We start from the raw sequence: 67,841 nt of genomic DNA, 5'->3' as shown, positions 1-67,841 counted from the left end.
GGTACCAAATCCCACCTGTCCCCCCGTCCTGTGCTGTTCCCGACCCTTTTCCTGCTGTTCCCGACCCTTTTCCTGCTGCTCAGCCCCATGATCCCCTTAGGAATTCAGCAGCTCCTCTGTGCCCATCCCTGATGTGCCCCCAGCTCCCTGCTGTGTGCGTTTCTTCCCAATTTTTTTGACTAAATGACGCCATGGCAGCGTGTTGCCACCCAAAATTCTCAATCTTTGGGGTCTGTGCTGCTCCAGGCTGCGCCAAAGGTGGATGGAAACAGCCAGGAGGAATCCCTGAGCTCCCGGAGCTGGTTTTTCCCTCTGAGCTCTGTTGGGCTAATGCAATAATTCCCTCTGTTCCTGCCTCTGGATTACAGTTTGGAGCTCCCCCCCTGCTCTGCTGGTCCCTGATGAGATGTTCTGGGATCTGGCAATCTGGGAATTGCATTATGGATCCCCGACTGCAGCGGCTCTGGAGGCTCCTGATTTGATTTGCTCATTCCTCACTCAAACATCCTCTCTTCCCCTAGTGCTCCCTCATGGATAAACCCATTAGAGGGGTGGGAGAGGAGGAAATCCCTGCTTTTTATGGGTGGCCTGGCCATGCCTTGGCACCCAGCGAGGTGGCATCGAGGTCCCTTCCCCTTGGGCTGGCAGATGCAGCTCCCTCACCCCTCCAGAGCCTTTTCCAGATCCTTTTAGGGACGAGGAGCTGCCTCATTCCCGGAATTCCCAGTGCCAAACCCCACCCATCCCTCTCCCCAGGTGCCTGACGCCATCCTGAAGTGCCAGCGCGCGGGCATCACCGTCCGCATGGTGACAGGGGACAACATCAACACTGCCCGTGCCATCGCCACCAAGTGTGGCATCCTGCTGCCCGGGGAGGATTTCCTGTGCCTGGAGGGGAAGGAATTCAACCGGCTCATCCGCAACGAGAAGGGAGAGGTGGGACAGACCTGCACCTGCACCTGCACCTGCACCTGCACGGGGCGGGGAGGCGTCTGCAGCAGCAAAAACACCAAATCCCAATGGGGTCCCAAATCCCGATGGGCATCCCAAATCCCGATGGGTGTCCCAAATCCTGATTGGTGTCCCAAATCCCGATGGGGTCCCGAATCCCAATGGGGTCCCAAATCCCGATGGGGTACCGAATCCCAATGGGGTCCCAAATCCCGATGGGGTCCTGAATCCCAATGGGGTCCCGAATCCCGATGGGGTCCCGAATCCTGATTGGTGTCCCAAATCGTGATTGGTGTCCCAAATCCCAATGGTGTCCCAAATCCCGATGGGGTCCCAAATCCCGATGGGGTCCCGAATCCCGATGGGGTCCTGAATCCCAGTGGGGTCCCGAATCCTGATTGGTGTCCCAAATCGTGATTGGTGTCCCAAATCCCGATGGGGTCCCAAATCCCAATGGGGTCCCGAATCCCAATGAGGTCCCGAATCCCAATGGTGTCCCAAATCCCGATGGGGTCCCAAATCCTGAGGGGTGTCCTAAATCCCAATTGGGTGTCCCAGATCCCGATGGGTTTCCCAGATCCCAATGGATGGCCCAAATCCCGATGGGTTTTCAGAATTCTGATGGGTTTTCCAAATCCTGCTGTGTTTCCCAAATCCTGCTGGGTTTTGCAAATTCTGCTGGGTTTCCCAAATCCTGCTGATTTTCCCAAATCCTGCTGAGTTTTCTGGATCCTGCTGGGTTTCCCAAAATCCTGCTGATTTTCCCAAATCCTGCTGGGTTTTCCCCTTTTCCCAGCACAAGGAAGCTGCTGGGATGCTCAGCAGTGCTTGGGGTGAAGCCGCTGTCCTGCCCTGGTTGAGATTTGCTCTCTGGTGGGACAGAAGATTCCTGGGAGGAATTCACATCCCTTGTTCCTGGTCCTGCAGGTGGAACAGGAGCAGCTGGACAAGATCTGGCCCAAGCTGCGGGTGCTGGCACGATCCTCACCCACAGACAAGCACACCCTGGTGAAAGGTGGGCACTGCCCCTCCCGAGGGCTCATCCCTGCTGCTTTTCCAGCCTAATCCCCACTGGGAGCTTTTCCCCTTTCCTTTTTTTTTTTATTTTTTTTTTTTCCCTTTTTGAATTTTTGTTGAATTTCTCGTTTCCGTGGCAGGAATCATCGACAGCACCGTGGGTGACCAGAGGCAGGTGGTGGCTGTGACAGGGGACGGGACCAACGATGGCCCAGCCCTGAAGAAAGCAGATGTTGGGTTTGCCATGGTAGGGCCAGCTTTGGAGTTTTCCTTTGCTCCATGGGGTCACTGGGTTGTGCTGAGTTTTTTTTTGGGTGGTTTTGGGAAGGTTGGAAGGGGTGGTGGAAAAGGGAATGCGCCGCTCTTGGAGATGGGGTGCCAGGAAAGTGCTGAGTGGGTTTTTTTTTTGGGGTGAATTTCGGAAATCTGGAGGGTGCTGTGGAAGGGGGGGGGGGGTGACCTTTCTGTAGATGGGGTGCCAGGAATATGCCGAGTGGGGTTTTTTTTTTTTTTTTTTTGGATTGGTTTGGGAAAGCTGGAAGTGGCTGTGGAGAGAGGAATGCCCCCATTTTTGTACGTGGGGTGCCAGGAATGTGCCAAGTGTTTTTTTGGGTGCTTCCACTGGAATTGTTTCCACGCCATGGGAACTTTTCCAAATCTATGGGATGGCCTAAAAACCCAAAAAGGGAATTTTCTTTAGGATGTTTGATCTGAGTCTGAGCTGCATAGGATTGTGAGCAAGGGCTTGGGAATTCCTTGGAGATCCCAGAGCAGGGACCTGCCCTGTTCTGGTGTCTTTCCTGGATCCAGGAGAGCCATGGGAGCCCCATAATTTGGTTTTCCCTGCAGCTCTTCACCCCAATCCCAGGCACTGTGCTGGATCGGGCTTTGGGAATTTATTCGTGGTGGAAAACTCTGGTTTGATGCTTTTTTATCCTGTCTGAAAGGAGAAGGGAAGTAAACCTGTTGTTTTTAACAGGTTCCCTGTGGATTAATTTTAGGGACGTGAGCAGGAGCTGGGTGGGGAGGAAGCTGCACAGGGAATTTTGAGCAAACGGGAGATTTTTGGGAAGCGTCTTTAGGAACGTGTTGAACACCCAAACGCAATTCCAGGACCTTTAGGATGAGCAGGGGAAGGTTCCCCTAAACCCCAATCCCTGCAGGGGCAGGGATTTCCTATTTGGGGTGGGATCCGGGAAAACGAAGGAGAATGGGAATGGGCCGGCTTTGGGCTCGGCTTGGAATTCCGGCGTGGAATTCCCACGTGGAATTCCTGCGGGGCGAGCGCCTCGCTGTGCCGGCTGTGGGAAATGCAGAGCTGGGCATTTTTGGGAAGTTGCGGGGCCGCTCCCAGCCCCGGGGCAGGGCAGAAACCTCTGGGCTCGGTTCTCCCTCCTTTGGGCCACCAGCGGAGATGTCCAGCCCGGGATGGAGCCATTCCCTGCCATGAGGAGGGAGCTGTTTTCCAGCTGTTTTCCAGCTGTTTTCTGGCCATTTTCCAGTTTTTTTTTTCCAGCTGTTTTCCCACTTTTTTCTCCAGCTGTGTCCCAGCTGTTTTCTGGCTGTTTCCTGTGTGCTTCCCAGCCATTTCCCAGCTTTTTCCTGGCTGTTTTCTCACCATTTCCCAGCTGTTTTCCAGCCATTTTCCAGCTCTTTCCTCTCTTTTTTTCTGGCTGTTTCCTGTCTTTTTTTTCTGGCTGTTTCTTGTCTTTTTTTTCCTGGCTGTTTCCTGTCTTTTTTTCTGGCCATTTCCCAGCCATTTCCTGCTGTTCCCTGTTTTTTCTTCCTGGCTGTTTCCTGTCTTTTTTTCCTGGCTGTTCCCTGTCTTTTTTTTCCTGGCTGTTCCCTGTCTTTTTTTTTTCCTGGCTGTTTCCTGTCTTTTTTTTCTGGCCATTTCCCAGCCATTTCCTGGCTGTTCCCTGTTTTTTCTTCCTGGCTGTTCCCTGTCTTTTTTTTCCTGGCTGTTTCCTGTCTTTTTTTCCTGGCTGTTTCCCAGCCATTTCCTGTCTTTTTTTTCTGGCCGTTTCCCAGCCATTTCCTGGCTGTTCCCTGTTTTTTCTTCCTGGCTGTTCCCTGTCTTTTTTTTCCTGGCCGTTTCCTGTCTTTTTTTCCTGGCTGTTCCCTGTCTTTTTTTCCTGGCTGTTTCCTGTCTTTTTTTTCCTGGCCGTTCCCTGTCTTTTTTTTCCTGGCCGTTTCCTGTCTTTTTTTTTCCTGGCCGTTCCCTGTCTTTTTTTTCCTGGCCGTTCCCTGTCTTTTTTTCCTGACTGTTTCCCAGCCATTTCCCAGCTTTCCTGCCCCATGTCTCTCTCTGGGAAATCTGGGCTGTCTCAGAGCCTGTCCTCGAAGGCTCTGCAGCTCTGCTGCCGCTGCCGAGCACGGATTGTCACCAGCTCCGTGGCTTTTCCTGCTGGGAACAGTTCTGGGAAGCAGCAGAGCCGGGTGGGAACCGTGACTCGAGCCTGGCTTTGTCCCCAAGGGCATCGCTGGCACGGACGTGGCCAAGGAAGCCTCGGACATCATCCTGACAGATGACAACTTCACCAGCATCGTCAAGGCCGTCATGTGGGGCCGCAACGTCTACGACAGCATCTCCAAGTTCCTGCAGTTCCAGCTCACCGTCAACGTGGTGGCCGTCATCGTGGCCTTCACCGGGGCCTGCATTACCCAGGTGAGCTCACCTGGGCAGGTGGGATGTTGTGGGGGGGGGGTCTCACCTGGACAGGTGGGACATGGGGAGGGTCTCACCTGTGTGTGTGGGACATGGGGGAGGTGTCATCGTGGCCTTCAGTGGTGCCTGAGTCACCCAGGTGAGCTCACCTGTACAGGTGGGACATGGGGAGGGTCTCACCTGGGCAGGTGGGACATAGGGAGGTCTCACCTGGACAGGTGGGACATGGGGAGGGTCTCACCTGTGTGTGTGGGACATGGGGGAGGTGTCATCGTGGCCTTCATCGGTACCTGAGTCACCCAGGTGAGCTCACCTGGGCAGGTGGGATGTTGTGGGGGGGGTCTCACCTGGACAGGTGGGACATTGGGGGAGGTCTCACCTGGGTGTGTAGGACATGGGGGAGGTGTCATTGTGGCTTTCAGTGGTGTCTGCATCACCCAGGTGAGCTCACCTGGGCAGGTGGGACATAGGGAGGGTCTCACCTGGGCAGGTGGGACATAGGGGGAGGTCTCACCTGTACAGGTGGGACATAGGGAGGGTCTCACCTGGGCAGGTGGGACATAGGGGGAGGTCTCACCTGTACAGGTGGGACATAGGGAGGGTCTCACCTGGGCAGGTGGGACATAGGGGGAGGTCTCACCTGTACAGGTGGGACATAGGGAGGGTCTCACCTGGGCAGGTGGGACATGAGGAGGGTCTCACCCGGATGTGTGGGACACGGGGGAGGTGTCATCGTGGCCTTCATCGGTACCTGAGTCACCCAGGTAGAGAGCAGGGGAATAAAAGGAACCTGTTGGATTTCCCAGGTTTCCTGTGGGTTGTTTTTCAGTGGAGCAGGAAAAAAAATGTGAAGGCTTTGGATTTAAATTTCCTATGGATTGTTGAAGTTCAGGGGTGTGACCAAGAGACAGGGGCTGGGAGGTGCCTTGTGAGGCTGTGCACGGAGCTTGGAGAAAAGGAATAAATATTTGGGAATGTTTTAGGAAAGTGTTAAATACCCAAGAATAATTCTGGAGAGGTTTTCAGGAGGAGAGTGAAACAAAGAGGGAAAATAGGTTGGTTTTGGTGGTGTGACATTCTCCCACTCTTTCCCTGCCCCCTGAAGGCTGTGCAGGGAGCTTGTAGAAATCTTTGAGGAGTTTTTTAGGAAGGTGTTAAATACCCCCGAGCAATTCTGGAGTTCTCTTCAGGAGGAGAGCGAAACAAAAGAGTGAGTAAAGGTGGATTTTTTTGTAGGACTCTCCTCTAAAGGCCATGCAAGGAACTTGGAGCAAAGGGGAAATCTTTGAGGAGTTTTTTAGGAAGGTGTTAAATACCCCCTGATCAATTCTGGAGTTCTCTTTGAGAAGAGAGCAGAACAAAGAGTGACCAAAGGTAGATTTTTTTTTGCAGGACTCTCCTCTAAAGGCCATGCAGGGGACTTGGAGCAAAGGGGAAATCTTTGAGGAGTTTTTTAGGAAGGTGTTAAATACTCCTGAGCAATTCTGGAGTTCGAGAAAAGAGCAGAACAAAGAGTGACCAAAGGTAGATTTTTTTTTGCAGGACTCTCCCCTGAAGGCCACGCAGGGGAATTGGAGCAAAGGGGAAATCTTTGAGGAGTTTTTTAGGAAGGTGTTAAATACCCCCTGATCAATTCTGGAGTTCTCTTCGAGAAGAGAGCAGAACAAAGAGTGACCAAAGGTGGATTTATTTTTTATTTTTTTTTTTTTTGCAGGACTCTCCCCTGAAGGCCGTGCAGATGCTCTGGGTGAACCTGATCATGGACACGTTCGCCTCGCTGGCGCTGGCCACGGAGCCGCCGTCGGAGTCGCTGCTGCTGCGCAAACCCTACGGCCGCAACAAACCGCTCATCTCCCGCACCATGATGAAAAACATCCTGGGCCACGCTGTCTACCAGCTCACCATCATCTTCACACTGCTCTTCGCCGGTGAGCAGGGGGCACAGAGCCTCTGGGGCAGAAGGGGAAAAGGAGAAAAGGGGAAAGAAGGAAAAGGAGCAAAGGGAAAGGGGAAAGGGAAAGGGGAAAGATAAGGGAAAAGAGGAGAGGAGAGGAGAGGAGAGGAGAGGAGAGGAGAGGAGAGGAGAGGAGAGGAGAGGAGAGGAGAGGAGAGGAGAGGAGAGGAGAGGAGAGGAGAGGAGAGGAGAGGAGAGGAGAGGAGAGGAGAGGAGAGGAGAGGAGAGGAGAGGAGAGGAGAGGGAAAAGGAGAAAAGGAAAAGAAAAGGGAAAGGGAGAAAAGGAAAAGAAAAGGGAAAGGGAGAAAAGGAAAAGAAAAGGGAAAGGGAGAAAAGGAAAAGAAAGGAGGAAAGAAAGGGAAGAGGAAAAGAAAGGGGGAAAAAAAGGGAAAAGGAGAAAAGGAAAAGAAAAGGGAAAGGGAGAAAAGGAAAAGAAAGGGGAAAGGGAGAAAAGGAAAAGAAAGGAGGAAAGAAAGGGAAGAGGAAAAGAAAGGGGGAAAAAAAGGGAAAAGGAGAAAAGGAAAAGAAAAGGGAAAGGGAGAAAAGGAAAAGAAAGGGGAAAAGAAAGGGGAAAGGGCAGAGTCCCCTCCCTGCCCACAACCCACCCGGGGCACCCTTGTTGTCACTGTCACGGTGCCCTCCTGCAGGACAGAGCTTTGTGAGGGATGGGTGGGGAGCAAAGGGGTGACCCAGAGAGGGAATTCTGTTCCTGGATGCACAGTTGGAGCTCCTCAAGGTTTTTATATATATGATATTTAGGTTCAGTGGGGCTGGCACAGGGTCAAGGTGTCCCAGTCCCACTCCCTGCAGTGTGGAGCAGAAGGAATTCACAGAATCACTGGGTTGGAAGAGACCTTCAAGATCATCCAGTCCAACCCACGGCCCAACACCTCAACACCCAGTGCCACATCCAGTCTGTTTTTAACACACCCAGGGATGTGACTCCACCACATCCCTGAGCAGACAATTCCAGTATTTTATCCTTCTTTCCATGAAAAACTTTTCCCTAACATCCAACCTAAATTCGCCTTGGTACAGATTAGAACTGTGTCCTCTGGTTCTGTCAGTGCTGCCTGGAGAAGGAGACCAACCCCACCTGAGCACAGCACCTGTCAGGGAGCTGCACAGAGTGACAAGGTCACCCTTAAATCTCCTTTTCTCCAGGATAAACGACCCCAGCTCCCTCAGTCATTCCTCACAGGGTGTGCGTTCCAAACCCATCACCGGCCTCGTTGCCTCCTCTGGATGCATCCAAGTGTCTCAACATCCTTCCTAAACTGAAGGAAGGAGCAGCATCTCACCCCTCTGCTCTCTTCCCTTCCTAAAATCCCCTTTTTTCCTGCTCAGGGGAGAAGTTTTTCGACATCGACAGCGGCCGGAACGCCCCCCTGCACTCTCCCCCCACGGAGCACTACACCATCGTCTTCAACACCTTCGTGATGATGCAGCTCTTCAACGAGATCAACGCGCGCAAGATCCACGGCGAGAGGAACGTCTTCGAGGCCATCTACCGCAACCCCATCTTCTGCACCGTGGTGCTGGGCACCTTCGCCGCCCAGGTGACACCACGGGGATGGCAGGGGCTGTGCCGCGCCGAGGCCAGGCTGGGTTCTGTCCCCTTGGCCTCTTTTCACAGGAGCCACCCTGGAAGTGTTCAAGGCGGGCTTGGGTGGAGCTCAGAGCGACCTGAGCTGGTGGAAAAGGTGTCGCTGTGTGTGGATCTGGGTTGGGTTTAAATCCCTTCCAGCTCTAAACTTCATGGGGTTTTGTGATTTTGGGGTTGGGAGGTGAATCTGGTGTTTCGTAGAGTTCCCAGTCTGGGCGTGAGGTCCCTGCTCCTCTCTGGTGTCCCATAAATTTTATAGTCTGGATGTGAGGTCTTTGCACCTCTCTGGTGTTCCACAAAATTCCCAGTCTGGATGTGAGGTCCCTGCTCTTTTCTGGTGTTCCACAAAATTCCCAGCCTGGATGTGAGGTCCTTGCTCCTAAAATTCCCAGTCTGGATGTGAGGTCCCTGCTCTTTTCTGGTGTTCCACAAAACTCCCAGTATGGATGTGAGGTTCCTGCTCTTTTCTGGTGTTCCACAAAATTCCCAGCCTGGATGTGAGGTCCTTGCTCCTAAAATTCCCAGTCTGGATGTGAGGTCCCTGCTCTTTTCTGGTGTTCCACAAAATTCCCAGCCTGGATGTGAGGTCCCTGCTCTTTTCTGGTGTTCCACAAAATTCCCAGTCTGGATGTGAGGTCCTTGCTCCTAAAATTCCCAGTCTGGATGTGAGGTCCCTGCTCTTTTCTGGTGTTCCACAAAATTCCCAGCCTGGATGTGAGGTCCCTGCTCTTTTCTGGTGTTCCACAAAATTCCCAGTCTGGATGTGAGGTCCCTGCTCTTTTCTGGTGTTCCACAAAACTCCCAGTATGGATGTGAGGTTCCTGCTCTTTTCTGGTGTTCCACAAAATTCCCAGTCTGGATGTGAGGTCCCTGCTCTTTTCTGGTGTTCCACAAAATTCCCAGCCTGGATGTGAGGTCCCTGCTCTTTTCTGGTGTTCCACAAAATTCCCAGCGTGGGTGTGAGGTCCTTGCTCCTCCTGTAATCCCAGGAAAGATGGAATAGCTTTCCATGCCCTCTCAGCTGGCCAGGGTGTGACTCTTATCTCCTGTGCTGCAGATCATCATCGTGGAGTTTGGTGGGAAGCCCTTCAGCTGCTCTGGGCTCACCCTGAGCCAGTGGTTCTGGTGCATTTTCATCGGAGTGGGAGAGCTCCTGTGGGGCCAGGTAAGGACCAATCCCAAAGTCCTGCCCCGTGTGTTCTCCCTGGTTTTCCTCCTGGGCAGCTCTTTAGGAAGGTGTTCAGAAAAGGGCTGATGTCCTACCCAAGGGGGAAGGGAAAGGGAAGGGAAAGGGAAGGAAAGGGAAGGAAAGGGAAGGGAAGGGAAAGGAAAGGAAAGGAAAGGAAAGGAAAGGAAAGGAAAGGAAAGGAAAGGAAAGGAAAGGAAAGGAAAGGAAAGGAAAGGAAAGGAAAGGAAAGGAAAGGAAAGGAAAGGAAAGGAAAGGAAAGGAAAGGAAAGGAAAGGAAAGGAAAGGAAAGGAAAGGAAAGGAAAGGAAAGGAAAGGAAAGGAAAGGAAAGGAAAGGAAAGGAAAGGAAAGGAAAAAGGGTCACTCATCCCCTCCTCACTCCCACCCTGCTGCAGAGGGACACACGCAGCAGTGACAGTGACATTCCTGCTGTATCCCACTGGGTCCTGGCAGCTGCCCCAGGCTGGTGGCACTGCCAGGACCTCAGGCTAAGTCGCTGCCGTGTCCCTGAATGTCCCCAGCTGATCTGCACCGTCCCAACGAGCCACCTGAAGTTCCTGAAGGAAGCAGGGCACGGCATCACCAAGGAGGAGATCCCTGAGGAGGAGCTGCCCGAGGACGTGGACGAGATCGACCACGCGGAGATGGAGCTGAGGCGGGGGCAGATCCTCTGGTTCCGGGGGCTCAACAGGATCCAAACCCAGGTACTGGGGGGGCAGTGGGGCTCGGGGGGCTCTGCCTTCGCTGTCTCCTCCCATCTCTCCCTGTCCAGGGGCTCTGTCTGCAGAGAGGTGATGGCTGCTGCTCAGAGGATGCCATCACCTCCCGGGCCGGGCTTCCACCACCCGGGCTTTTCCAGGGAACTGGGATAACCTGGATTTGGGGATAGCTTGGGGAGGCTGTTCTGCTGGTCACTGTCCTGCTGGTCAGCAGGAGGATGGATGTGCTGCTGGTGGTCACCTCTGCAGCACAGGAGGCTGTGAGGTGTCCACAGAGCCCCCCAAGGCTCTACCGTGCTTTGGTGGCTGCTGGATGCTGTTCCCAGTGGGAATGTGCCCAGCAGGGATCTGCCAGCACGGGACCTCACTGATCCCTCTCCTTGTGCCACCCCTCTGTGCCAGCTCCACACCCACAGCACGCAAGGGGAGGAAAACCTCCCATCTTCTTTTTACATCAGCTGGTTTTCCCTGAGCTTTTTTCCCCTGATGTCTTCCTTTTTCACCACCCCAAAAAGGTGATTTTTTTGCTCCCACTGAACAGGGAGAGCTCCATGCCCCTCACTTTCCCTGGAGGGCAGAGCTGTGCCATGGAGGGAACTTCTGCTGTCCCCAGGTGCACAGAGCTGCTGGGTCACCTTTGTTCCTCCTCCTTTCTGTCCCTGTGACAAACACCTGGCCCAGGCACAGGGGCTGAGGCAGGGTTAACTTTCCTTCTCCTCTGTCAGCTGTCACCTCCACGGTGACATCACCTCGATGGCCTCAAGGTGAAGCTCAGCCTCGATCCCCAACTGGTTGTGAGCACCAAGGGGCAGCCAGGCTTTTTGTGGGGGTAACCAGTGCTTCACTCACATGAAAAACATGCTGGGAGCTTCCAGGATCCATCCAGCTTCCATCTGGAAGTGGTCCAGATGTGCTGGAAATCTGGGAGCTCTGAGGTGCTGCAGTGCCAGAGGTGGCCCTGGGGCCGAGCCTGGAGCTTCCCAGGTGTTTCCATGTGGTGGAGCTCAGACGAGCTCTTGCCACATGAGAAATGCTCCTGGGTGCTGGCACGTCCCGGAGCCTCTTGAGGGTCCAATCTGAGCATCTGGGGGGCCTCCTGTCCCCACTCAGGGTGTCTGAGAAGGGCACAGGGTCCTCCCCCCAGACCAGGGGGAAAAGAGGGATATCAGAGCGGGGCAGGAGTGAAGCCGTGTGTGAAACACCTCCACAGCCAGAGCTGGGGCTGGAGGAGGTGTCCAAAAAGTGCCACAGGACTGGCATGACCCAGCCACAAAGTGCCCAGGAAGCCACGGTGGCCCCCGGATGCTGCTCAGTTCTTCAAACCTTGGGACACATCCACAGGACAGCCATGGCCCCAGCACCAGGGTTCTGCATCCCCAGCAGCCCTGAGGCCTGGCAGAGGGGCTGGAACATCTCCTGGAGCTGTGGGGAGCCCATGGAGTTGTCCCCAAAGTGCTGAGGCACCAGGAACCCTTTCCCAGCAGCTGCCCACTCACACCTCTGCCCAGCCTCTCTGTCTCTCTCTGCTCCTCCTGCAGATTTTCAGGATAACCCCGGGTGTTTCCTCTGCCACTGCCTCCCACCACAGCTTTTTCCTGGTGTGGGAGGGGATCAGCCCTGCTGCTCTAGGAAGGGCAGAGCCGGACTGGAGCTCTCTGTGCTCCACCAGCAAAACCCCACGTGGGTTTGGGGGAGCGTGGGGTGGGGGGAATGGGCTCTCTCTTCCTTCCTCCTCCTCTTCCTCGCCTCTCCATCCTCCTCTTTCCTTGCTGTCCGTTTGTCTGCCCGGCCTCCCTGCTCCCGCCCGTCCCTGTCCCTTTCTCCCTTTCTCCCTTTCTCCCTTTCTCCCTTTCTCCCTTTCTCCCTTTCTCCCTTTCTCCCTTTCTCCCTGTCCCTGGCCGGGTGTCGCTATCTCACTCTCTGGTTCTTTGCAGATGGACGTAGTTTACACATTCCAGACCGGCGCCTCCTCTTTGCAGGGAGCCCTCAGGAGACAGCCTTCCATCGTGAGCCAGCACCACGATGTAAAAAATGTTTCTAGCCCAACCCATGTAGCTCTTTCCTCCGTCAATTCCACTCCCACCACTTCTGCTGTTGCTGCTGCTGCTGCATCTCCTCCTGCGGGCAGTGAGTGATGGTCTATTACAATGCATGACTTCTAATAACCACAGAGAGCACCTGCACCCACCTAACCCTGCCTGTTCTCTCTCCCTCTCAGCCTTGACTCGCACACTCAGTCCCAAACCTCAAGGATGGGGTGGGAATCCATTCAAAACCCCAGTTTTTTATGCTGTTTAACAAAGTTATGAACCTTTCTGGTCCTTTTCCCCTCCCCGTTCCTTGTTGCTTCTTCCAGTTTTACCTCTTCTCCTCCTTTGCAGGGCTGGTGTTTGAGTCCACCCTCACGAGGAGGGGGGGCAAAAATTGGCAGTTCTTGCTCAAAAAACCTCAGCGTTCACGAGCATTGCTGGGAGAAAGGCAAGGCTGAGCCCAAATCCTTCTGGATTCCCACTGCTCAGCCCTGGGACACCCCAGGGAAGGGCAGAGGTGTTGCTTGAAATCTCTTTTGGAGGCAGAGTGGCTGCAGGGACTGTCCCCAGGGCTGGCTGAGCCACGGGCTGGAGGGACAGGCAGGATTTACTCCTGCCATGAGTGCTGCCTGTGGACAGCCCTGCCCATGGCTCAGCTGGTGACACCTCGGGGCTGCTGTCCCCCCTTCTCTGTCCCCACCTGGGGACTTGCATGGCCTGGGGACAGAGCTGAACCATCCCTGTGCTGGCCTGGGGACATCCCTGGAGCTCCGTGGGGACATCCCCGGGGCTCTGCTGGTGCCCAGGACAGCCAGAGGATCCTCAGTACCCACCTTGCTCTGCACACTCTGGATCTCGGGGTGTGCAGGCACTGCTCTGCATGGAAAACAATTCCTGCTGGGTCCCAGGGGGAATGCTGGGTCCTGGATCTGGCACTGGGTTTTCAGACCCTAAAAAAAGCCCTTTCTGTGTTTGTGGGCTGCTCTGCACATGCTGGATCCCAGGGTGTGCAGACACACAGCTGTGCATGGAAATGGGCACGGAAACCACATTCCTGCTGGATATCAATGGGAATGCTGGGTCCTGGGTTTGCAGATTCCCCCCAAAAAAGGCCCTGTCTGGTGTAAAACCCCTCTGTGTGTTGGTTGTTGGGGCTGGTGAGCACGTGGCCGTGCATTCTGTCTGCAGGCTGGGAGCAGGGAATGTGTCTTTGCTGGATAATTGGCTTTTTTATTGCACAGTCACTTATCCCGTTCTCCTCTGATTAGAGAAATACCCTCAGTGGCTTTCTGGAGAGCTTTCAGGCTCCGCTGTTTATGCACTGTGGGGGAGGAGAGAGAATTTGGGATAATTTTGTTTTCTCTCTGTTTAGCTGACTCTGAGGCTGGCAGCTGATTGAGTTTAACCCCAGCGATTCTGGAGCAGCACAGCTGCTGCTCCTGCTCCCTCCTGCATCTGGGAAAACCTCCAGGATTTTCTAATGGAATCAAATCTGCTTAGAGGGGCTCAGAGCAGAGGGGTTTGGAGGGGGGGGTGGGATGAGACCAAAATGCAGCTTTTTTTGCAGTCTGTGGATCCATGTTTTCTGCATTTTGCAGCGAGGGAATAGAAAACTTCACCAGGAGCTAACGCAGGTCTCCAAATCTTCCCGCTGTTTTCTTGCCTGGAATTCTCTCATTTCCCTCTGCTGCTTCCCTCTCTCCCAAAGCTCCTCTTCCCTCCACGCAGATCTGTGGTGTCCCTCTCCCGTGGATGAGTTTTTCCAGGCCTGGACTTGCTGTGTCCCTCCTGGAACTGCTGGAGAGGTCTCAGGAATGATGTTCAGGTTTTGCAGCTCCCGCTGGGAATTCTGCCCTGGATTGAGGGAGCTGGGCAGATCCAGGGGCAGGGGATGTCATTCCCACAGCACATGGAGGTTTCACGTTTCAGGGGAATGAGTTCCAAGCCTGGATGTTGCATTTGAAGGTTCCAGGTGGAGAGGAGGCGGGAGCTGGGCCGTGGGTGGGAGGGAGGGGCAGCTCCAGCCTGGAATTCAGCTTTGCTGGCACTGCCTGGCTCATTCAGAACACATTTCCTCTCTGTTCCCTTCCTTTGAAGAGGGAACAGCTGAATTCATCTCGCAGCAGGTGATGGAGGAAGGAGGAAAATCTGAGGGAAGCTGCAGCAGGAGCTCCTTGAGGGGAGCTGAGCGGGAGACTGAGCACAAATTCCCTGGAATTGCTCCAGGGAGCCTTCCCTGCTGCTCCCAAATCTCCAGGGGTCTGGAGGTGATTCCTTGGGAGGAGATCTCCTGGTCCCACATGAGCTCTGCTCCACGGAGCTGAGGCTTCTGTGGAGCTGCTCCTAAATCTGAGCTTGTAGATGCCACCACCTCATGGTTCTGGCAGTCCCTGGGCTCTCCTTGGCCACCACCTCATGGTTCTGGCATTCCCTGGGCTCTCCTTGGCCACCACCTCATGGTTCTGGCATTCCCTGGGCTCTCCTTGGCCACCACCTCATGGTTCTGGCATTCCCTGGGCTCTCCTTGGCCACCACCTCATGGTTCTGGCAGTCCCTGGGCTCTCCTTGGCTTGGTTGGATTTATTATCCTTGATTCTCTTGGTGTTTTAGGGGTCAGGATTTGCTGTTCTCAAGTCATTGCTGATGTGACAGATCATCAGTCCGAGGTGGCCTCGGTGGTGTCCCTTGTCCTTTGCATTCACCTGAATTTATCCAGGGTTATCAGTGCACAAATCCAGCTCTGAATTGGTTCCCAGCTCCCTCAAATTCCCATTTTTCCAGGTCAGTGGTGCTCCAGCACTGGGGATACCCAGTCCAGGCTCATCCCCTCGATGTGCTCCAGCTCAGGTGTGTGCCCTGCTCCCTGTGCAGGTGTTCCTGGGGCTGCTTCCAGCTGGCATGAGCTGAGCCTGTGCCAGGAAATTCCTCCTGATCCTGAGCCAGGTGCAAAACAAACTTGGAAGGGCATCCCTGGTGAGAGGGAGCAGGGAGAACTTCCAGGGTTCCAGGCACAAGGAAGGAATTCCCTGCTCTGGTTTTGTGGGATCAGAGATCCTCAGGAAGTTTTTTGGCTGTGCTGGGGGGTGAATTCCCACCTGGAGGAGTGCCACACCAAGGACAGTTTAAATAAAAGGACAATTTAAATGAAGGGACAGTTTAGGCCAGCCCGTATCACCAGGATTTGGGGTGAGGTCTCTGCTCCCCCAGCACACCCCCAGCTCCTCACTGCCCTCACCACCAAGGGGATTTCTGGATCCAGCTCTCTCCACTCCCTCAGCTGGGAGGATTCCCACAAGGATGCTGCTCCCCTGCCCCTTTTGTGGGATCTGTGGATCTCCTCCCTTTTGTGCCACAGTTTCAGCCACGGGGACACCACAGGAGCAGGCAGGGGATGTTCCTCAGAGGTGGGGAGCAGGTGGAGGCAGCTGAGGTGCAGCAAAGCTCCTTCTGTGGGGTAGGAGACTGAGCACTACGACTAAAACTGCTCCAGGGAGCCTTCCCTGCTGCTTCCAGGAGTTCTGGACAAATCTCCAGGGATCTGGAGGTGATTCTGTGGGAGAGGAGATCTCCTGGTGCCACATGAGCTCTGTTCCACAGAGCTGAGGCTTCTGTTGCTTCCCTAAAACCCTGGCAGAGCTGGCATATGACACTTGTCACCCACCTGATCCAAAATCTGTGAGCTGGAAGGGTTTGGGGCTGGAATTCCAGAGGATCCGGGGGGAGCAGGGAATCCACTGCCAGCCACCATCCAGGTGTGTTCCCAGAGCTCTCCCTCCCAGTGCAGGAGGTGGCAGAGCTGTTCCCTGCTGCTCCAAACCAGGCTCTGGATCTCCTGCTTGAGCCTGGATTTTGCTGGAGCTGCCCCAGGACTTTCCCAGGATTGTGTGTGTGGCTGGAATTCCTTTAGAACATCCAGCAGATTCTGAATTGGTTCCCAGCTCCATCAAATTCCCATTTTTCCCGGCCAGTGGAACTGCCTTTGGAAAGCACTGGGTCTCCTGCAGGTGCAGGGAAGGATCCAGAGTTCCAGCAGTGTGGGGAACCCCATGCACACCTGGATCCTCACCTGGATCTCCTGCTTCCCAAGGGCTCCAAAAAACATGGAGACACCTTTGGGAAGCTCCATTCCTTTCCGGAGGTGTAGGAAGGACCCTGCCCAAGCCCACCCACGGCTCCCACGGTAGAGTTTGTCCCTGCTGTTTGCCTAACCCACCTCTTTTTGGAGCCGTAGTTCCCCCACCTCGCTGTCCTCGTGTCCGTCCACCCGTGTGCGCACGCACGCGCACACACACACACAAATTTAACAAACGACTAATTAACACATTTTGGCTTCCGTCCATCCAGAGTGGTGATGTTGGGCTGGTGGTTTTGAGTCGTCCTGTGTCTTTTCTTGCAGCTTCTGAGGTCGTCCTGTAGCTGGTGGGTTCCCACCACCCCGTAGTGCCTGACTGACCCCAGTTCACCGTAGATGTCTCATTTTTGACCGAGCTGTCTGTTCAGTGGTGATTTTGTTGCTGTGGTCGTGCTGTTATTTTATTTTTATTTTTTTGTTCGATGGTTGTCTTTCATCATTTAATTTCACTTTCTCCCTCGAGCTCTGCCCTCTGGCAGCCTGACTGACCCCTGTTTTTTTTCTCCCCCCGCTCGCCACGCCGCCCAGATCAAAGTGGTGAATGCGTTCCGTAGCTCCCTGTACGAAGGCCTCGAGAAACCAGAATCCAGAAGCTCCATCCATAACTTCATGACTCACCCAGAGTTCATCCTGGAGGAAGACGAGCCTCGGACACCATTCCTTGACGGCACCGAAGACGAGCCCGAGCCTGACGGACTCCAAAAACGAGGTGGGGGCAACCTGGCAGGGTCCACGGCCCTGAACAGAAACAACAACGCCGTGGAGAGCGAGTTCAGCTTTCCAGAGCCTGGGAGCCCCTTCCACAGCCTGGAGACATCAGTTTGACCTTAGAACTTGGAATTTCCCCTCCTCCTCCTCATCCTCGTCCACCTCGGCCCTGTGTGATCCCAGCACCAGGAACTGGTCCCACACTGTGGTCACTCCGTGTCAAACTGCTCATGCCTGTATCATCATCTGGGTTGGTTTCTGGTTTTTTGGGGTTTTTTTGGGAGGGGAGGGTTTAATCTGTTTTTGTTTTTTTTTTTTATTTTTGTTTCATTTCGTTTTGTTCTTTTTTTTTACCATTGTTTAGCAGTGGGAACCAGAGTACCACCACGCTGGGTGTTGGGAGAAAGACTAAGCCAAAAAAAAACCCCCCAAAAAAACCAGTTGTGCATCTCCATCCCTGAATTTTTGTGGTACTCACCCAGGGGAAGCTGCCAGGTTCTTTCTTCTCCAAGAGTTGGGCTCCAGGCACCTGGAGCCAAGGGGCTTTCACTTTGGAAAAATGCATGTTCCAAGGAAATTCAAATTGTTGTAGTCTTACACACCCTCGGCCTGAAGGCCGGGGATGCACTTGTGACTTGATGTTACTTTTGGTTTTTTTTGGTGGTTTTTTTTTTTTTTTTCCACTCGTGGTTTTTAGGAGTTTTTTTCTTCTAATGTTGGGGTTTACTCTTTGCTTGTGGGATTTACCCCCCTACCCACTGGGAAGTGGGGAGGGTCAGTCACCGCTCCAGTGTGAAAATTAAGGAATAAACTAAAAAATTCCCAGCCAGGGGAAGGTGTTTACTCCAAGGTTGAGAGATCCAGAGATGCTCACCATTCAGTCTTCCACCTTTGAAAAATGGTACCTGGGCTTTTTCCAGCGCCCCCTCTGTGTGTGCCCAAACGTTTTTCTCTCTCTGTTTCCAGACTGGGAGATGAGAAATGAAGGTGGCTTGGCTCTAACTTTGCAGGAGGGGAGAGATTCTGATTTTCCTGCAAAGGTGGAGGTGAAACCACCAGGAAAAAGGTGGGGAGAGCCCCCCGGGTTGTGAGGGATGCAGCTTCTTCCCCAGGAATTTTAGGAGAGGCCTCTCTGCTGCTCTTGGTCAGGGGGAAACTCTTGGTGGGAGGATTTTTGCAGCTCTCCCAGCTCCTGCCCTCCACAGCAGAGGGATTTTTGCCCTTTTTCTGTGCTCTTGGGGTCCAGCACCCCTCAGCCCCGCAGTGCTGGCTCCAAGGAAGTGCTGAGGGATCTGGGAGGAGGCTCCAGGTGTGCCCAAAAGCCATGGGAGGCTGAGTGGAGAACACTGAGGGCACAGCAGGTCCTGAATCCTGGGAGGGATCAGTCCAGCTCTCTCATGATCCAGCACAAGGCAGGGAGCCCCATGGATGATCCCTAATTTTCCTGGAGGTTTGGCTTGGGTGGCTGCAGGTCTTCCAGAGGGGGTGCTGCTGGAGGCTTGGCCTCACAACCAGAACTGGCTTTTTTTTTTTGGAGGTCATCTCTTCCCCTCGAGCCCTGCCTCAACCTCCCACCCCTCAGAATAATCCAGTGAGAATGCCTTTCCTTGGAGTTGGCTCTGGATTGTCCCTCTGGAGCAGGAGGCAGGGCATGAGCTTCTCATTCCTTCCTTCCTTCCTTCCTTCCTTCCTTCCTTCCTTCCTTCCTTCCTTCCTTCCTTCCTTCCTTCCCTCCTTCCCTCCTTCCTTCCTTCCTTCCTTCCTTCCTTCCTTCCTTCCTTCCTTCCTTCCTTCCTTCCTTCCTTCCTTCCTTCCTTCCTTCCTTCCTTCCTTCCTTCCTTCCTTCCTTCCTTCCTTCCCTCCTTCCTCCCTTCCCTCCTTCCTTCCCCTGCTGCTTGAGAGAGCCTGGGGGAAGCTCTGCCACCTCCCTGCTCTCCTCCATCCCCTCTGGTAGCTTTGGGAGCATAGGGAATGTGCTGGGAGCGCCTGGCCGAGCTCATTCCCATCCCTAGCAGCACAAAGGTGATTTGTTTGGGTTTTTTTTTTTTTGGGGGGGAAAGGCTGGCTCTGGCTGGGTTCTCCTCCCCTTTCCCATCAGGAACGCACAGTGGAATCTCCCGTGCCTTGTCCGAGCACTGCCTGCAGCACCTCCTGCCACGCCAGGGCCCAGATCTTTGCCAAGATTTAAGTGTTCCTTAAACCACAACACAAACCAAGTGTCTTCGCTTCGCCCCCGGCACCGCCTCGTCCTTCCCGTGGCTGGGAGGAGGAGGAGGAGGAAAGGACCAGCTTGTTCCTGCTGAGGAAAGGTCCTAATCCCAAAAATCCCAAATATCCCAAATATCCTGAGTGTCCCATCCTGGTGCTGGCGAGCTGGGCTTTGTTCACTGCCAACAGCAAGAAGAAATTGCCACCACTGCCCGTCCCCAGTGCAAATTCAGTGTCCACCCCATGCCTGGCTCCTCCTTCCTTCCATCCCCAAAAAAATAACCCAGGGGAGTGAAGGGATCTTAGGTTAAACACCACGAAAAACAAACAAACAAACAAAAAAACCCAAACAAGGGGTGGCTGTGGGGTTTTGGTTCTGTGCTAAAGGTGACGTTGCTTAAAAAACAAACAAAAAAAAATCACTTTTTCTATTTTAAATACTTGCAAAAAAAACAAAAAAAAAAAGGATATGGTGTTCTTAAAAGCTTACATAAATATTTATTAAATACTTTTTTTGGGGGGTGCACCATTTTTTTTTCTTTTGATATTTTTTTAATACCTCAGACCTGTTGAAAAAATAAAAAAAAAAAAAAAAAAGAAAGACTCAAACCACCACCAACTTCAAGCCAACTTTGGAGACTCTCAAAGTCACTCCCAGAAAATCTGTGACTGGCAGGGTTTGCCACAAGGGTCTGGTCGTTCCTTTAGTTTGTTCTATTTTTGTCGTTCTAGTTTCCATTTTAGGAGTCGGGGGAGGGAGAAAATAATGGTATATAAATATTATGCAAAAAGAAAAAAAAAAGAAAAAAAAAGAAAAAAATCTAGTTTTCTTTAGCTCAGAAACTGATATTTTTACGTCAGCCATATGTATTTTGTTTAAAGAAAAAAAAAAGAAAATAAAGAAATCTCGAGTCCCGTCACTGTGTGAGGGCAGTTGCAAGGGACACTTTAATTAATTCCGTGGATTAATTAATTCAGCCATCGGATGCCAGTCAGCTTCCTTTTCTCTGAGCAGCCATCTTTCTACTAGACGTGAGTTGGATGACACAAATGGGTTTTTTTATATAAATATCTATAAGTTATGTTGGTGTATGGCTGGTTGCTTCAAGTATAAATGTTTCTTGTGCAGATTTCCTGTAAAGTTTGTTTTTTTTTTTTTTTTTGTTGGTTGTTTTTTGGGTATTTTTGGGGTTAAGTTTCAGTGATATCCTGGCAGCAGCTGACTCTTGGCTTAAGTTATTGAGGACATTACACACACACAAAAAAATAAAAGAGATTTGGGGGAGATTGGTGCTCCAAAAAAAAAATACAAAGAGAGGCATGGTCGGCGGCACGGACTTTTGGGGACTCTCTGCAACATGCCTTGACTAGGGGGAGATATAAATATACATATAAATATATATTATTATGAATAACTTCTGGGGTTTTTTGTTTTTGTTTTTTTTTTTTTTTTGCTTTGTTTGAACTGCCACGAGTGCGCACGGAGCAGGGGAGGGAGAGCGCCATGGCCGCCGACTCACCCCCCCCTTCCCTTCCTCGTTGTGAGCCGTGTTCAACCTGCCTTGGAATGCTTTGTTATTAAAACACTCTGAACATCCTTCTGCATCCAGTTCTTGATCCCAGCAGGGCCCCTTGGTGGATTTTCCGTGGATTTTCCGTGGAATTGGCGGATTGGTACCAAAGACTTCCCGCCGCGGCCTCTTGAGGCCTTTTCGCTTTCTCCTGCTGAGGGTTTTTTTTTTTTTTTTTTTTTTTTATGATTTGCACAGGGAGAAGGGTGTGGGGAGGGGGTTTAATTTGTTTTTTGCTTTTTTTTTTTTGTTTTTCCCCAAAGGTTTTCTGTGCAATAAAGCTTCCGAGTGAAATTTTTCCAAGCGATTTCATGAAGGAAACAAACTAAATCACATTTTAGCATGGGCGGCCTGCACGGTTTTTCCCATCCCCACACGCACCGGGCCTGGAGGGCTCAGCTCTTCTCTGAGGGTCACCTGAAAAAATAAAAACAAAAACCAAAAAAACCTCATCCCAAAAACCACAAAACCATCCTAAATGCAGGATGGCATCTCCGAGGTGTCACTGTGACCACCCCCGAGTGCTCCCTGCAAGGTTTTTGTCCCTCTGAAGGGACACCTGGGCCTGCATCGCTTCTGCTCCGTCCTCATCCCCTCCTGGAGCTCAAAGACCCCAAAACGCCTCCTGCACCCCCAGATGTCCCCTCGGGGCACAGGGATGTGGGGGAAACCTCGTCCTGCTCCTTTTCCCCCCAAACGGGGATTTTGGCACCTCTTCTTCTCCAGCATTCCCCCCTCAGCCTGACTCTGCTGTCCCCAAATCCCCCAATTTGCATCCAGCAAAGCCCATGGCTAAAACTGCCTTTAGTTTATTTCCTCCCCTTCAATAAATATATATATATATACAGTTCGAACTCAGCATTTATGTGTGTGTATATATATTTATCCAACGCTCTCACAAAACAAAAAAGAAAACCTTTCTTTTGAAGAGGGCACGTGGAGCTCAGTTTTTTTTGGTTTCTTTTTCAGTAACTCAGTATAATAAGCACTGGTATTTTTGTATAAAAAACGGGAGAGAGAAAAAAAGAAAAAAAAAACAAACCAAAATACAAAACTAAAGACTGAGTATTATGTGGTATGCATGACATTAAAAAAACAAAACAATGGTGGTTTCAAAGCAATATGTACCCTGGTGTGTTTGCCATATCCTAGAGTCCAGCTTAAAGTGCACCTGATCTGTATTGCATTTTGATATTAATCTCTATGTACAATGTTTTGCATGTAATTTATATGGATCTTGGGAGAAAAAAAAAAATAATCTGAATGAATTGTCCGTTGGCTTCTTCCGAGATAACAGACTCCAAGCAGAGATAATACTCCAAAGTGGAAGCAGCAGAGTGGGAAAAGGGGGTGAAGTTAAAAAAATTAAAAAATGAAGAGGGAGGAGGAGAACGGTTTGGAATCAATAAAGCTTTGGCTGTTGAGCAGAAACAATACGAGTGCATCCGGAGAATAAAATGTGCCCACGTGTAACTGTGCCGTCCTCCGTGTGTGCGGCAGCTCGGGGGATCTGTCCCAAACCCTCCCCAGGAACGGCTCCATCCCGGCAGAGCAGAGAGGGATGGGGATCCCACCCAACCCGAGCTCCCCTCCACGTGGGGTTTTTCTGTCGTTGTCGCTTCTTCTTCTTCCGCCACCTCCAAGCAAAGTTCCCAAATTGCTGCCAAATGCCACCCAAGAGGTGCTGCTGGGCCATGAGGGGCTGCCCTGGCTCAGGGACCCTCCCTTTTCCCATTCCCGTTCCCGAACGCAGAGCTGCTGAGGTGATCCCTGGATCTCCATCCCCCTGGGATTGGCTTCAAGCCACCTCCCGCTTCCATATCCCGGAGTCCTTTCCCTCCAAAGAAGAGTTTTGCCCAGAGAAGAAGGGAAATGGGAAATAAAAACAACTAGCTCCTTAAATCCTCTCATTCCCGCTTAAATCTTCTCATTCCCAAGCATTGATTGTATCGGGAGTTTTTGATGGAGAAGCAGCATCTTCTCCGAGTCTTCAAAACTCCAGGGCCATGATGGGAAAATCCCAGTAGGCTGAAGGAAAATTCATTCCCAAAAGTCTCCAAGTTGATCCTTGGAGCTGATTGCAGGGACAGGAATGGGAGGCTGAAGGAAAATTCATTCCCAAAAGTCTCCAAGTTGATCCTTGGAGCTGATTGCAGGGACAGGAATTGGGGGTAAAAACTTTGCTGTGCAGCATCACCCTCTTTCTGTTCCCTGCTTTCCCAGGGAGGTGTCCATAACCACAGCTCTTAAATAAACACAACAGCCACAATTCCTTTTTAAATTATTTTGTGTGAGCATAGATAAAAGGGCTGGGAACTCAAAACATCTTCCAGTTTGGAATTCACACCCCGTGAGGGAGGGGACGGCACCTCAGGGGCTGCGGGGCTCTGTCAGGGAGTGGGGACCATTCTTGGGATATGGGAAGGAATTTCCTCATGGAAAGGGTGGCCAGACTCTGGAAGGGCCTGCCCAGGTAGCCTTGGAGTCCCCTCCATGGCTGGAGGCGACAAGGAACCACTGGAGGTGACACTGAGGACTCTGAGGGATGGGGAACAAGTTCATGATCCTGGAGGGATTTTCCAACCGAAATTCTCTGGGCACGGAGCAGGGTGGTGAAACACGAAAAAGCATTTTTTTTTTCCCCTTTTTTGAGGCTTTTTGAAGGAAGCAAAAACACCGGGAAGGGGAACGCACCCCCTCCTCGCCCTCTCCCTTTCCGTCGGGCGGGTGAAGCCACTTCCGGCCGCCATCTTGGCAGCGGGCGCGCTGAGGCTGCGCGCGCGCCGGGCGCCATCTTTGAGCCGGGCACCGGGGACTCGGCGGCGGCGGAGCGCGGCGACAGCGACACTGCGGCCCCCGGGGGCTCGGTAAAACTCCCTGATCGACCGTAAATACAAGCGATTCGGAGCCCCGCGGCGGCTGGTGGGAGATGGGGGGACGGGAGGTGAGGGGGAGGTGGGGTGTGCTGGCCTGGACCGACCGCGGTTCCTGCGCAGGCCGCGCGTCCCCCGCGCTGTCCCCACAGCGGGAGGGCAGCGCTGAGGGGCGAGGTGGGAATAATAACCGGGATAAGGTGGGAATAAAGGCGGGATGAAGTGGGAATAAAGGCGGGATGAAGTGGGAATAAAGGCGGGATGAGGTGGTTTTCATATCCTCAGGGCTTTGGGGAGGGGGAGTTGCGTGCCCGGGGTAGGCCCGAGGCTTTTCCTTCAGGTTTGTCGTCCCTTCTAAACTTGCGATCCCAAAGTAGATGCTTTATAAATCTCGTTTTCAGGTAAAACCTCGTTCCTTCCCGTTGTAGCAACGCGTCTGAGGGGCATTTCTAATGTAGTCACTTAATTATTGCTCATTCCCTAAAGGAACTTCAGGAGCTGAGTAATTCTGGATGCAGCCGGGCTGAATCCCTCCCCTAGGTTTTAAAACAACGCGATTCGGTGAATTTTTTTTTTTTTTCGTTTTTTCTTGTTTTTTTAAGGTTGGAGCTGAGAGGTTTCTGCTTTCTGACGTCGATTTTTGTTACGGAAACACCAAAAGGAGTATTTTGTTGTTGTTGTTGTTGTTGCAGGGATTAGAGTCTCCAGGTTATTCCCAGAATTGCACTCAGGATCACACTTAAAACCCGGCTTTATTTGGTTATTAATATAAAAACAAATAAAAGGAGATTTTCCTGGGGAATAAAGGGTTTTGGGGTTGAATTTTGGCCTGCCTGAAGCTGAGCAGGTTGGCTGGAAGTGGTGCTGGATTTGTCCAGGAGTTTTCCAGGGAAAACTTCCTGGGGTTGTCACTTCCTGGGTCCAATGACACTTTTCAAGGTGAAATCTAGGGAAAATCGAATTTTGTTGTTATTGTTTTTTTTTTTTTTTTTTTAAATTTAATAATACATTTCTGAATCTTTTTGGGATTTAACAAAACATTCCCATGAAGGGGAGGAATTGCCACAGGAAATCGCTGCCAGGCCCTGGGGTTGAGCTCAGAAAAGGGGGGGAAAAAAAAAAAAAACAACTTTATATTTTTAATTCTTGTTTTATTCAAGAGTGGATGAAGCAACTCCCCTCGGTTTGGGATTGATACCTGAGGAGGGGAAAAAAAAAAAAAAAAGCTTTAAAAACAGCTAAAATGGGGGTTAAAATGTGGAATTCCTGGTGCTCTTCCTTCTTTGTCACCTGATAAACAGGAGGTGAATCATCAAATGTCGTCAGGAATTCAAGGCACAAATGAAGCAGCACGAGAGGCTTTCCCAGGGAAATTAGGGAGCTTTAAATCCAAGAATTCCTCACAGGGAGGTGCAGGAAAACTCTCTGGTATTTAGATTTGTTTTCCCTTGACAAATAAGTTTGTGGGGGTTTTTTTTTGGCCTGGTTTTTGCTGACCCTCAGCTGTTGCATTTCTTGGTTTATTTGATTTTTTTTTTAACAAATAATTGGTTTTAAAATACTGCAAAAATTGTAATGGAATTCTGGACCCCCCCCAAAAAAAAAAAAGTGTTCAAAATTCTCATTAACTTTAATTAATTTGTGACCACCTGAGTGCACCAGAGTTACTGATTTTTTTATTCAGATTTTTCTTTATTTCCATCTTGACACTAATTTAAAATTAGAGAAAAAAAAAAAGGTTTTTAATGAATCTTTTTTATCATTAAATCAGAACTTTCAGGGGTTTTTTTGGGTGGTTGTTGATTGATTTTTTTCTGTTGTTGTTGTTTCTTTTCAAGGTTTTATTCCCACTCTTTGAACAAGGTTTAGACTCTGAACTGGAATATGGAAAGATGCTGATCTGGTTTATCAAGGAATTAAATCTAAAGGGATTTTCTTCCTCCCAGGGGTGGTGGATATAGAAATATTGCATTTTTAGGTGTGGCTGACTGCCTGAGGAAAGGAAATTCCAGCTGGGAATGACCCCAATTCCCAGGGATTTCAGTGCTGCCTTGAGCCAAAAGAAGAATTCAGGCTTGAAATTTAATTTTTTTTTTTCTCCCAAGAACATTAGGGAAAACACCTGGAAAAACGTTGAACTTCCACAAGAAGGAGCTCTAGGTATTTTTAGGAATAGATTCCCAGGAATCTCCATGACCCAAAATCTGATTTTTGTGGATTTAACCCCGTGGAGATGGAAGAATGGGAGGGAACTCTGCACTCGAGTCCTGTTTTATTCCCTTTGTCGAGCAGTCAAAAAGAAAAAGAAAAAAATATTAATATGAGAACCCAGCTTTTCCTCTCTTTATTTTAGATTTGGGAAAACTCCCTGGCCAAAAAAAAAAAAAAAAAAAAAAAAAAAAATTCCTGGAAAAATTCCCTAGTGTTGGTGTGAGTAAAAGGTTCCAATTGTTTCTTCTTAACCTGAAAAGAACAATTTAATTCATTTTTGTCCTCCCCAAGGAGTCAGAAATCGTTTGCACAGAAATATCAGAAGGGTAAAAATGACTTTTATTTGGGATTTTTAGCTGGTTTGGTTGCTTGCTGCGTGGAAAAAACCCTAAAAATGTGATTTTTTTTTTAATAAGAATATCCAAAAGAAAAAAAAGTCAATTTTTGGTGGCCCCAAACCCCCCAATCAGCTGCTGAATTGGATTCAAGGTGAGATAAGGATGGAAAAATGGCAAAATTGTAACATTTAGTGGAAAACCCAAGGAATTCCTGAACCAAATTCCCAATCCCTGCTCCCCTCCTGCTTTTCCTTGGATGAGGAATAAAATCCATTCCCAGGGATGGATTTGACTGACCCCAAATCCCCTCTCACCACCATCCCCTCCCCCAAAATTCCACAAATAATCTCATTTTTCCCCCAGATTTTCCTCCCACTGAGAGATTTACCTGCAGTTTGATGTGGGAAATGGGCCAAAATTCTGATTTTATTTTTTTTTTTTTGGGTTGGTTTTCTCCTTGTCCTGCTGTCCCTCCCTATTTTGGGGTGTGTATAAACACATTTGGGGGTTTATACACACAAATTTGGGGTTTGGTTTTTTGTTTTTTTTTTTTGTTTTTTTTTTTTTAATGCTGTACAGGTTATAAAGACGGGGAAAGGTTTTTGTGTTTTCTTAATAGGTGAAGAAATCTCAGAAGACCCGAAATTTCAACTTGCTGAAATAAATAATTAAAAAAAAAATAATAATAATAAAAAAAAAAGAAATAGAAATATCCCCAGCTGTGGAAGATGAAGCCTCATTTTTGCAGCCACTTTGAATCCTGAATTCATCTTTAAAAAAAAAAGGCGCTGGGGCTTTTTTTTTTAATTTTTGTAATTTTTTTATGATTATTTTGATTTTTTTTTTTTTTTTTTATTGGAAGAGCTAAAATATCCCTGGCTATCTCCAGTGTTCCACTTTTCCTATGGACTCGATTCCTCCATTAGTTGTCAGATTGTTCTGAGAGCACCTCAGAGTTTGGAATTGTTGGCTGAGAGGTTCCCTTGGAATTATCAGGAAAAACAAAACAAAAAAAGCCAAAAAAAAAAAAAAACCAAAACCAAAAAAACCCCAATTTTTTTCTGCTCCTTTGTCATTCATTGACGGACTCCTTCGGCCTACAGGAGAGGGGAACTGCATGGCTGGCAAGATCAAAATCTGTGCTGCACGTTGCCAGGTGGGTGAGCCCCAAAAATCCTCTGGGGATGGGTTGAAAATCTGAGATTTTGGGAGAAATCAGCACTGCCTGCTCAGGCTGTCAGAGCAGTTCCTGGGAGTAAGAATCCTCAGAGAGCTGGGGAAGTGTTGGCTCAAAAATCAGTTTATAGGGTTGGGGTTTGAGGGGTTTTGTTCTTTTGAGGTGCTGGTGGTATGGGGTTGTGGTTTTTATTTTGTGGCTGTTCTTATTTTTATTTTTTTTTTTTTTTTGGTGGTTATTACTCTTTATTATTTGGGTCACACCCTGGAATTTAAAGTTTCATTTCAAGTGTGAAACAGCACAGAATAAGAATATTAATTGTTATTATTATATGATGAGATTATATATATAATGTCACATATAATATTCTATTCTTATATATAACATAATTATAACATTAAAGTATATAATGGTATATTATTATACATAATATATATATTATAATATATAATATATTCTATTTATTTACATATAATCTATTCTTACATGTTATAAAATATGCAATCTATTATATATTATATATAATTTATTGTTATAAGTTATAAAATATATAATCTGTTATATATTTATATATAATATGTTGTTATATGTTATAATATATAAAATATATATAGTAAAATACAGTGTATTCTATATTATAACATAGGATATATTATTATATATACTGTGTAATATATATTATAATATATATAGTATATATATTATATAATATCATGTGATTCTATAGATTATTCTATATAAATATATATTCACAATTTATACAATATTCAGCTACTCCTCTATCACTTCAACTCCAAATCCCCCAGCTTTTCAAGAATCACACCCTCATTTTTCTCTCAAGACCACACTCTTAAACTCACAAATCAAAATTTCCACTGATGAGACCCAGCAATTTCCAACAACCCCACCTAAAAATTCCCCTGCGCTTCCCGAGTGCCTCCTCTAAAAACTGGAATTCTTTCCACACTCACCTGCACTTGGGCTCGAGCCCTGAGCTCTGTGTGTGTTCTGTACCTGCTCCAGGAGTGCACCTGAGCTCTGTGTGTGTTCTGTACCTGCTCCAGGAGTGCACCTGAGCTCTGTGTGTGTTCTGTGCCTGCTCCAGGAGTGCACCTGAGCTCTGTGTGTGTTCTGTACCTGCTCCAGGAGTGCACCTGAGCTCTGTGTGTGTTCTGTACCTGCTCCAGGAGTGCACCTGAGCTCTGTGTGTGTTCTGTACCTGCTCCAGGAGTGCACCTGAGCTCTGTGTGTGTTCTGTACCTGCTCCAGGAGTGCACCTGAGCTCTGTGTGTGTTCTGTACCTGCTCCAGGAGTGCACCTGAGCTCTGTGTGTGTTCTGTGCCTGCTCCAGGAGTGCACCTGAGCAGCCCTGAGCTCTGTGTGTGTTCTGTGCCTGCTCCAGGAGTGCACCTGAGCTCTGTGTGTGTTCTGTGCCTGCTCCAGGAGTGCACCTGAGCTCTGTGTGTGTTCTGTACCTGCTCCAGGAGTGCACCTGAGCTCTGTGTGTGTTCTGTACCTGCTCCAGGAGTGCACCTGAGCTCTGTGTGTGTTCTGTGCCTGCTCCAGGAGTGCACCTGAGCAGCCCTGAGCTCTGTGTGTGTTCTGTGCCTGCTCCAGGAGTGCACCTGAGCTCTGTGTGTGTTCTGTGCCTGCTCCAGGAGTGCACCTGAGCTCTGTGTGTGTTCTGTACCTGCTCCAGGAGTGCACCTGAGCAGCCCTGAGCTCTGTGTGTGTTCTGTGCCTGCTCCAGGAGTGCACCTGAGCTCTGTGTGTGTTCTGTGCCTGCTCCAGGAGTGCACCTGAGTTCTGTGTGTGTTCTGTACCTGCTCCAGGAGTGCACCTGAGCTCTGTGTGTGTTCTGTACCTGCTCCAGGAGTGCACCTGAGCTCTGTGTGTGTTCTGTACCTGCTCCAGGAGTGCACCTGAGTTCTGTGTGTGTTCTGTACCTGCTCCAGGAGTGCACCTGAGCTCTGTGTGTGTTCTGTACCTGCTCCAGGAGTGCACCTGAGCTCTGTGTGTGTTCTGTACCTGCTCCAGGAGTGCACCTGAGCTCTGTGTGTGTTCTGTACCTGCTCCAGGAGTGCACCTGAGCTCTGTGTGTGTTCTGTACCTGCTCCAGGAGTGCACCTGAGCTCTGTGTGTGTTCTGTGCCTGCTCCAGGAGTGCACCTGAGCTCTGTGTGTGTTCTGTACCTGCTCCAGGAGTGCACCTGAGCTCTGTGTGTGTTCTGTGCCTGCTCCAGGAGTGCACCTGAGCTCTGTGTGTGTTCTGTACCTGCTCCAGGAGTGCACCTGAGCTCTGTGTGTGTTCTGTACCTGCTCCAGGAGTGCACCTGAGCTCTGTGTGTGTTCTGTACCTGCTCCAGGAGTGCACCTGAGCTCTGTGTGTGTTCTGTACCTGCTCCAGGAGTGCACCTGAGCAGCCCTGAGCTCTGTGTGTGTTCTGTGCCTGCTCCAGGAGTGCACCTGAGCTCTGTGTGTGTTCTGTACCTGCTCCAGGAGTGCACCTGAGCTCTGTGTGTGTTCTGTGCCTGCTCCAGGAGTGCACCTGAGCTCTGTGTGTGTTCTGTACCTGCTCCAGGAGTGCACCTGAGCTCTGTGTGTGTTCTGTGCCTGCTCCAGGAGTGCACCTGAGCTCTGTGTGTGTTCTGTGCCTGCTCCAGGAGTGCACCTGAGCTCTGTGTGTGTTCTGTACCTGCTCCAGGAGTGCACCTGAGCTCTGTGTGTGTTCTGTGCCTGCTCCAGGAGTGCACCTGAGCTCTGTGTGTGTTCTGTACCTGCTCCAGGAGTGCACCTGAGCTCTGTGTGTGTTCTGTACCTGCTCCAGGAGTGCACCTGAGCTCTGTGTGTGTTCTGTACCTGCTCCAGGAGTGCACCTGAGCTCTGTGTGTGTTCTGTACCTGCTCCAGGAGTGCACCTGAGCTCTGTGTGTGTTCTGTGCCTGCTCCAGGAGTGCACCTGAGCTCTGTGTGTGTTCTGTACCTGCTCCAGGAGTGCACCTGAGCTCTGGCTTTCTTTGCCCCGAGCTCTGGGTTTCTTTACCCCGAGCTCTGGGTTTCTTTGCCCCGAGCTCTGGGTTTCTTTACCCCGAGCTCTGGGTTTCTTTACCCCGAGCTCTGGGTTTCTTTGCCCCGAGCTCTGGGTTTCTTTGCCCCGAGCTCTGGGTTTCTTTGCCCCGAGCTCTGGGTTTCTTTGCCCCGAGCTCTGGGTTTCTTTGCCCCGAGCTCTGGGTTTCTTTGCCCCGAGCTCTGGGTTTCTTTGCCCCGAGCTCTGGGTTTCTTTGCCCCGAGCTCTGGGTTTCTTTGCCCCGAGCTCTGGGTTTCTTTGCCCCGAGCTCTGGGTTTCTTTGCCCCGAGCTCTGGGTTTCTTTGCCCCGAGCTCTGGCTTTCTTTACCCTGAGCTCTGGGTTTCTTTGCCCCGAGCTCTGGCTTTCTTTGCCCCGAGCTCTGGCTTTCTTTACCCTGAGCTCTGGGTTTCTTTGCCCCGAGCTCTGGGTTTCTTTGCCCCGAGCTCTGGGTTTCTTTACCCTGAGCTCTGGCTTTCTTTGTCCCGTTCTCCAGGGCCACTCCTGAGCAGCAGCGGGCTCCGAGGCGCCGGCGGTTCCTGGCCAGGCTGCAGCAGAGCCAGGGGTCCCGCAGCATGTCCGGCCAGGGGGACGACTGCTACTTCTACTTCTACTCCACCTGCACCAAGGTCAGCAGAGCTGCAGCCCTGGAGTTCCTTCAGTCCTGTCTGGGGGTCCCAGCCAGCAGTGCAGAGGGAATTTCCTCTTTGTTAATGGATTAACTGTTTGGATTTGGGTTCTGGAAATGGGGTTTTTTAAAGCTGTCTGATTGCCCTTTCTCCTTTCTGATCTCTTGGGCTTTTTTGGTAACCTGTGTGTTTTTCCCATTTTTAACCTGTGTCCTTTCCTTTTCCCATTTTTAACCTGTTTGCTTTTCCCATCCCATTTTTTTTAACCTGTATGCTTTTCCCATCCCATTTTTTTAACCTGTATGCTTTTCCCATCCCATTTTTTTAACCTGTATGCTTTTCCCATCCCATTTTTTTAACCTGTATGCTTTTCCCATCCCATTTTTTTTTAACCTGTGTGCTTCTCCTTCCCCATCCCGTTTATATTTTGAAACTGGCTGAGTTTTTTTTCCCCTTTTTTTGCTGATTCCCTGTGGATTTCAGGGAGACTCCTGCTCCTTCCGCCACTGCGAGGCCGCCCTGGGCAGTGAAACTGTCTGCACCCTGTGGCAGGAGGGTCGGTGCTTCAGGAATGTCTGCAGGTTCAGGCACATGGAAATAGATGTGAGTTCTCCCTAAAAATCCCCCAAAACCCTGCCAGAGCTTCCCAGGAATGTGGTGGGATAAATATCCTTTCCCAGCAGAAGTTTACCAAGGGAAAGGGAAAAAAAAAAAAAAAAAAGGTTTTTACGGTGTTGTTTTTGACAGGAAATGTCTGTAGGAAATGTTGTTATTCCCAGATTTTATGATAGAGAATCTACGTGGATTTCACATCTTAAATTTAGATTTCTGAGAGCTGGAAAATGGCCCTGGATTTCTCCTCAAAACTTTATCCCGAACTCTTACTTGGGAATTAAAAAAATGGTGGAAAGGAACTAAAGCACTGAAAGAGAAATTCAGGTGGATTTCACCAGCAAATGAAATCTGAAAATTAAGCTTTTTCCCTGTGAATAATCCCAATATTTTGTTCTTTTAATTTATTGAACTCCATGGCAGTGAATCCAAATCAATTCCATTTCCCAACCTCCAAAACCACATCTCTAACCCCTTAAGTCTTGGAATGAATTTCACCCTTCTCTGTGGCCTGTGGACAAACTAAAATCAATTTGCAGATCCAAGGGATAATTCCCTGAGCTTGGATTTGTGGTTTTTCCTCAGAAAAAGCGGAGTGAGATCGCCTGTTACTGGGAGAACCAGCCTGGAGGCTGCCAGAAGCACAACTGTGCTTTCCACCACACCAAGGGACGTTACGTGGATGGGCTCTTCCTTCCCCCGAGCAAAAGTGAGTTTTGCACCTCTTATTTTCCTCAAAATACCCGAGAATTCCTGCTGAATATTCCATAAAATTACCTGGATGGGCTCATCCTTTCCCTGACCAAAAGTGAGTTTTCCACCTCTTATTTTCCTCAAAATACCCAAGAATTCCTGCTGGATATTCCTCAAAATTACCTGGATAGGCTCATCCTTTCCCTGAGCAAAAGTGAGTTTTCCACCTCATATTTTCCTCAAAATACCCGAGAATTCCTGCTGGATATTCCTCAAAATTACCTGGATGAGCTCATCCTTCTTCCAAGCAAAAGTGAGTTTTGCACCTCTTATTTTCCTCAAAATACCCAAGAATCCATGCTGAATATTCCATAAAATTACCTGGATGAGCTCATCCTTTCCCTGACCAAAAGTGAGTTTTCCACCTCATATTTTCCTCAAAATACCCAAGAATTCCTGCTGGATATTCCTCAAAATTACCTGGATGAGCTCATCCTTCTTCCAAGCAAAAGTGAGTTTTGCACCTCTTATTTTCCTCAAAATACCCGAGAATTCCTGCTGGATATTCCATAAAGTTACCTGGATGAGCTCATCCTTCTTCCAAGCAAAAGTGAGTTTTCCACCTCTTTATTTTCCTCATAATATCCAAGAATTCCTGGTGAATATTCCATAAAATTGTGTGCACAGGCTGTTTGTACCCCTGAGCAAAAGGGAGTTTTCCACTTCTTATTTTCCTCATAATATCCAAGAATTCCTGCTGGATATTCCATAAAATTACCTGGATGGGCTCATCCTTCTTCCAAGCAAAAGTGAGTTTTTCATCTCCTTTTTCCTCAAAATATCCAAGAATTCCTGCTGAATATTCCATAAAATTACCTGGATGAGCTCATCCTTCCCCTGAACAAAACTTTAGTTTTCCACCTATTTTTCCCTCAGAATATCCAGCAATTCCTGGTGAATATTCCATAAAAGAAAACCACGGAACCCAAGGAATTATTTTATGGCTGAATGGGATTTTGTAATCATGGCAGTGGAGTGAAATCTGAATTTTGGATTTTTAAAATTTATTTATTTATTTATTTTTTCCTGCTCTGTGCTTGTTGATTTTTTTGCTTTTCAAATTTCATTTTACCCTGATTTTTTTTAAACCCCTTTATGAGTGGGGAATAAGGAACCAAATCCAGATGTGTTCTGGTATTCAGTTTCTAATTTAGGGATTAAAATTGGGGATTTCATTTTATTTTCCAGCCACTTTTCCAACCCTCCCCAGTACCAAAATTTGGGATATTTTTATTATTCTTTTCCAACCCTCCCCAGGACCAAAATTCAGGATTTTTTTTTTTTCTTTGCAGCCCCTTTTCCAACCCTCTCCATGATAAAAATTTGGAATTTTTTTTCTTTTCCAGCCCCTTTTCCAACCTTCCCCAGTACCAAAATTCAGGATTTTTTTTTTTTTATTTTTCTTTTCCAACCACTTTTCCAACCCTCCCCAGTACCAAAATTCAGGATTTTTTTTTTTTATTTTTCTTTTCCAGCCACTTTTCCAACCCTCTCCATTACCAAAATTCAGGATTTTTTTTTTTTTATTTTTCTTTTCCAACCACTTTTCCAACCCTCCCCAGTACCAAAATTCAGGATTTTTTTTTTTTATTTTTCCAACCACTTTTCCAACCCTCCCCAGTACCAAAATTCAGGATTTTTTTTTTTTATTTTTCTTTTCCAGCCACTTTTCCAACCTTCCCCAGTACCAAAATTCAGGATTTTTTTTTTTATTTTTCTTTTCCAGCCACTTTTCCAACCCTCTCCATTACCAAAATTCAGGATTTTTTTTTTATTATTTTTATTTTCCAACCCTCCCCAGTACCAAAATTCAGGATTTTTTTTTTTTTTTATTTTTCTTTTCCAGCCACTTTTCCAACCTTCCCCACTACCAAAATTTAGGATTTTTTTTTCTTTTCCAGCCCCTTTTCCAACCCTCCCCAGTACCAAAATTCAGGATTTTTTTTTTCTTTGCAGCCCCTTTTCCAACCCTCTCCATGATAAAAATTTGGAATTTTTTTTCTTTTCCAGCCCCTTTTCCAACCTTCCCCAGTACCAAAATTCAGGATTTTTTTTTTTCTTTTCCAGCCCCTTCTCCAACCTTCCCCAGGACCAAAATTTAGGATTTTTTTTTTTTTATTTTTCTTTTCCAGCCACTTTTCCAACCTTCCCCAGGACCAAAATTCTGGATTTTTTTTTTTTCTTTTCCAGCCCCTTCTCCAACCCTCCCCAGTACCAAAATTCAGGATTTTTTTTTTATTTTTCTTTTCCAGCCACTTTTCCAACCCTCTCCATTACCAAAATTCAGGATTTTTTTTTTTTATTTTTCTTTTCCAACCACTTTTCCAACCTTCCCCAGTACCAAAATTCAGGATTTTTTTTTTTTATTTTTCTTTTCCAGCCACTTTTCCAACCTTCCCCACTACCAAAATTTAGGATTTTTTTTTCTTTTCCAGCCCCTTTTCCAACCCTCCCCAGTACCAAAATTCAGGATTTTTTTTTTCTTTGCAGCCCCTTTTCCAACCCTCTCCATGATAAAAATTTGGAATTTTTTTTCTTTTCCAGCCCCTTTTCCAACCTTCCCCAGTACCAAAATTCAGGATTTTTTTTTTTCTTTTCCAGCCCCTTCTCCAACCTTCCCCAGGACCAAAATTTAGGATTTTTTTTTTTTTATTTTTCTTTTCCAGCCACTTTTCCAACCTTCCCCAGGACCAAAATTCTGGATTTTTTTTTTTTCTTTTCCAGCCCCTTCTCCAACCCTCCCCAGTACCAAAATTCAGGATTTTTTTTTTATTTTTCTTTTCCAGCCACTTTTCCAACCCTCTCCATTACCAAAATTCAGGATTTTTTTTTTTTATTTTTCTTTTCCAACCACTTTTCCAACCTTCCCCAGTACCAAAATTCAGGATTTTTTTTTTTTATTTTTCTTTTCCAGCCACTTTTCCAACCTTCCCCACTACCAAAATTTAGGATTTTTTTTTTCTTTGCAGCCCCTTTTCCAACCCTCTCCATGATAAAAATTTGGAATTTTTTTTCTTTTCCAGCCCCTTTTCCAACCTTCCCCAGTACCAAAATTCAGGATTTTTTTTCTTTTCCAGCCACTTTTCCAACCCTCCCCAGTACCAAAATTCAGGATTTTTTTTTTTTTTATTTTTCTTTTCCAACCACTTTTCCAACCCTCTCCATTACCAAAATTCAGGATTTTTTTTCTTTTCCAACCACTTTTCCAACCCTCCCCAGTACCAAAATTCAGGATTTTTTTTCTTTTGCAGCCACTTTTCCAACCCTCTCCAGTACCAAAATTCAGGATTTTTTTTCTTTTCCAGCCACTTTTCCAACCCTCTCCATTACCAAAATTCAGGATTTTTTTTTTTTATTTTTCTTTTCCAACCCTCCCCAGTACCAAAATTCAGGATTTTTTTTTTTTTTATTTTATTTTTATTTTTCTTTTCCAGCCACTCTCCCAAGCCCCCCCGAGGCTGCTGAGGACGAGGTGAAAATGGTGCAGCTGCAGCAGAACAAACTCTCTGTTCAATCCAACCCCTCCCCGCAGCTCCGGGGGGTGATGAAAGTGGAAAACTCTGAAAATGTTCCCAGCCCCACCCATCCCCCTGTGGTCATCAACGCTGCAGATGATGATGAAGATGATGATGGTGAGAAATCTTCTATTTATTGAGGATATTTCTTGTTTTAATGTGGAATTTTTAAAAAAATAAAAATTAACAAAATATTGAATTTCGCGGCGGTTGGAGCCGCGGAAAAGAATCGTAAATATTTTTAGTTGTTGAAATATTGAGGTGATTAAAAAATTAAATTTTTTTAAATTTTTTTTTTTTTTTGGGTAAAATTATGCTTTGTAGATGATTGAATTTTGGCATTGATTTTTCTTTTTCCAGATCAGCTTTCTGAAGAAGGAGAAGAAACCAAAACTCCAATGCAGCCACCAACCACAGAAAACCACAATGGGCTGAGGGTGATTTCCACCAGAAAATCCAATTCCAGTGCAAAACAAGGTATTCCAACATCTGCAGGAGCAGGGATTGGGAGAGAGCCTGGCAGTTAAAACCAAAATATTCCGAAAATTAATTAGAATTCAGGAGCTCATTCCCACCTAATGAGGTTCCCAGATCAGGGAAATTCGTCCTGGTTTGGTTTTGTGGGACAAAATGGAGATTGAATAGAATTTAAGTGGAATTGGTGGAGCAGAAATGGAGTTGGAGTGGAATTGGAGGAGCTGAGATGGAGTTGGAGAGGAATTGGAGGAGCTGAGATGGAGATGGAGAGGAATTGGAGGAGCTGAGATGGAGATGGAGAGGAATTGGAGGAGCTGAGATGGAGATGGAATGGAATTGGAGGAGCTGAGATGGAGATGGAGAGGAATTGGAGGAGCTGAGATGGAGATGGAGAGGAATTGGAGGAGCTGAGATGGAGATGGAGAGGAATTGGAGGAGCTGAGATGGAGATGGAGAGGAATTGGAGGAGCTGAGATGGAGATGGAGAGGAATTGGAGGAGCTGAGATGGAGATGGAGAGGAATTGGAGGAGCTGAGATGGAGATGGAGAGGAATTGGAGGAGCTGAGATGGAGTTGGAGAGGAATTGGAGGAGCTGAGATGGAGATGGAGAGGAATTGGAGGAGCTGAGATGGAGATGGAGTGGAATTGGAGGAGCAGAGATGGAGATGGAGAGGAATTGGAGGAGCTGAGATGGAGATGGAGAGGAATTGGAGGAGCTGAGATGGAGTTGGAGAGGAATTGGAGGAGCTGAGATGGAGATGGAGAGGAATTGGAGGAGCTGAGATGGAGTTGGAGTGGAATTGGAGGAGCTGAGATGGAGTTGGAGAGGAATTGGGGGAGCTGAGATGGAGATGGAGAGGAATTGGAGGAGCTGAGATGGAGATGGAGAGGAATTGGAGGAGCAGAGATGGAGAGGAATTGGAGGAGCTGAGATGGAGATGGAGAGGAATTGGAGGAGCTGAGATGGAGATGGAGAGGAATTGGAGGAGCTGAGATGGAGATGGAGAGGAATTGGAGGAGCTGAGATGGAGATGGAGAGGAATTGGAGGAGCTGAGATGGAGATGGAGAGGAATTGGAGGAGCTGAGATGGAGATGGAGAGGAATTGGAGGAGCTGAGATGGAGATGGAGAGGAATTGGAGGAGTTTGAGTCGGCTTGGACTGGAATTTGTGGAGTTTACAGAAAGTTGGACTGGAATTTGTGGAGTTTTACTGGAGCTGAAATGTCTGAAAATGTCCCTTCAGGCACTGTGGAAATCCAGGAATCTTTAATCCCTGTCCATGAATTCATGCCCAAAAGTGGATTTTTCCCTTGGGAGAGTGAAAGAAGCTGCCAGTTTTCCAAAATCCCACCTGTTCTGGAGATTTTTTTTTTAACTCCTGGGCAGTGTTTGACTGTGTTTATTCCCAGTATTTTGGGAAGAATTTCTCCCAATTTCCTGAACTGTTCTGTCCTTGCAGATGACAACTTAAATTTTGGGATAAAAACCTTGGAAGAGATCAAATTGAAGAAACTCAAAGAAAAAGCCAAAAAACAAGGTGGTGAGTTAATATCCCTAAAATCCTTCATTTTTTTTTTTTTTTTATCCTTCTCTTCATCCTTGAGTTAAATCCTGGATAATTTTCAAGTCAAGGGAAATTTTTTTTTTTCAGCAATTTGACATTTCCTGCATCCATGTTTTTTGGATGAGTCTAATCTGGCATTGACAGCTGGTTGTTCCTTCTTGGAATTTGGAGGGAAATTGAAAGGAAAGAGTTTATTTTTAATGAATTGCTGCCTGTTAATTGCTCTTTCATCATGCAGAAGGTCCTTCAGGAGTGGCTGTGGATCCTCTCCAAGCTCGTAGCATTCCCGTGCCAGAAAAGGAAAACGTCAGGACCGTGCTCAGAACTGTGACCCTCTCCTCCAAGGAAGGTAATCCCAAAATTCCCATTCCACACCCCCTTAATTAAATTCTTGATAATTAAGATAATTCCCACGTGGTGCTGCTTTTCCTGATTGGAATTTTCCAAGCGTTAACGTTTGGTTGGAATTAAAACTCAACGAAGTTTTATCATTATAAAATAATTTTGTCCTCCCACTCCTTCAGTTTGGCCACCAGAAAATGTTGTTGTTGTTTTTTTTTTTTTTTTTTTGGTTTTTTTTTTTTTTTTTGGGAAAAGGGATGCTTTTTAATTGCTGAAAAGATTATTCCTGGTTTTAGGGGAGGACCCTGTGATCCAGCTGAATCTTCCTGACAGACTGGGAAAAAGGAAAACTGTCACAGGTGAGAACTTGTGAAATATTTACCTGAAAACCACCAAATTCTGGTGCCAGCAGAAAACAACCAATATTAACAATTAATCTGGGAGGATTCCAGTTCCAGGGGGGATTGTTCTAAACCCTCCTGCAGGGGAATACTCTGAAAGAATTTCTCATTTTGTGTCTTTTGGAAGGTGGGAAAACTTTCCTTCCGTTGAGGAGGAGCGTTGGGGACAGGCTGGGGAGGAAGGCAGAGCTGCAGGAGAACTCTGACAAGGCCCCGAGGAGAGGCCCAGGTAGCAGCACTGCTGCACTGCCAGCTTTGCTCTTTGGGGTTTTGGGGCCAGCTTTGCTCTTTGGGGTTTTGGGGCCAGCTTTGCTCTTTGGGGTTTTGGGGCAGCTTTGTGCTCTTTGGGGTTTTGGGGTCAGCTTTGTGCTCTTTGGGGTTTTGGGGCCAGCTTTGTGCTCTTTGGGGTTTTGGGGCCAGCTTTGCTCTTTGGGGTTTTGGGGCCAGCTTTGTTCTCTTTGGGGTTTTGGGGCAGCTTTGTGCTCTTTGGGGTTTTGGGGCCAGCTTTGTGCTCTTTGGGGTTTTGGGGCCAGCTTTGTTCTCTTTGGGGTTTTGGGGCAGCTTTGTGCTCTTTGGGGTTTTGGGGCCAGCTTTGTGCTCTTTGGGGTTTTGGGGCCAGCTTTGTGCTCTTTGGGGTTTTGGGGTCAGCTTTGTGCTCTTTGGGGTTTTGGGGCCAGCTTTGTGCTCTTTGGGGTTTTGGGGCCAGCTTTGCTCTTTGGGGTTTTGGGGCCAGCTTTGTGCTCTTTGGGGTTTTGGGGCCAGCTTTGTGCTCTTTGGGGTTTTGGGGCCAGCTTTGCTCTTTGGGGTTTTGGGGCCAGCTTTGCTCTTTGGGGTTTTGGGGCCAGCTTTGCTCTTTGGGGTTTTGGGGCCAGCTTTGCTCTTTGGGGTTTTGGGGCAGCTTTGTGCTCTTTGGGGTTTTGGGGCAGCTTTGTGCTCTTTGGGGTTTTGGGGCCAGCTTTGTGCTCTTTGGGGTTTTGGGGCCAGCTTTGTGCTCTTTGGGGTTTTGGGGCCAGCTTTGTGCTCTTTGGAGTTTTGGGGCAGCTTTGTGCTCTTTGGGGTTTTGGGGCAGCTTTGTGCTCTTTGGGGTTTTGGGGCCAGCTTTGTGCTCTTTGGGGTTTTGGGGCCAGCTTTGTGCTCTTTGGGGTTTTGGGGCCAGCTTTGTGCTCTTTGGGGTTTTGGGGCCAGCTTTGTGCTCTTTGGGGTTTTGGGGCCAGCTTTGTGCTCTTTGGGGTTTTGGGGTCAGCTTTGTTCTCTTTGGGGATTTCTGTTTGGAATTTTCTGTCCAGGTGTTTTCTGCTGGAGCTTTCTGTCCAGCTTTTTCTTTTTTTTTTTGGATTTCTCTCCCAGTTTTCTGTTGGGATTTTTTGTCCCTCCTTTCTCCTGCATTTTTCTGCACATTGGTTTTGGGTTCAGGGTCACCCTGAATCCCACTGAGGTGCTCTCCTGTCTCATTTCCCACCCAAAATTGTTGATTTTTTTCCTACTTTTTAACTTTCCCTCTTGTTTTTTTAGTTCAAGTCCTGAAGTCCCTGAAGGAGAGGCTGGGGCTGCCCTCTGAGCAGAGCAGCACTGAGACAGGTAAAAATCAAATTTGAAATATTCCTTTTCTTTTTTTTTTTTTCATCCCAACAACTTCCATGCAGCCTTAAATTGATAATTTTAAAGGATAGCTGGCTCTTATTTTCCAAATCCAAGTGTTCACAGGAGGGAGAGAGTTTTATTGTTCAGGAAATTGGGATTGTTCAGCCTGAAGAGGAGGAATTTTGGGATAATCACTGACCTGAGGGGAGCCTGCAGGAAAGGTGGAGAGGGAATATTCCCAAGGGATGGAGGGGAATGGCTGCAGACTGATGGGGTTTAGATGGGATTTTGGGAATAAATCCTTCCCTGGGAGGAGTTGGGATGGAATTCCCAGAGGAGCTGTGGCTGCTCCATCCCTGGGAGTGTCCCAGGCCGGGTTGGACAGTGGATAAAGTGGATAAAATGGATAAAATTTGATAAAATGGATGAAATGCACCCTGGGAGAGTGGGAGGTGTCCCTGCCCATGGGATCAGATGATCCCTCCCAACCCAAACCATTCCAGGATTCCCTGTGCTGGTTTGGGTGGGGTACTGGGAATAAATCCTTCCCTAGGACTGGGATGGAATTGCAGAGGAATTCCTGGGAGTCCCCAAGGCTGGATGGGGTTTGGGACAAACTGGGATTATGGGAAGTGTCCCTGCCCATGGCAGGGGTGGGAATGGGATGATCCTTAAGGTCCTCCGACCCAAACCATTCCACGATTCCATTAAAAATATCCCAGTTTCAGGATTCAGAAATCTGTGGCTGCCCCATCCCTGGCAGTATCCCAGATGGTGGAAGGATGTCCCTGGATGATCCTTCATGTCCTTCCCACCCAAGGGCCACTGAGAGCCCTCAATCCCAAATTCCCTCAGCTCTGGGAGAAATTCTGGAGGTTTTTTTGTTTCCCCCCCCCCTCCTTGAACCGAGTTTCATTTTCGTGCCTGCAGACAAAGCTGCCAAACCCATCGAGGAGATCAGAGTGAAAACCCTGGAGGAAATCCGACTGGAAAGAGCCAACCAGAGACGAGGAGAACCCCCAGCCAAAATCCCAGGAGAAAGCAGGAAAAGCGAAGATCCCAATTCTGGAGCAAAACCCTCCCTAACCACTCGTACGAAATCCCTGACGGGAGCCCTGGCAGAGAAAAACCACAAAAGGCTGGGGGAGGAGAAGGAAAAACCCGAAGAATTGCCCAGCAGGGCCAAAGCTGAGAGCGAGCCCAGAAAACAGAACCTTCCCACTCCAGGTGTGCCAGGGAGGGCAGAGGCAGCACGAGCCAGAGGGGCCGGAGAAGTTCGGATCAAAACCTTGGAGGAGATCAAGAGGGAGAAGGCTCTGAGGATGCAGCAGAGTGGGGAGAACGTTCCTGCTGCTCCTGCCCAGCCCGAGGCAGCCCTGAGGGGCAGGAGACTGCTCCGGGTCACCCGGCTGCTGGGTGAGCTGGGAGTGCTGCACCCTTCCCAAAACTTCCCAAAACTTCCCAAAACTTCCCTTCCCTTCCCAAAACTTCCCAAAAATTCCCAAAACTTCCCAAAACTTCCCTTCCCTTCCAAAAACTTCCCTTCCCTTCCCAAAACTTCCCAAAAATTCCCAAAACTTCCCAAAAATTCCCAAAACTTCCCAAAAATTCCCAAAACTTCCCTTCCCTTCCCTTCCCTTCCCTTCCCTTCCCTTCCCTTCCCTTCCCTTCCCTTCCCTTCCCTTCCCTTCCCTTCCCTTCCCTTCCCTTCCCTTCCCTTCCCTTCCCTTCCCTTCCCTTCCCTTCCCTTCCCTTCCCTTCCCTTCCCTTCCCTTCCCTTCCCTTCCCAAAACTTCCCAAAACTTCCCTTCCCTTCCCTTCCCAAAACTTCCCTTCCCAAAACTTCCCTTCCCTTCCCTTCCCTTCCCAAAACTTCCCTTCCCTTCCCTTCCCTTCCCAAAACTTCCCTTCCCTTCCCTTCCCTTCCCAAAACTTCCCTTCCCTTCCCTTCCCTTCCCAAAACTTCCCTTCCCTTCCCTTCCCTTCCCAAAACTTCCCTTCCCTTCCCTTCCCTTCCCAAAACTTCCCTTCCCTTCCCTTCCCTTCCCAAAACTTCCCTTCCCTTCCCAAAACTTCCCTTCCCTTCCCAAAACTTCCCTTCCCTTCCCAAAACTTCCCTTCCCTTCCCAAAACTTCCCTTCCCTTCCCAAAACTTCCCTTCCCTTCCCAAAACTTCCCTTCCCTTCCCAAAACTTCCCTTCCCAAAACTTCCCTTCCCAAAACTTCCCTTCCCAAAACTTCCCTTCCCAAAACTTCCCTTCCCAAAACTTCCCTTCCCAAAACTTCCCTTCCCTTCCCAAAACTTCCCTTCCCAAAACTTCCCTTCCCAAAACTTCCCTTCCCTTCCCAAAACTTCCCTTCCCAAAACTTCCCTTCCCAAAACTTCCCTTCCCCTTTGGGAATTCCATGGGATTTTCCCAAGAATTCCACAAGTTTCCTCTGTTTCCCATTTGAAAATTCACTCCTTGAAAAATTTCAGGCTCCAGAATTGAAAGGATCGTGTGATTCTCCATAAATTCCATGATCATTTCCTTGAGCAAAATCAATTCCTTCAACTTTCAGACTCTGGACTTAAAAGGATTTTTATGATTTTTTTTTTTTTCATTAATTCCATAATTTCCTGGTTTTCCCATTGGAAAAATCCATTCCTTGAGGAGCTTTGTGCTGTAATTTCCATTTTTTTCCTGCCCTGCCATTGTGTGGTTGGATGTTCCCAGTGTTGGAATCCATTCCATTCCCCTTTGGAATATGGTTTGGGAATGGATTTATCAGCACAAAAGGCATTAAAAATTTCACCCTTAAAATGATTTAATCCACAGTGGGATTAAAACAGAGAGAAAATCCTGCAGGGATTCATAAAAATAGAGAAATAACCCTTCCAAGAAACCAAAAAAACTCCCATTTTTAATTTTTTTTTTTTTTTTTTTTGTTTAAAGCACCTGGAAGAGATGAAAAAATGATTGTGGAGTTGAACAAACCTTCCCCCAAAGGGAGCTCTGCACCTGCTGAGGTGAGTCTGGTGTGGGTGAACAAATCAAAACCAAAAAAATTCCCATTTTCTCACCACTTGGGGGCATAAAATAATAAAATAATTCATTTTCCCTGACAGTTTTGTCACTTTTTGTTTCCTTCTCCTTGTTTTTCCCACCTTTCCTCAGTTGGGAATTGTGCTGAAATCCTAAAAGCTGTCAGGAAAATTCCCAGCAAACAGATCTTCCCCTTTGAATGAATTCATTACTTAATTTGAATTAGATTTTTAATATTATGCCTGACCATGAATAAAAGCCAGAGGTGAGGGAAATATTTTTTTTTCCCTCCCTGATTTTTTTTCCCCACAGATTTATCCATAGTTTTTCTTTTCTCTATGATTTTTTTCTGTATAGATTTTTTTCTCTAATTTTTTTCCTCTCTAATTTTTTTCTCTCTAATTTTTTCTAATTTTTTTCTCTATGATTTCTTTCTCTCTCATTTTTTTCTCTCTCATTTCTTTCTCTCTTTTTTTCTCTCATTTTTTCTCTCATTTTTCTCATTTTTTTCTCTCTCATTTTTTCTCTCTCTCATTTTTTTCTCTCTCTCATTTTTTTCTCTCTCATTTTTTTCTCTCTCTCATTTTTTTCTCTCTCTCATTTTTTTCTCTCTCTCATTTTTTTCTCTCTCTCATTTTTTTCTCTCTCTCATTTTTTTCTCTCTCTCATTTTTTTCTCTCTCTCATTTTTTTCTCTCTCTCATTTTTTTCTCTCTCTCATTTTTTTCTCTCTCTCATTTTTTTCTCTCTCTCATTTTTTTCTCTCTCTCATTTTTTTCTCTCTCTCATTTTTTTCTCTCTCTCATTTTTTTCTCTATAGATTTTTTCTCCCCTACAGATTATCCCCCTAATAACCCTCTTGTGGTGGTGTTTTTTTTAATTATTATTTCTTTATTTTTTTTTTCCTTCTCAGAATTCAGGAAATTCAGGAATTCAGGTGAAAAGCCTGGAGGAAATCATGTGGGAGAAACGTCAACTGAAACAACTCCAAGAGGAAAAAATCCCAAAAGGATCTGGGACAATTCCAGCTGAAAACCAGGATAAAAACCAGGATAAAAACCAGGATAAAAACCCAGAACCTGCTGTGGGATCAGCTCATCAGCTGGGCAGGAGGAAATTCCAGCTGGGAAAATTCCAGGAGGATGGAATGGGAAAGGCAGAGAAGGATGCAGGGAAAAAGGGAGCTCAGGTACCTGAGAGGAGAGGAAGAGGTGAGTGCTGGGTGTTGTTTGGGAATGTCCAGCAGGGGATTGGGGAAAAATGGGGAAAGGGATTGGGAGAAATGGGGAAAGGGATTGGGGAAAAATGGGGAAAGGGATTGGGGAAAAATGGGGAAAGGGATTGGGGGAAAATGGGGAAAGGGATTGGGGGAAAATGGGGAAAGGGATTGGGGAAAATGGGGAAAGGGATTGGGGAAAAATGGGGAAAGGGATTGGGGAAAAATGGGGAAAGGGATTGGGGGAAAATGGGGAAAGGGATTGGGGGAAAATGGGGAAAGGGATTGGGAGAAATGGGGAAAGGGATTGGGGAAAAATGGGGAAAGGGATTGGGGAAAAATGGGGAAAGGGATTGGGGGAAAAGGGGAAAGGGATTGGGGAAAAATGGGGAAAGGGAAAAATGGGGAAAGGGAAAAATGGGGAAAGGGATTGGGGATTGGATAATTAATTATGGGACTGGGTAATTAAAATAATTATTCAATCCCGTAATTATTTTTTTTTTTTTACCCAAATCTGTTAAAATTCTTCTTTTTCCTTTCATGCCAGGCAAACCCAAGGTGTGCCTGAAGCCCGTGGATGGAAAAGCTCCTCCCAAGCAGCCCCTGAAGAGGAAAGGTCCTGAGGGCCACCCCCCCCCAGCTGTGGTGGCAGTGAAGCCACTCAGTGCCACCCCTGGGGACAGCCAGGAGCCCTCAGCCAAGGTGGGCCCCAGTTCCCACTTCTTCCCAAAAAATAAATGGGATTTTATCCAAGTTCCAAAAAAAAAAATAATAAAAAAAAAAAAAAGTATTTTATCCAAATTCCAAAAAAAAAAAAAAGGGATTTTATGCAAATTTAAAAAAAAAATAAATGGGAATTTCTCCAAATTAAAAAAAAAAAAATAAATGGGATTTTATGCAAATTAAAAAAAAAAAATAAATGGGATTTTATCCAAATTCCAAAAAAAAGTAAATGGGATTTTATCCAAATTCAAAAAAAAAATAAATGGGATTTTATCCAAGTTCCAAAAAAAAGTAAATGGGATTTTATCCAAATTATAAAAAAAAGTAAATGGGATTTTATCCAAATTATAAAAAAAAATAAATGGGATTTTATCCAAATTCCCAATTCTCCCCAAAAAATAAATGGGATTTTATCCAAATTCCCAAATCTCCCCAAAAAATAAATGGGATTTTATCCAAATTCAAAAAAAAAATAAATGGGATTTTCTCCAAATTCCCAATTCTCCCCAAATTCCCAATTCTCCCCAAAAAATAAATGGGATTTTATCCAAATTCAAAAAAAAAATAAACGGGATTTTCTCCAAATTCCAAAAAAAAAAAAAAAGGGATTTTATCCAAATTCCAAATAAAAAAATAAATGGGATTTTATCCAAATTCCAAAAAAAAAAATAAATGGGATTTTATCCAAGTTCCAAAAAAAGTAAATGGGATTTTATCCAAATTATAAAAAAAATAAATGGGATTTTATCCAAATTCCCAAATCTCCCCAAAAAATAAATGGGATTTTATCCAAATTCCAAAAAAAATAAATGGGATTTTATCCAAGTTCCAAAAAAAAAATAAATAGGATTTTATCCAAATTCCAAAAAAAAATAAATGGGATTTTATCCAAACTCAAAAAGAAAAAAAATAAATGGGATTTTATCCAAATTCCAAAAAAAAAAATAAATGGGATTTTATCCAAGTTCCAAAAAAAAATAAATGGGATTTTCTCCAAATTCCCCCTTCTAAAAAGGAAGACTCTTTTTAAATTTCAATTTATTTGTTTTTAATACCCTATAAAATAATGGATCCTGTTCCTCATTCCCACAGGTTGTTCCCCTTTGTTCAGAGGCCAAGCCAGGTTCCAAGGCTGGGAGGGAGAAGAATTCCCAAAACAGGTAATCCCAAAAAAAACCCCCAAAAAAAACCCAAATTCCAACTTTTCCTTCTGATCCCAAGGGACCACGAGGGGGGAAATCGGTGCCAAAATGCAGCAGATTTGGAGGGAATTAATTGGAATTAATTGGAATTAAATTGAATTCATTAATTGCAATTAATTGGAATTAATTGGAATTAAATTGAATTAATTAATTGGAATTGAATTAATTAATTGGAATTGAATTAATTGCAATTAAATTGAATTAATTGGAATTAATTGCAATTAAATTGAATTAATTGCAATCAAATTGAATTAATTAATTGGAATTAATTGCAATTAAATTGAATTAATTGCAATCAAATTGAATTAATTAATTGGAATAGAATTGAATTAATTAATTGGAATTAATTGCAATTAATAGCAATTAAAATAATTAATTGGAATTCATTGCAATTAATTGGAATTAAATTGAATTCATTAAATGGAATTAAATGGAGTTAGTTAATTGGAATTCATTGCAATTAATTGCAATTAAATTGAATTAATTGGAATTAATTGAAATTAAATTGAATTAATTGCAATTAATTGCAATTAAATTGAATTAATTAATTGGAATTCATTGCAATTAATTGGAATTAATTGCAATTAATTGCAATTGAATTTATTAATTGCAATTGAATTAATTGCAGTTAATTGCCATTAATTGCCATTAAATTGAATTAATTAATTGGAATTAAATTGAATTAATTGGAATTAATTAATTGGATGCAGAGATTGCCAATGGGTTTTTGGGGTTTTTAAAGGGATTTTTAGGGGCTTTTAAAGGGATTTTTTGGGGGTTTTTAAAGGGATTTTTAGGGGCTTTTAAAGGGATTTATGGGGTTTTATAAAATGATTTATGGGGCTTTAAAGGGATTTTTTGGGGTTTATTAAAGGGATTTTTGGTGATTTTTTTCTGTGCCTTTTTGGAGTTTCCTCTTGTCCCTTCTCCCCCAGATTCCAGCTGTGTTTCCTCACAGCTCAGTCCCCAAACCCTGAACTGATGCAGCTCATCCTGGATCCCCAAAACAGATCCTGGATCCCCAAAACAGATCCTGGATCCCCCAAACCGATCCTGGATCCCCAAAACCGATCCTGGATCCCCAGAACCCATCCTGGATCCCCAAAACAGATCCTGGATCCCCAAAACCGATCCTGGATCCCCAGAACCCATCCTGGATCCCCAAAACAGATCCTGGATCCCCGAAACCGATCCTGGATCCCCAAAACCGATCCTGGATCCCCAAAACAGATCCTGGATCCCCCAAACCGATCCTGGATCCCCAAAACCGATCCTGGATCCCCCAAAACAGATCCTGGATCCCCAAAACTGATCCTGGATCCCCAAAACAGATCCTGGATCCCCAAAACAGATCCTGGATCCCCAAAACCGATCCTGGATCCATAAAACAGATCCTGGATCCCCAAAACAGATCCTGGATCCCCAAACCCGATCCTGGATCCCCAAACCCGATCCTGGATCCCCCAAAACCGATCCTGGATCCCCAAAACAGATCCTGGATCCCCAAAACCGATCCTGGATCCCCAAAACAGATCCTGGATCCCCAAAACAGATCCTGGATCCCCAAAACCGATCCTGGATCCCCAAAACAGATCCTGGATCCCCAAAACCGATCCTGGATCCCCAGAACCCATCCTGGATCCCCAAAACAGATCCTGGATCCCCAAAACCGATCCTGGATCCCCAGAACCCATCCTGGATCCCCAAAACAGATCCTGGATCCCCGAAACCGATCCTGGATCCCCAAAACCGATCCTGGATCCCCAAAACCGATCCTGGATCCCCCAAAACCGATCCTGGATCCCTAAAACTGATCCTGGATCCCCCAAAACCGATCCTGGATCCCTAAAACAGATCCTGGATCCCCCAAAACCGATCCTGGATCCCTAAAACAGATCCTGGATCCCCCAAAACCGATCCTGGATCCATAAAACCGATCCTGGATCCCCAAAACCGATCCTGGATCCCCAAAACAGATCCTGGATCCCCAAAATCGATCCTGGATCCCCGGAACCCATCCTGGATCCCCAAAACCGATCCAGGATCCCCAAAACCCATCCCCAAAACTCCCAGAATCCCCAATTAAATTCATTTACATCGTTCACCTCCACCTCAGGCATCTCCCACACTGATTTTTTTTTTTTTTTTTTTTTTCTTTTTTTCCCCAGCCCGGAGCTGCAGCCTGGGAGCCAGGGCAATTCCTTGGCACAGCCGGAGGTGTTGGGATCTTCCTCCTCCTCCTCCTCCTCCTCCTCCTCCTCGCTGGAGGTCCCGGTGAAGCTGCGGCGCCTGAGCTCCACCGGCAGCACCAAACCCTCCCTGTCCGTGGAGGACGACTTTGAAAAACTCATCTGGGAGATCTCCGGGGGAAAACTGGAAGCAGAAATCGATCTGGATCCAGGGAAAGATGAAGATGATCTCCTGCTGGAACTCTCGGAGATGATTGATAGCTGAGAGGGGGAGGATTTTATCAACGACAACAACAAAACAAACAAACAAAAAAAAAAAGACACGACACCAAAAAAGAAAAAAAAAAAAGTAAAAAACCACCAATTTCCTCTCCCACCCCCACACAGATCCTGTAAATGTTGTTGGGTCCGTGGAGGAGAGCCTTGGCCCAGCTGGAGCACAGTTGGATTGTTAGGAATGGGCAGAGTCTGCGCTCAGTTATCCCGAAATTCCAAAATTCCGGGCTGAGTTGATCCAGGCGGCTCCTCCCACACGGGACAGGACAAAGCACTTGGAATTCCCTCGGGGGAGGGACACGGATCCCATCTCCAGAGCCATCCCAGCTCCCTCCTGGACAGCGAATCCCAACAATCCTGGAGTTACTGTGTCAACTCTGGAATTCACGGATGGACTCGCAATTGCGGGAATTCGGGAAATCCGGGAAGGGGAAGCAGGGTTTTGGGGCAGGATTTTGGGATTTTGGACCAAGCACTGCCAAGGTGGGAGCCTGACTCACAGTGATCCAGGGGGATTTTTTTTTTTTTTTTTTCCCCTGATGGCAACGGGATCCTGGCAGCCAAAATTGCTGCTGGCTGCCTGCAGGAATTTGGGAAAAGGAGGATTGCTTCAAGTGCCTCTCGCTCCTGAGGATCCCTCCCTGCTGAAGGACTGGAATGACGCCCTCACATCCAGCTGGGATCATTTTGGGATGGTAAAAGCACCAAACAAAAGGAATGTTCCTCCTTGGCTGCTTCCCTCTTTTCCAGCCCCTTGGAGATGGGATTGGGTGGAATCCCCGTGGGTTGTTTTTTTTTTTTATTTTTATTTTTTTTTTTTTTGGGTGGGGGGGGATTTATTTTTTTTCTGTAAATATTTTATTCTTCCATTTTATATTTGTATGATTCTATTTAAGGGATTAAAGGTAGGCTGCTCACTCTGGTGTCCCTGCAGAGCTCTCTGCTTCCCATGGATTATTTTAAGGAGTGGGATCAAACAGGTTGGGATTTGTGTTAATTAGAAATTAATGAGGTGTATAGGAGCAGGGGGTGAGGTTTTGGGATTCCCTTCCCAGGGAAGGGAATAGGGCTGGGGAATGCTGAGGTGAAAGGGAAGGGGTTCAGCTCGGAGAAAAGAGGGATCGGGGGGAATTTCTGGTTTTGCACAAGGCGGGGAAAGCCGGGCCGGATTTGGGAATCTCATCCCAGAGAACAGGGACAGCAGGACACGGGACAGGGCTGGTGTTTCAGTGATTTTTGGCTTCTCGAGGCTCGTGCGACCCTGTGGGACAAATTACCAGGAAAACTCTGGTGCCTGTAGGAGCACAAAAAGCCGCTTGGTTTTAAAGTCGGACTTCAACGCTCTGCTGTAGTTCTGAGCCAGGGGAACATTTTAATTGATTTTTTTTTCCCTAGGAAGTGTGGTTATTAAAATAAAATAATAACAAATTAGCCCTGATAACAGCAAGGGGGAAAACCCTACTAACAACAACAAACCCTAAAAATAATGATAAAATTCCCAGTAACGGCTGCCCTCATACCGCCGCTATCCCACAGTACCCCGCGCGGTGCCGCTTCTCTACCGCCGCTATCCCACACTGCCCCGCGCGGTGCCGCTTCTCTACCGTCGCTATCCCACACTGCCCCGCGTGGTGCCGCTTCTCTATCGCCGCTACCCCACAGTGCCCCGCGCGGTGCCGCTCCTGTACCGCCGCTATCCCACAGTGCCCCGCGCGGTGCCGCTCCTGTACCGCCGCTATCCCACAGTTCCCCGCGCCACCGCGGGCCCCGTGCAGCCATGGCGTACCGCGGGCAAGGCCAGAAGGTGCAGAAGGTGATGGTGCAGCCCATCGTATCCTGTCGCGAGTCCCTCAGGGCGCGGGGGAGCGCGGGGAGGCCGCGGGGAGCGCGGGGCTGGCGGTAACGGCTCCTTCATTGCTGAGGGCCGCGGGTTCCCCCTCAGGGGATTTCGGGTTCAGCCCTCCGGGGTCGCGGTCTCCGTCCCTGCGGATCACGGGTTTCACTCCCCGAGCCTTGTGGGTTGCGCCCCCCAAGGATGCCGGGTTTCAGCTCCTGAGGGCGGTGGGTCCCGTTCCCGGGGGCTCCTGGCTGTGCTTTGCCCTTAACGCTCGGCTCCAGAACCTGATCTTCCGCTACCTGCAGAACGTGAGTACCGGCAGCGGGCCCGGGGGCTGCGCCGCGGAGTCACGGCGTGCGTTGGGTGGGAAGGGACCTCAGACCCATCCAGTGCCGCCCATTCCATGGAAGGAACACGTTCCCTTAGCCCAGGCTGCTGCAACCCGGCCTGGGACACTCCCAGGGATGGGGCAGCCACGGATCCTCTGGGAATTCTGTCCCAGTCCTAGGGAAGGATTTATTCCCAGTATCCCATCCATACCAGCACAGGGAATCCTGGAATGTTTTGGGTTGGGAGGGATCATCTGATCCCATGGGCAGGGACACCTCCCCCTCTCCCAGGGTGCCATTTTATCCACTTTATCCTTTTAATCCGCTTTATCCACTGTCCAACGTGGCCTGAGACACTCCCAAGGATGGAGCAGCCACAGCTCCTCTGGGAATTCCATCCCAACCCCTCCCCACCCTCTTAGGAAAGAATTCCTTCCCGAGATCCAGTTTAAACCCCGTTTCTCTCCATTTAAAACCATTGCACCGTGAGGGGAGTGCCTGCTGCTCCTCCATCCTGGGATAATTCCCACCCAACCCTTCAACCCCCCATAAAACCCCTGAGGACGGAGCTGAGACCCCCTCACAGATGGGAGCAACGAGGCAACCAAAGCCCTCTGGATGTTGCCATCCCTGTTTTTGTGTCCCTGTCCATGATTTGCAGAGATCCAGGATCCAGGTGTGGCTCTACGAGCAGGTGAACATGAGGATAGAAGGTTGCATCATCGTGAGTGCCACTGTCCCCTTGTTCCCCCTCTGCTTTTTCCCACTCCTAAACCCATTCCTTCCTCGTTTTCCATGGGAAAAAAAAAAAAAGCCGTGTGAGGGTGGGAATGTTCCCATTTCTCTTGGGAATTTGCACGTTTGGGTTTTTTGGGGAGGGTTTGAGGTCCCTGGCTGAGGTTGGTGTTGCTTTTCCAGGGATTTGATGAGTACATGAACCTGGTGCTGGATGATGCTGAGGAAATTCATTCCAAAACCAAATCCAGGAAGCAGCTGGGTAGGTCAGGGGAGGGAGAGTGGGAGCCTGGAATTTGGGGGTGGGAGCTGAAATCCAGGTGTGGAACATGGAATTTGGGGGTGGAACATGGGATTTGGGGTGCAACGTTGAATCCAGGTATAGGAGCCTAAACTTGAGGTGTGAGATGTGAAATCCAGATGTGGAAGCGGAAATCCAGGTATGGGATCCTGGAATCCAGGGGTCAGGACCTGAAATCCAGGTGTTGGACCCTAAAATCCAGATGTGGAAGCATGGAATCTGGAGTTTGGGACCTGAAACCCTTGTGTGGGATCCTGGAATTTGGGGTTGGGACCTGAAATCCAGATGTGGGACGTGAAAACCACGCACGGGGAGCCCAAAATCCAGATGTGGCAGCCCAAAAAATTCGAGGTGTTGGAACCCAAAAGTGCAGCTGTGGGAGCTCAGATCCAGGTGTTGGATGCTGAAATCCCAGATTTGGGGTGCTGGGAGCTGGGGATGGGATCTAAACTGGAAGTTTGGGACCTGAAATCCAGCTGTGGGGCAGATGTTCCCATCCCAAAGCATCCCCACATTCCCTGATCCCGTTGGGTTTTGGGTTCCAGGTCGGATCATGCTGAAGGGAGACAACATCACCCTCCTGCAGAGCGTCTCCAATTAGGCTCAGGGTTGTTCCCAACCTGGAAAATTTGGGATTGGGAGCTCTGGAAAACCAGGATGAGCCAGGGCTGGAGATCCCAACCTTCCCTTGAGAATTCTGTTTTGTAGTTTGGGGCTGTCTTTGAGAAATAAAAATGGGTTTTGTTTGTTTTTTCGTTCGTTTGGGGTTTTTTGTTTTTTTTTCCCCACAAAAATCTGGGAATGAGATTTCGGTCTCAGGGAGGGGAAATATAAATTCCAGAGGTTTTTACCTGTGGGGTTGGATCCTGGAGCTCCCAAGTTTTTCCAAACCAAGCCCTTTATCCCAAAAACAATCCCATCTTCCCCCAAATCAATCCATTCTTCCTAAAACCCATCCCTTCTTCCCCAAAACAAATCCCTTTTCCAAAACCAATACCATCTTCCCAAAAATCATCTTTTCTTTTTTTCCCCAAAACCAATCCTTTCTTCCTCAAAAAAATCCCTTTATCCCAAAACTAATCCCTCTTCCCAAACCAAATCCCTTTTTCCCAAAACCAATCCCTTTCTCCCAAAAAATCCCTTCTTCCCAAAAATAATACTTCTCCCCCCCAGAATCAATCCCCTCTTCCCAAACTAAATCCTTTTTTCTCCAAAAATCCTTTTTCCAAAACAATCCCTTTTCCCCAAAAACTATCCCCTTCTTCCCAAAATTCCCAATAATAATAATTTTTTTAAATTTATTTTTCCAAAATCAATCTCTTCACCCCAAAATCAAATCCCTTTTTTTTTTTTTTTTTTTTTTTTGCCCCCAAGAAATCCTTTCCCCGTCTTTCCCCAAACCGCGGTTCTCCCTCGGCATTCCCCAGGTGGGAATTCTGTGGGAATTCTACCTGGAGCATCCCAAATTCCTGCTAGAACGAAAAAAAAAAAAAAAAAAAAAACAACCAAACCTTCCGGAGGGTTCCGGACAGAAGGGGGAGCTGCGGGCTCGGCTCTCCCCGATCCCAATCCCGGCAGGAATTCCCGGCATGAGGAGGAGGAGGGTGGAGATTCCAGGGCTCCGCTTTTCCCAACCCCTTTTCCTTGGATTTTTCTCCTGCCTCGGAGCCTCTGGCCGTCTCGATTTTTCCCAATCCCATTTTTCCTTTTGCTCCCAGGCAGGGCCGGATGGAGGTAGAGCCACTTTAGGAAGGAATTCCTGGAGGAAATTCCTGGGAAACCCCAAAATCCTGGATCAGCTCCTTGGGATGTGGCACAGATCCCACCTCGGGGCCATCCCACATCTCCAGGGATGGGAATTCCCATTCCCTCCCTTTCCCAGGGAGAGTTTTCCCCTTTCCCAGCTCCCACAAACCTCAAATCCCAGAGCTGGGGGCGCTTTTAGGTTTTCCCAGTGTGGGATTTATGGGAAAAGAGCTCCTTTTCCCTAAAACTGGAATATTTGAGCCCAAGAGGGATAAATTCCTGGAATGTCAGGCAGGGAGAGCCCCCAGACCCCGCTGGGGCTCTCAGGATTGGATTTTTCCCATTTTTTTCCCCCTTTGGATCAATATTTCCCCCCTTTTCTGTGCATTTTGGGAATCTGGGGGGATTTTTTTCCGTCCCTCTGGCACTTGGGATTTTCCCATCCGGGTTCTTCTGGGAATGCTCATCCCAGTGCCAGGGATCCCTTCCCATTCCCTTGCCAGACTGGTTTTACTGGGATTGCTCCACTCCTTTCCAAGGGCACCTGGAATGTTGCTCATCCCAGAAGGATCTTAATGGGGTGAGGGGTTGCCCTTATGGGAATCTGTAGGGATCTTAGAGGATTTTACACGTTGGGATGCTTCAAAAAGGGGGAATTTGGGAATTCGGTGAGGAGAACACACCCAGCTCCGGGATTTGGGAATTTAGTGAGAGGAGAGCTCTCCAGAATTCGGGAATTCGGCACGGAGGGCCCACCCAGCTCTCCGGAATTTGGGAATTCGGCACGGAGGGCACACCCAGCTCTCCGGAATTTGGGAATTCGGCACGGAGGGCACACCCAGCTCTCCGGAATTTGGGAATTAGGTGAAGAGAGCACACCCAGCTCTCTGGAATTTGGGAATTCGGCAAGGAGGGCACACCCAGCTCTCTGGAATTTGGGAATTCGGCACGGAGGGCACACCCAGCTCTCCGGAATTTGGGAATTAGGTGAAGAGAGCACACCCAGCTCTCCTGGCTGGTGCCACCTCCACAGGTGACAACTCCCGGCCTTTGTCACCCCCTCTGTCAGAGCCCCGGGGCCCTGCAGGAGGAGCAGTCCCGATTTGGGGCCCCGATGGCAGCAGGGCCCAAAAACCCATTCGGGGACCCTTGTGGGGCTGGAGCCTTTATGGGACTGGGGCCCTTTATGGAGTTGGAGCCTTTTATGGGATTGGAGCCCTTTATGGGACTGGGGCCCTTTATGGGACTGGGGCCCTTTATGGGATTGGAGCCCTTTATGGGACTGGGGCCCTTTATGGGATTGGAGCCCTTTATGGGACTGGGGCCCTTTATGGGATTGGAGCCCTTTATGGGACTGGGGCCCTTTATGGGATTGGAGCCCTTTACGGGACTGGGGCCCTTTATGGGATTGGAGCCCTTTATGGGACTGGAGCCCTTATGGGGCTGAAGCCTTTATGGGGTTGGAGCCCTTATGGGGCTGGAGCCTTTATGGGGTTGGGGCCCTCATTGATCAGCAGGGCTGGTCCTGATGGGGAGGAAGTGAGATAAGATGGGAGCGGGGCTGGGAGGGAGCTCGATGTGGGAGAGGAAACTGGGGGGAGTGAGAGGGGTGGGGGCGCCACCCCAGAGGTGTCAATCACCTTCTGGGAGTGTTCAGGAACTTGCGACACCTTTGTGTCACCTCTGCCACCACCCCCGGTTTGTGTCACCTCCCCCTGTCCCCGCCCGCTGCCACCACTCCGGGATGGCGGCTGGAGGGGATGGAGACCCAGGAACCCCCCGGAATCCCCCCGGAATCCCCCCGGAATCCCCCTGGAATGCCCCTGGAATACCGGAATTCCCCCAAAGCTGTTGGAATTCTAAGGGCCGATGCCCAGGGGTGGCACCTGTGTCCCTGTGGCGTCCCGGGAATGGGGACGCGGCCCCGATCCCTGTGGGATCCCCGGGAATGGGGGCACGGCCCCAGTCCCTGTGGGATCCCCGGGAATGGGGACACGGCCCCGATCCCTGTGGGATCCCCGGGAATGGGGGCACTGCCCCGATCCCTGTGGGATCGCCGGGAATGGGGGCACTGCCCCGATCCCTGTGGGATCCCCGGGAATGGGGACACGGCCCCGATCCCTGTGGGATCCCCGGGAATGGGGACACCGCCCCGGTCCCTGTGGGGTCCTGGGAATGGGGACACGGCCCCGATCCCTGTGGGATCCCTGGGAATGGGGACACGGCCCCGATCCCTGTGGGATCCCCGGGAATGGGGACAGTGCCCCGGTCCCTGTGGGATCCCCGGGAATGGGGACACGGCCCCGATCCCTGTGGGATCCCTGGGAATGGGGACAGTGCCCCGGTCCCTGTGGGATCCCTGGGAATGGGGACACGGCCCCGATCCCTGTGGGATCCCTGGGAATGGGGACACGGCCCCGGTCCCTGTGGGATCCCCGGGAATGGGGACACGGCCCCGATCCCTGTGGGATCCCTGGGAATGGGGACAGTGCCCCGGTCCCTGTGGGATCCCTGGGAATGGGGACAAGGCCCCGATCCCTGTGGGATCCCTGGGAATGGGGGCACCGCCCCGGTCCCTGTGGGATCCCCGGGAGCACAGCGGGATCAACTCGGAGGCAGCAGATCCCAAATCCACCCCTTATCCCACCCCAAATCGCTCCTATTGTTCCCCTACTTTCCCCTCCCCCCCCAAAAAAAATCCTTTTTCCCACAAATTCACCTTGGAGGCGCTGGAGAGGCAAAGCCCGGCCTCCTCTCCTGATGGAATCGGTGGGAATTCCCGGGATTCCTCCCACCCACAGCCCAGCCTGGGCTCAGTTTCACCTTTATTGGCTGCACTTTGAAAAAACCTAAACGCAGCTTTTTTTTTTTTTTTTTTTCCCCTTTTTTGCTTTTAAGCTGAGTTTAGTCTGGGCCTCCCCAGGCTGGGATTGTCCCTACCTGAAATTTGGGACAAGCTGGAGGTGGCCGGGTGGCAGCCGGGGACCCCCAGGGACACGCGGGCAGTGGGGACAAAACTCTGGAGCAGCCGAGCCCGGAGCTGGGGGAGCTCCTGAGCCCGGGGGAATCCTGGGGGAATCCCGGGGGGCTCTTCCAGCATTTCCAGCCAGGCTGGGATCACTCCAAGGGCTCATCCCAAGGGTTCTCGCAGCCCTGGGGAAGGGAGGAACCTCTGATTTCCTGCAGGGAGAGCATCCCCCATCCCTCCAGGGCTTATCCCTGCTGGAATTCCTGGGGAGCAGCAAGGGTGTCCCTGGGCACAGCGGATCCCTTTGCTGCTCCATCCATCATCCGTCCATCATCCATCATCCATCCATCATCCATCCATCCATCCATCCATCATCCATCCATCCATCCATCATCCATCATCCATCCATCATCCATCCATCATCCATCATCCATCCATCATCCATCCATCCATCCATCCATCCATCCATCCATCATCCATCATCCATCCATCATCCGTCCATCATCCATCCATCATCCATCATCCATCCATCATCCATCCATCATCCATCCATCATCCATCCATCCATCCATCCATCATCCATCCATCCATCCATCCATCCATCCATCCATCCATCATCATCATCCATCCATCCATCATCCATCCATCCATCATCCATCCATCCATCCATCCATCCATCCATCCATCATCCATCCATCCATCCATCCATCCATCCATCCATCCATCATCATCATCCATCCATCCATCCATCCATCCATCCATCCATCCATCCATCCCATCCATCACCCATCCATCCATCCATCCATCCATCCATCCATCCATCCATCCATCCATCCATCCATCCATCCATCCATCCATCCATCCCCTGGCCCACCTCAGCCTGCAGAGGGGCTGGAATTCTGCTCCAGGAATTCTGCTCCTACCCCATTCCTTCCCTACTCCTGGAATTCTGCTCCTACCCTCCTCCCCCAGCCTTCTCTCGGCTCCTCAATTTAATTTTCCAGAGGGAGCAGCCGCGGGAATCCAGCCCCGGATGCGGCACCAGGAGTGCTCCTGGCCGGGCCGTCCCTTCCCAGCACTTTTCCTGGTGCCAGGGAGCTTTTCCTTGGCTCTGGAGGAGGCAAATCCCGCCGTGCCGGGGAAGATTTGGGGGATCCGAGGGTCGGAAAATCGGGATATTGCCAGGTGGATGCTCCTGGAGGTGGAAGCGTCTTCGTCTCCCACTAAAATCCCGGCTGGGTTTTGTGCCCCGACCCTGGAATGTGCAGGGATGGAGGGACGGATGGAGAATGAACCCCCCCCCCCCGCTCTCATCCCATCCCTGCGGGGTCTGGGGGGGCTCTCTGCGTGTTCCCAGCCCCCTCCACCCGTGCCGAGCCTTTTCCAGAAGGGCAGAAAAAGGGGCAGTGGGGGAAGGAAACATTCCTGCCTGGTTGTTCCTCAGTGTCCCACACACGGAGCCGGCCCTCGGGAAAGCTCCGTGCGCGGCCGGGATCTGCAAGGAAAGCAAACAATGGGATCCCCAGGGACAACAATGGCCCATTGTCCTTTGAAGCCCGAACAATGAGACAATGGCCCTCAGTCTGCTCCCTTCATTCCCAGGCACGCCCCCCCCGCGGCCCCGGGACCGGCTGGGGCCGGGGGGCTCCCGCTGGCCCCGAGGAGCCACCGCGCTCGCCGCTCGCTGTCCCCTCGTCCCTCTCGGTCCCTCGAACCCGGGGTGAGTCTCGGGGGGGTGTGGGGTGTGCCCGGCAGAGGAGGAGGAGGAGGAGGTTTTCCTTCCATCCTCGGGGTTTTGGCGGAGGGGAGGGGATGGAAAAATCTCTTCGGGTCACGCGGGCCGTGCCCGGAGAACAGCGGGGCTTTGTTGTCTCCGGGGGTGGCCACTTGTCAGCTCGCCCTGAAGGATTCCTGGGGAATCCTCCTCCTCCTCCTCCTCCTCGTGGTGTTGGGAACGATCCCGCCCTGGAGCCTGCAGGTCCGGGGAGGAGGCAGCAGGGGCTGGGGGGCAGGGGGTGCCCCCAATCCTGCGGGGCTTGGGGCACCCCGGGAGCCTTTGAGGCGCTCCCCAGACGTCCCCAGGCCACCTCCGGCCACCGCCGAGGAGCCACCCGCTCTCGCCGTGGGGTGGATGGTGAAGCCCTCCCTGCTGTCCCCGCTGTCCCTGCCGGGGGACACCGCGGGTTGGCAGAGGGGGGTGGGAGGGTGGTGCCCGCACTGCCACCCCCAGGGTCCCTCCGGGAAGGCAAAACCGCGGCGGAGCGCAGGGGAGAGGCCGTGGAATGCTCTCCTTGTGCCTCCCAAAGTCCAGGCGTGCTGCAGATCCAGGGTTGTACGGAGCCGGCACCGCCAGTTCCAGGGTCGGGATTGCTCTGGGATCCAGGTGACACCGGGCCCGGTCACCTCCCCGTGTCCCTGTCAGCATCCTCGGCCGCTCCTCTGGGGCCACCTGGGCTCTCATTTCTCCTTTTCCCGGTGCTTTTTTGTAGCTGGGATGAGGGACACTGGGACCTGGCTGTCCCCAAAGGCAACCAGCAGCTTCCAGCGCCCCTTGCGGGCTTCCAGGACCCCCCAAAAAAATCCCTCATCCTCCCCCCAAATCCCGCTCCTGCCGGTACCTACGGGCAAACAAACGCACCTGAATAGGGAATGAATGGAGTGAGAAAAGAGCCCGGAGCACTTTGTGCCCGCAGCGAGCCGGGAACAATCGCTAAATACAAATCAGCGAGAGAAAAGGCAGAGAGAGAGAGAGAGAGAGAGACAAAAGCAAGAACGGCGGCACAAAGGAGAGGAATGAAATGGTAAAGTAAAGTCAAACAAAAAGGAGCCGGGCTGAGACAAAAGGAGGGAACAATATCCCCGAGGCAATAGGCTCCTGAACAATGGGGACAGTGACAGCGGCACAAAGACACTCTGTTTGCAAGTAGACGTTATCTCACACAGCCACTGGCAGGCCTGGCCCTGGCGCTTCTATTTTCAGGGATGCTTTTGTGCTGCGCTGAACAATATTCCTTGCATGGCTGCAGATACAGAGATCGGGGGGGTTTTTTTTTTTTTTTTTTTTTTTTTTTTTTAGCTTTCCCGGTGCCAGCTCTGCCGTCAAAATAGGCTGAGCCCTTTGGAGAACGGGGCAGGGCGAGCTGCGGGTGATTTGGTGACAATGCCAGGGGAGGTGGTGGCATCAGGCGGTGCCACCAGGCCGGGCCACGGCACAGCGGGAGCCCCCGGGCTTTTGGGATGGACAATCCAGGATTTATCGGGCCCGAGTTTGCATTTGAACAGCCCTGACCGCGGGACCGGGCAGACCTGCGGGATGGGTTTTGTCGGCTCCTTTTGTTCGGAGCTCTTTGGTTTTTAACATCTGAAGGTGCTGGCTGGGCTGGGAGCCCTCGGGTTCGGAAAAGTCACCCGGGCTCGGTGACGCGTGGCGGTGGCACAGTTTGGGGGGGGGCACGAGGTGCAGGTCACGGCTCTAAGGAGGGGTGAGGATGTCTCTGGGGGTGTCCTGGCTGATCCCTGGCAGCGACCAGTTCAGGTTTTTGCACTCCTGGAGCCACGGGAAGGGCGGGCGGGCAGCTCCCGGTTTTTCTTGTGGGATTGGTGCCAGCTGGATTTGTTTGGGGCTGCTCTGTGGCCTCCTGCGTGTGCCCATCCCCTGGAATTCCTCACCCTCGGGATGAGCCATGGGACGAGGCTGCTCTCCCACGGAGAGCTCCGGCTGTGCCTGCGCCGATTTGTGGGATCATGGAGGTGTCATGCAGCTGTTTTCCAAAAAATCCCCCTCTGGAATATTCCCAGCTGTCTCTCTCTGTCTGGCTCATCCCAGGAATGACTGCGGGTCACAGTTCCCCCCACGGCACTTCTGGGGTGTGTTCGCATCACCCAGACACCTCCGGATCCCTCCTTTTGCACATCCCATAAAACAGCCATCCCTTCCTGCAGCCCCCGCAATCCTCCTGCCTTTCTCCGACCCCCTCCTCCCACAACATCCCCTCCAAAACCCCGGGGACCTCAGCGGGCTACCGAAATGAGGGGGGGGGGGGTGGGGACAGGAGAAATTGGGGTGCCGAGAAGCCGGGGCCGCCCCTATCGGTGCCGATCTCCTGAACCGCCCAGTGCGAGCAGCTGGGCTCAGCTCCGGCTTGAGAAAGCGGCGCTTTCTGATATCGATCACCTTATCTGGGGGCACATCCTGTTGCTATTTTGGCTGTTTCCTCCCCTCAACAGCTGGGGCTCAGCGCCAGCTGCTCGAAACCAGCGGGATGTGGGGGTTTGGGGCGCCTGAAAAAGGATCCTGAGCTCGGTTTTGGGGGTGGTGCGACATCTCAGCGGTGCCAGCATCCCCTTCAGTGCCCGCTGCGAGCCGAGGCTGAGGGCACGGGGGTTGGCGGGGGGGGGGTTCGGGGCGCTGAAATCAAAGCGAAGCCGCTCTCGGAGCCGTTCTGAGGAAAAACGGCTCCCGAATCCCGGTATCTGATCTTGAATCCCGGTATCTGATCTTGAATCCCGGTATCTGATCTTGCGGTGGGCTCCGCGCACGTGGCCGGGGCTGACGCGCACCTCGGGGGCGGTTGTGGGACATTCAGGTCCTTGTCCCTTGTCCCCTCCTTGGCACCGCCGCAGCAGCAGCAGCCCCGCAGAGCTCCGTGCCCTGCCCGAGCTCGTCTCCATCCCAATTCCCACCAAATTCCCGTATCCAGAAGGTTCCTCGGCCCTGCTGGGTGATGGGAACAGGGAAAAATCGCCACCGCCCAGGTAGTTTCACCCTCTCCATCCTGCCCTGGCATCCGCTTTGCCCTTGGGGTCTGCCGTGACAAAAGTGACATTTAATCCCCCTGAAGCGACGGTTTTTTTTTTTTTTCGGTTTTTTTTTTTTTTTTTTTTTGGAGGGGAAATAAGAACGCATTCCTTGTTCCCAGCAACCCCCTGAGGTCTCCTGTTTCTTCATCCTCCCCGTCAGGAATTTCTCCCAGTTCTCCCCAAAAACCCAAGCCCGGCTCTTCCCGCTGGAATTTTTTGCGGAGCAGGGAGCTCTCAGCTGCAATTAGCTGGTGTTTAAACCCTCGCTAACCCTTAACACCCTAATGACAGCCGTAATGATGCTCCGCACATCCCGCAGCTAAGGATTACACTCGCTAATTAATTAAGCCCCGAGCCCCCCCTCCCCTCTCCCCGCTTCCCTCAGCAGCCCCCAGAAGAAATCGCTGAGAGTCTCTTAAGAAAAAGGACATAAAGGCAGGGAAATGCAGGTACCAAAACAAGACAAACGGGGATTTGGACACAATCCGGGCCGCGTCCATGATGTGACCCGAGCAGTGGATGAGGTAGGAGAAAGGAGAAAAATGGCAAGAGCGGAGCGGCCAAGAGAGAAAAAAAAACAACAAAACCCAAAAAAACCCAAGAGCCAGCTGAAAAAAAAAAAACCCAAAAAAACCAGAAAAACAAAACAACAAAAAACCCAACAAAACCAAAAAAAAAGAAAAACGGGGAAAGAAAAGCACCAAGATGAAGGGAGTGACAAAGCATCAAAGGGAAGAGAAACCAAAGGCGTCGGAACAAAGGAGGAGCTGGAACAAAAGCACCAAAGAGGGGGGGACAAAAGCACTAAATAGCAAACAAAGGCGGGGGGGACAAGAAAAGCCCCTCAGGAGGGCCCGGCCCGCTGGGCCGTAGGTGGCACCGGGTCCCCCACGGAGCCGGGCTGGCGGAGGGTGACAGCCCCGGGACAGCCGCAGTGTCGCCGGGCTTGGGCCCCGGGGGAGGTCGGGGCACAGCTCGACCCCCGCTGGTCCCGCTGGGTGGTCGGTCAGTCCTTCTGTCCCTCCTGCTGTCCCTCCCTCTGTCCCCCTGTCCGTCCCCCTGTCCCTCCCTCAGTCCCTCTGCCCCTGCCTCTCTCCCCCTATCCCTCCCGCTGTCCCTCTGTCCCTCCTGCTGTCCTGTCCCTCTGTCCCTCCCGCTGTCCCTCTGTCCCTCTCCAGCTCACCATCACCCCCCGTGCCCCTCTGCCGCCCCTGCCCCGCGCCGCGGGCACGGCTCGGGCGCTCTGGGGACAGTGCCAGGCTGGCTGTGTCCCCTCCCGCGGTGGCTTTGCCTCGGTGCCGCGTGTGTGGCTGGGCTGGCCCCTCGTGCCGGCGACAGGGACGGGGACAGGGACAATCCTGGGTGAAAAACAGGTCGGGAATTGAGTCCCGGAGGTGCCGCTTTGCTCCCGCGCCCTGCGGGATCCCCGTTTGGAGCTGGATGTCCCTGGCAGGGTGTCACGAAGTTGTGTCACGCGTGGGGGGACACACGGTGGGGACCCCGAGTGTGGGCAGGGGTGGGGTGAGCCAGGAGTCCGGCTGGAATTGATTGGGGTGCTGGAAGGTGGAACTGGGCTGCTGGAAGGTGGAATTGGGGTAGTGGAAGGTGGGATTGGGGTAGTGGAAGGTGGGATTGGGGTGCTGGAAGGTGGGATTGGGGTAGTGGAAGGTGGGATTGAGGTGCTGGAAGGTGGGATTGGGGTAGTGGAAGGTGGGATTGGGGTGCTGGAAGGTGGGATTGGGGTAGTGGAAGGTGGGATTGGGGTGCTGGAAGGTGGGATTGGGGTAGTGGAAGGTGGGATTGGGGTAGTGGAAGGTGGGATTGGGGTGCTGGAAGGTGGGATTGGGGTGCTGGAAGGTGGGATTGGGGTAGTGGAAGGTGGGATTGGGGTAGTGGAAGGTGGGATTGGGGTGCTGGAAGGTGGGATTGGGGTAGTGGAAGGTGGGATTGGGGTAGTGGAAGGTGGGATTGGGGTGCTGGAAGGTGGGATTGGGGTAGTGGAAGGTGGGATTGGGGTGCTGGAAGGTGGGATTGGGGTAGTGGAAGGTGGGATTGGGGTGCCACCACACCAGCTGATGGCACCTGGGGGTGGCTGGCAGTGACATCCTGGGCAGTGGCGGTGCCTTCGCTGCATGGTCTCGGGATTGTCACAGGTGGGACACAAGGCAAGGTCATGGGAATGGCTGAGGGGACACGGGAATGACTGAGGGACATAGGAATGAATGAGGGACACGGGAATGAATGAGGGGACATGGGAATGGCTGAGGGGACACGGGAATGACTGAGGGACATAGGAATGAATGAGGGACATGGGAATGAATGAGGGGACATGGGAATGGCTGAGGGGACACGGGAATGGCTGAGGGACACGGGAATGAATGAGTGTCCCTCAAGAGTCTCTCTGTGCCGTTCCCAGCCCGGTGAGCTGCTCAGCCCGTGCCCGTGCCCGTTCCCGTTCCCCTTCCCAAACAATGGCTCCGTTTCCTTGCCGGAAGCCGGGCCGGGTTTGTTCTGGCTGCTTTGCCCCCTCGGGCCGGTTCCGAAGGGGCCAGGCCATTGTCTGCAGCCTTTCCATGACTCAGTGCCGGGGATCCTGCGGGCCGGGAGCCTCCAGCCAGCCCCAGGCTCGGCCCCGCTGGCCCCGAGGGCTCCGGGCAGGGTGGGGGGCTTGGGAAAAGGAAGGCGAGCGCTGGCCGTGCCTTTCCCCGGCGTGCCCCCTGCTCCGGCAGCGCTGCCCCCTCCCCTGCAGCCATTGTCCCGGCTTCCTGCTGCCGGGGCACGCAGGAGAGCTGCAGGAGGGATGGAGAGCCGGGAGCCGTGGCTGGTGCCTCTGCCTCGCCCAGGTGCAGCCAGGTGGGAGCAGGAGCTGAGCGGGTCCTGTGTGACCCCGTCTGAAAGGACAGGGACAGTGGCCGTGCCATCGTCTCTATCCTGGCACCTCATGGCTGTGGTCCAGGGGGTGTCCAAGAGGTCCTGACAGTGTCCAGCAGGTCCTGAGAATGCCCAGCAGGTCCTGGGGATGCCCAGCAGGTCCCGAGGATGCCCAGCAGGTCCTGACAGTGTCCAGCAGGTCCTGAGAATGCCCAGCAGGTCCTGGGGATGCCCAGCAGGTCCCGAGGATGCCCAGCAGGTCCTGGCAGTGTCCAGCAGGTCCTGGGGATGCCCAGCAGGTCCTGAGGATGCCCAGCAGGTCCTGGCAGTGTCCAGCAGGTCCTGGCAGTGTCCAGCAGGTCCTGGGGATGCCCAGCAGGTCCTGAGGATGCCCAGCAGGTCCTGGCAGTGTCCAGCAGGTCCTGGGGATGCCCAGCAGGTCCTGAGGATGCCCAGCAGGTCCTGGGAATGCCCAGCAGGTCCTGGCAGTGTCCAGCAGGTCCTGGGGATGCCCAGCAGGACCACGAGGGGTGCCGGGCCCAGAGCCCGCAGGGTGGGTGGCACTGAGGGGACACGCCAGGCACCAGCGGGGACGGCCACCAGCCCCGGGGCCACGGGGGCCGGCGAGGAAGGAAAGGAAAGTGAAAGTCCGCTCCGGCCCGGCTGTTTCCATGGAGACCCGAACAAAGCTCCCGCTCCCTCATTTTTGGCTCCATCTCGCGGGTCCCCGGCCCCTTTGGGAATTGTGTCCACTTTGGGGACAGCGCCTCCCGTCCCCTCCCACCCCTGGAGTGGCTTTGGGGACCTCGGGGACAGCACATTCCGGGGGGGTGCGGTGAACCCCTCCCTCCTGTGGCCTCCCTCGGAACCGGGGGGTGACACAGAGGGGCGGTGGTGGCTTTGGGGACACTCCAGGCTGCCCGGGTGAGGGGTGGCACTGGGACAGGCTGTCCCCTCCGCTGGGAATGGGAATATGGGAATGTTCCACTGGTTTGAATGGGGATGTTCCGCTGGTTTTTAATGGGAATATTCCATTGATTTCAGTGGGGTTGATTCGCTGGTTTTAATGGGAATGTTTCACTGGTTTTAATGGGAACGGTCCACTGATTTAAATGGGAATATTCCACTGATTTCGATTGGAATGTTTCACTGATTTTAATGGGAATGCTTCACTGATCTTAAAGGGAATATTTCACTGATTTCAATTGGAATATTTCAGTGACGTCAATTGGAATATTTCACTGATTTTAATGGGAATATTTCGCTGATCTTAATGGGAATGTTTCACTGAGTGTAATGAGAATGTTCCACTGAGCCCCTTTATGGTTTGGGGTCTGTGGGTGCAGACCTTTTCCTCTGTTTCCTGTTAAATTCTCGGGGTGAAGATGGGAAATTATCCCAGGTCTTTGCTCTGCTCTTTCCCATGGGATGGGGAGACAGGGCTGGAAGCAGGGAGTGGGTACCCAAACCCTTCCAGAACCTCTAGCTCAGCTGCTGGGGTGGGCAAACCCCAAATCCCAGCAGCTTCATCCTGCCCTCCGGTGAAAAAAAAAACAAAAAAACCACACACACACACACAAAATTACACTTGGGGAAAAAAAAGAAATTCCCAGGGAAGAAAATAACGGTGTGGGGGAGGAAAGAGCCCGGAGTCAATGGGAACTTTCCCGGCTGGTGAAACATAAACAACCCTTCCGTGTTGACACAACATTTTAAAGGTTTCACGGCAGGGAAAAAAAAAAAAAAAAAAAAAAAAGGCTCCTTGTCAACACTGGCCAGTCCAAGCCACCCCCTCTCCCTCTCCAGCTGCAGCTTGGCTCCCGTGGAAGGGTTTTGATTCCCTGGGGAAGGTGGGTGATGGAATTCCCAGGAGGGATGAGGCACGTGGGGTGCTGGGTTTGGGCCTGAGTGGTGCCCAGGTAGGAAAAACCTTGTGGATCCAACAGAGGTCCTGGTTTTCCATCACAAAATGCGTGTGGGAATGGTGTCCAGCTGTCCAGCTGTCCAGCTGTTGTTCCCCTTGCTCCATGCCAGCCTTGCCATGGGACAAAAAACGGGGTGGGTGCGAAAAAAAAAAAAAAGTATTTAGCAGCACTTAATACTTGAGTATTTTTATTATCTAAAAGAATGATTTAATGGATTTTCCTTAAAATTATGATTTAATTCTAAAATACATCCGTCCCCTTTTGGGATTGGAAAAAGAGAAACCCTTCTGGGGTTCCCAACAGGCAAAGGTTGCACATGGAGATGTTTTGGGGTGCTGTAATCAGCAAAATCCTTTGAATATCCCAAACCTGAGAGTTTGGGAGCTCTGAGAGGCTCCAAGGGAGGTACAGGTGAGCTCAGAGAGCCTCACCTTTGAGGTGCTTATAGGACCGGGGGATGACTGATTTGGGGGATTGATCAGGAAGTTTCCACGCTGGCCACAAGCCAAGCTGGCAAGCACGGGAGAGAGGAAGAATTCCCGAAGTTGGGCCACAATGGGACCAGTTCGGCCACAATGGGACCGTTCCACTCGGGCTGCGATTCACAATGGGGCCCTCCGGCCGGGCTGGGATCCAGGGAAAAGCTGTGCCAGGGCTGCCGGGGACGATGGATCCCCCTTTGTTCCCCACCTGGCCTGCTCCGCCTCTGCTCCCCGCTTTTGCCCGCCCAGGTGCGATCAGGGAGCGCCTCACGGCCCCGTCCAGGGACTCCTTGCCCGAGGTTCCTCAGGAATTTCTGGGATGGTGGAATTGGTCAGGAATTGGATCGGCCAGGAATTTTCAGCGAAAGGGGAGGTGGGGGATGAACCAGCGCAGTGAAGGAGAAAAACTTGGGGTGATTTGGGAAGTTGGAAACCGGATTTGGGGGTCTGGCGCTGGCGCGTTGTGATTTTTGGGATTCCCCCCCCCACCCACGCCGGCAATGTGGGCTGGGCTCTCCAAAATCCAACACGGCTCCACCCCCAGCTCTGGGAGCGAGTGGGGTCCGGTCCCGGTTGGGCCCGGGGTGCGGGCGGGGGGGTCTCAGGGTGTCCCCCAGACCTCTCCGCAGAGCTCCAGGGCAGAGCGTGGGAGCCGCCGGCGCTGTCACACGCGGGTCCCCGGCGGGCCGGGGGGTCTCGAGGGGAGGGGACGGGGACCAGGGGCCGCCCCGGAGCCGCTTGCTGGCTGGCTGGACCGGCGTCCCTCCTCCTCCTCCTCCTCCTCCTCCTCCTCCTCCTCCTCCTCCTCCTCCTCCTCCTCCTCCTCCTCCTCGCTCCCTCTCTCCGCCCGGCGCCGGGGCAGCTCCCACCGGAGGCGCTGGGGACATGGAGCGGACCTGAGGCGGGCGCGGCGGTGGCGGAGCCCGC

General features: G+C 50.2%; 3 protein-coding genes across 21 annotated transcripts in view; all 3 read left to right on the top strand.

Moving 5' to 3' along the window:
* Positions 1–20,777, top strand: part of ATP2B4 (ATPase plasma membrane Ca2+ transporting 4) — a 35,627-nt gene extending 14,850 nt beyond the window's left edge. For 10 of the 16 annotated variants that reach the window (XM_062509725.1, XM_062509720.1, XM_062509726.1 and 7 more), the window contains 10 exons: position 1; positions 757–936; positions 1,879–1,966; positions 2,109–2,215; positions 4,445–4,636; positions 6,351–6,564; positions 7,938–8,149; positions 9,254–9,361; positions 9,905–10,087; positions 16,793–20,777. The exon at position 1 is cut by the window's left edge and continues 234 nt beyond it. In XM_062509725.1, the coding sequence (XP_062365709.1) occupies position 1; positions 757–936; positions 1,879–1,966; positions 2,109–2,215; positions 4,445–4,636; positions 6,351–6,564; positions 7,938–8,149; positions 9,254–9,361; positions 9,905–10,087; positions 16,793–17,089 (1,582 nt within the window). In that variant the 3' untranslated portion in view covers positions 17,090–20,777. Of the gene's footprint in view, positions 2–756; positions 937–1,878; positions 1,967–2,108; positions 2,216–4,444; positions 4,637–6,350; positions 6,565–7,937; positions 8,150–9,253; positions 9,362–9,904; positions 10,088–12,036; positions 12,154–16,792 lie in introns of all 16 variants that reach the window. The other 6 variants (XM_062509711.1, XM_062509712.1, XM_062509709.1 and 3 more) reach the window with 3 other exon arrangements.
* Positions 20,778–23,713: 2,936 nt separating this feature from the next.
* On the top strand, positions 23,714–49,837 carry ZC3H11A (zinc finger CCCH-type containing 11A). Of its 4 annotated transcripts, none has more exons than XM_062509521.1 (18): positions 23,714–24,185; positions 27,277–27,329; positions 30,910–31,042; positions 31,526–31,645; positions 32,240–32,363; positions 35,842–36,039; positions 36,283–36,399; positions 37,861–37,941; positions 38,204–38,314; positions 38,604–38,666; positions 38,836–38,937; positions 40,221–40,286; positions 41,220–41,705; positions 43,226–43,299; positions 44,228–44,525; positions 45,078–45,232; positions 46,346–46,413; positions 48,624–49,837. In XM_062509521.1, the coding sequence occupies exons 3-18, from the start codon at positions 30,989–30,991 to the stop codon at positions 48,907–48,909; spliced, it is 2,403 nt and encodes an 800-aa protein (XP_062365505.1). In that variant the 5' UTR covers positions 23,714–24,185; positions 27,277–27,329; positions 30,910–30,988; the 3' UTR covers positions 48,910–49,837. The 4 variants fall into 4 exon arrangements, with proteins under 4 accessions (XP_062365505.1, XP_062365504.1, XP_062365503.1 ...); XM_062509520.1 differs by having other exon boundaries at positions 23,714–26,324; XM_062509519.1 differs by lacking the exon at positions 23,714–24,185 and having other exon boundaries at positions 41,220–41,381; positions 41,517–41,705.
* A 137-nt stretch (positions 49,838–49,974) lies between these two features.
* SNRPE (small nuclear ribonucleoprotein polypeptide E) lies at positions 49,975–52,873 on the top strand. The gene is made up of 5 exons (XM_062509522.1): positions 49,975–50,751; positions 51,039–51,065; positions 51,748–51,810; positions 52,005–52,083; positions 52,668–52,873. The coding sequence occupies exons 1-5, from the start codon at positions 50,407–50,409 to the stop codon at positions 52,721–52,723; spliced, it is 570 nt and encodes a 189-aa protein (XP_062365506.1). The 5' UTR covers positions 49,975–50,406; the 3' UTR covers positions 52,724–52,873.
* Positions 52,874–67,841: the final 14,968 nt, after the last annotated feature.

The sequence above is a fragment of the Cinclus cinclus genome, chromosome 27, assembly GCF_963662255.1.
Source record: "Cinclus cinclus chromosome 27, bCinCin1.1, whole genome shotgun sequence".
In the NCBI taxonomy this organism is placed as follows: domain Eukaryota; kingdom Metazoa; phylum Chordata; class Aves; order Passeriformes; family Cinclidae; genus Cinclus; species Cinclus cinclus.
This window is presented reverse-complemented; position numbering and strand designations above follow the sequence as displayed.

What these genes read in the sequence shown, in the direction of transcription:
- SNRPE (XM_062509522.1), top strand. Translation starts at nt 50,407, where the DNA reads ATGATAAAATTCCCAGTAACGGCTGCCCTCATACCGCCGCTATCCCAC. An exon ending in TCTTCCGCTACCTGCAGAAC is followed by an intron (nt 51,066 to 51,747) that starts GTGAGTACCGGC and finishes CATGATTTGCAG; the next exon opens with AGATCCAGGATCCAGGTGTG. An exon ending in CAAATCCAGGAAGCAGCTGG is followed by an intron (nt 52,084 to 52,667) that starts GTAGGTCAGGGG and finishes TTTGGGTTCCAG; the next exon opens with GTCGGATCATGCTGAAGGGA.
- ZC3H11A (XM_062509521.1), top strand. Translation starts at nt 30,989, where the DNA reads ATGTCCGGCCAGGGGGACGACTGCTACTTCTACTTCTACTCCACCTGC. An exon ending in GACCCTCTCCTCCAAGGAAG is followed by an intron (nt 38,315 to 38,603) that starts GTAATCCCAAAA and finishes TCCTGGTTTTAG; the next exon opens with GGGAGGACCCTGTGATCCAG. An exon ending in GCCAGGAGCCCTCAGCCAAG is followed by an intron (nt 45,233 to 46,345) that starts GTGGGCCCCAGT and finishes TCATTCCCACAG; the next exon opens with GTTGTTCCCCTTTGTTCAGA.